This window comes from Lolium perenne, chromosome 1, assembly GCF_019359855.2.
Source record: "Lolium perenne isolate Kyuss_39 chromosome 1, Kyuss_2.0, whole genome shotgun sequence".
NCBI classification, from domain to species: domain Eukaryota; kingdom Viridiplantae; phylum Streptophyta; class Magnoliopsida; order Poales; family Poaceae; genus Lolium; species Lolium perenne.
The window spans coordinates 38,896,849-38,968,937 of NC_067244.2; the positions used below are offsets into that span (position 1 = coordinate 38,896,849).

Here is a 72,089-nt window from a genome sequence, read left to right on the forward strand (position 1 = left end):
AAGAAACCTAGGCCATTGGCTGCACTTCCTATGTACTTAGCCACTCGAGGAGGTCTCTTGATGACAGGACAACCATCAACAGGGTGATTAGTAGCTTTGCAAATGAAGCAGAAGGCTTTCTTCTCACAAGACTGCTTGAAATGACCAGGCTCACCACAACCAAGACATATAGTATCCACATAGGACATCTGGTTTGGGATTACCTGGATTTCACCACTCCCACCACTCTTCTTCTTCTGCATCTATTTTGCCACCCCACTCTTTGACTTAGCAGCCCCTTCTCCATCTTGATGCTGGCTATTCTGATGGAAGTCATCACTGTTTGGAGCTATCCATTGGTTGGATTGAAAACCAAATTGCTGAGGGGGAAACTGAGGATATGGCCCTTGGAAAACCCACAGAGGAGGCATCCCACCAGGCACAAAACCATAAGGTTGTGGAGGGAAAGGAAAACCACCTTGGTTCTGCTGGTAATCTGGGAATGGCTGTTGTTGCTGTTGAGGATTTTGCTGAAACTGATTGATGTTCTGCTGCTGCCGATTCCAGTTGTCTCCTCTTCCCCCTCCAGATCCTCTCCCCCTGTTTCTCCCCCACGGCCACGATCTGCCATGATCACCTCCTCAGACTCTAGATCTACTAGCTCGATTTCTTCAACCCCCAGATAACATAGAGCTGGTCTCTCTGGTGGCAATGGCGGCGGTGGAGGGGAACCACGAACCCTAGATCGATGAGGACTTATATATGTCGCCACGCGCGGGGGTGGTTTGCCCAGATGCTGTGGAATATCCCAGAGTTGCTCAAAAAGTAGCTCTATCTCCTTTTCCTCCTCCGCAACAGTCACATGGCACCCACCACCTTTTGACTTGGTCCACGGCGCCATGGACGAGCTTCTGGAACCCACCATTTCATCCTCCCCCTTTCTGTTCCCGCCAAAACCAACCAAAACAGCCCCGATCAGCTCTGTATCTTCTACTTCCTCTGCAGTTTTGTTCAGAAGCAATGCATGCTGGTGCAGGGTCAACAGCGCCAGCGCCGCCTTCAGCTCCGTGACAGCAAGCCCCAGTGGGTGCGGTCTCTTGTTCCACCGCGGGGGCAGCAGCGCATAAGCCTTCCGCCTCGCCAAATCGAATGGTGATGGGAGATCCACCAGACATTTGGGCTGCTCCAACGGCCGCCGCCTCTCCACCGGCAAGCTCTGCGCCGTATCCTGAAGCTCCAGATCCCTCTGAAACGCCATTTGCAACAACACCTTTCTCGGACCAGGCTTCCGCCCCTGAGCTGGCGCCTGCAACGCCATTCTCGCCCCTGAGATGTACTTGGCTTCTAGCTGGACTTGATCTCTCGAACCCCGCCTTCGCGCCACAGGAGGTGAGCTATGGGGCAACGGCGATTGGCCCAAACGAGCCCACGCAGAAGCTGAAGCCTCCGCACCGACGTGAATCAGCTCGATCCTCCGCGTGGCCTTCGCTCTTCGCTCTTCGACCTCGACATCGCCATTGCCGATCCAGCTTCCGCACCCTCAACACCTTCGCGAGGTCCCATCTCGTCCTCTCCAACTCCAGCACCGGTCCGCCGCCACCACACTCGATCCCCCACCTCCTCTCCCTCCTCATCCGTGCAAATCGCCAGCGTCAGCCTCCGATTCGCCTTGGATTTGGGTAGGAACCTAGCTATCGACGGTGAGCTTGAAGTGAGTGGGTGCGGTGGTGTGGAGGAGGTAAGTGGTAGGAGAGGTCGGTCGCGTGACGCGTGGAGATGCGCCCCACGCTCCCGGCCCACCATGGACGCGAATCGAGGTGATCCCGCCATGAACAGGACCTCGGGTCGGGCTCGGGGTGGAATCGCCTAGGAGTCGCGAGGGCGTCATCACTCAATTATGCAGACTTGCCTGCGTTTGGACAGCCAGAGCAGCTTATTTACACTAGGAAGTCAAAGCTCGTAAAGGAAGACCCTCCTGGAAAACCAGTCGTTTCCGTCAACCGCTCCTCATTTCCCCCCACTGCAGCCATGGCAGGGAGAGCTCCTCCGACCGAACCCTAGCTCCGGCCGACTTTTCCCTCTTCTCCGGCGCCGCCGGCCGTGTACTCTCCTCTGTTGTCCTTTGCATCCCCGGGACCCAGCCCAATCGACCTTTCCTCCCGCCCCCCCCACCGCATCTAGCGCCGGACCAACCGAATCGGACCGCCGGCCACTGGACGCACCGGCGAGCCTCGACGCCCACCGCCGGAGAACGTCGACGCTCACCGACCTGTGCTGGTGCTGCTCCTCGGTTCTCTTCTTGGCCTGCTGCTACTCCACACGGTAGAGATTCTCATCTCTGTTTTTTTTTTCCTTTGGCAATAATTGATGTACTACTGCACTCGGTTCCCTAGTATAGTATGTATGGTTGCTGCTGCACATGGTACAGATTCTAGTATGCATGGATTTAGGTTCTGTACATAGATGTGGTATATTGAATGAGTTGCTGCATGGACATGTTTCATCAAAGAAGAAGAAACAAGGTAAAATATTGGGCAAACGCAAGACCAAGCCCATAGAAGATGAAGAAGAGAAGAGCCCTTTATTGCGTGTATTCAAACCAACATGTAATATAAGAACAAATACTATATTTTGGTAGTGCGTCTCTAATATATAACGACCTTGTAATGTAATATTTGCTCCGTTAGAATTTACCCCGTCTTATGGACCTATCCACTCCGTCTCCTCTGCCTTCGGCTTCTTCGGCCGGGAGGAATTGCTGACGCGTTGTTGTTCGCGGGCGATGACCCGTTCCCCTCGTAGCGGCTGAGCTCGAAGAGGCGCCGCTGCCTGAAGAAGCCGTCCCAGTTCGTGGCGTCCTCCAGGTCCCAGCGCGGGTCCACGTGTTGCTCCGGCGTGAGTTCGCCGTAGTAGTGCTGGTGCATCTCCTGCGTGCACGCATTCCCGTGCGGCTCCAGCGGGATCGGGATGCCTCCCGCGCTCAGCCGCCACCTTGAGGGCGCGCGCATGTTCGGTGGGGCCATGTACCCCGCCACGTAGAGCGCGCGCCTCCTTGTGCAGGGTGTGGCGACTGAAGACGTTCGCGGTGGCTCCGTACCCTTCGTAGCGCTCGGCCATGGCTGCGGCGGCTGGTGGGTGGATGGCGCTAGGGTTTTTCTAGGTGGATGGCGAGATCTGGACTGTGCGCGGCGTGAGGGGAAAGAGCGGTACATATACAGGCGCGTCGCGAAGCCGTGGCATCGCATTAATGCTGCCCCGTGCCATTGATGCAACGAGAGCCTGCTCACTGCTGATGGGAAAGCTGCGGCCGTTGGAGATGAGGCTTTGATGCCACGATGTGTCACTGGCAGGTGGGTCCCACCGAAGACGCCCGTTCTGCCGGCGCCCCCGCTTGCCCTCCTTTGTGTTGGGAGTGAGTCTGGAGCGCCGGTAGCAAAAACATCTTCTGCTGGCCCAAAAACAACTTAGCTGGTCCCGCCATCGTTGTCGCCATTTCCTGCGGTTCGCTCTCCTAACTTGTTGGACTGAGGTAATATTCATCCCTTTTGCCCGGCCTAGTTTGCCCTGAAGCCAATTTACCTTTAGATAGTGGTGGCTGGGTGTTGAAGGGGTAAGAGACTGGTTATGTTCTAACTTAGCTCTTAGTGTAATGCATTTACATAAAAATATATACGCATAGAAAATATTTTTTAGGGACTTTTGATTATGTCTGGCTCTCATATAATGTCAGACATGATCTTTCGTTCTGTTTTTTTTTTCCTTTTGTTCTGTTAATGACTGCAAATAAGGGACATTGTGTGATTTCTCCACGGAACTGGAAGATCATTTCAAAGCTGATATGATCTTCTACCGCTCTTTGATGATATTAGTCTATGTGTCTCGTCTCATGCTAACGTGTTATCTATTGCAATAGTGGAATGAATGAAAGGTTATTTGGGTACCATGGTATCATCGCATCTAACTATTTTTTCTTAGTTCAAGTATATGTTTCAGGAGTTCCATTTGCAAATTTGTAATAATTTCCATTCTATTTGTTGCATGTCTTTCATTCGTGGGTTCTCACTTATGAACCCACAATACTTATTTTCAGCAAAATTTATTGCATCTGAACATTTTTGCAGTGTTGTGGTTAAGTGATGGCAGAAGGTCAGGATGGCCATTATGATTCGTCCGCTGACAGCTTGCGTGTTGAGCCTATATATGAATCTTTTCTGTGTCCACTCACAAAACAAATTATGCGGGATCCTGTCACTTTGGAGAGCGGTGCTACATTCGAATGTCAAGCCATTTTGAAGTGGTTTAAGGAATCTGATAGCAGTGGAAGGAGACTTATCTGCCCTGTTACTAGAAAGGAGCTCAGTAGTACCGAGTTAAATCCGAGTATTGCTCTAAAAAACACTATTGATGAATGGATGCATCGAAATGAGGCAGCCAAACTTGATGTAGCTCGTAAATTATTAACTTCTGAGAGTTCAGAAAGTGATACTGTGCAAGCACTTGAATATGTTGCAGAGATATGTCAGAGAAGTAGATCTAGCAGGCATGTAGTGAGGAAGCTTGGCTTAATAAGCTTGGTTTCTGAGTTGTTGAAGAATAGCAGTACAAAAGTACGACAAAAAGCATTGGAAAGTCTCCGTTTTGTAGCAAAAGATGATAATGACAACAAGGTGCCATTTTATGAATCTAGTTTCTTTTTGTGTTCAACTTATCATGGCTCTTGTGTTTCTAATATCTCGGGGTATTCTCCGCAGGATGAGATTGCTGCCGGGGATAACATTCGTACAATTGTGAAGTTCTTATCTCATGGGCATGTCCAAGAGAAAGAACAAGCTGCATCTCTGTTATATGAACTTTCGGAATACAAACCTCTTTCAGAAAAAATCGGGAGTGTTCCTGGAGCCATCCTCATACTTGTTGGCTTGTCAAGTAGTAAAGTAGAAAATACATTGACAATTGATTGGGCTGAGAAAACACTGGTAAATTTAGAGAGCTGTGAAAAGAATGTTAGACAAATGGCTGAAAATGGTAGACTGCAACCCCTTCTTAGGCTTCTCCTTCAAGGTATAATTTATATCCTTTGCTGTTCTTAAAAACTAGAGAGTGTGTTTCTGTTTCCTTTTGTGAAAAAGTAGAGAGATTTTGTCTATTGTCGTTGCTATGATACAATACAGAGGTAATACATTCTGCCTGGTATTCTAATCACTTCACTTCTCAGCTGTGTTAGGATTTCCTGTATTCCTTTCTTGTTTCTTTTTTCTCCCATACACCAATATTGGATGTTCATTCTTCACCACTACTTGCTACCATAGGCATACAAAGTCTGTCATTTTCTAGTTTTTAAAGAAGAAAATTGTCACCTATGCAGAGGTATTCTTCATGTAGGGGCGTTGTTTATTAACAAGCCGACTACCTGAAGAGTTCTTATTAGTTTTGAAGACGGGGGTAAGGAATCATGGGTTTGCTGCATGTTTAAGATGTAGAATTTGCTAGCCATTGTTTCCGTTCACTCATCTATAGCTTTGTCATCGTAGTATGCTACTCCAGTGCATGTATAAGAATCACCCCATTTTGGTTTGTGCAGGTTCTATCTAGCATCATTATTTTGGGGCCAATTCATATTTATCTTGTTAATTATTTGTGCCAAATAAGAAGTTAAGCACAGACCGAGTTAGAGAATTACAGTAATTACTCCCAGGCGTCTCAACTTTTTTTAGGTACGGATGTATCTATAAGTAAGATGTGTCTAGATACATCCATACCTAGACAAAATTAAGACACCTATTGTTAGACGGAGGTAGTATTAACAATGTGCTATTGAGTTCATGCATTATGTAATTTCCAAATGGTACTGATTGAAACGTTATAAACATTATCTAGTTTTGTAGAATAATTGTTATCTAGTTATTATGAAATTCAATCTTCTTTGGTCGTGTACCCATTGCTTATTTTGTCCATTATCAGGCTCACCTGATACCCAATTATCCATGGCTGCTTATCTTGGGGAGCTTGTCTTAAGCAACGATATGAAGGCCTTTGTGGCGCAAACTGCAGGCTGTGCACTAGTCAACATCATGAAAATTGGGAACCTGGAGGCCAGAGAAGCAGCTCTGAAGTCATTAAACCAAATTTCATCTTATGATATCAGCGCAAAGATACTAATTGAAGCAGGTATTCTTCCACCTCTGATAACAGACCTCTTTACAGTTGGCAGTAATCAGCTTCCAATGAGGTTGAAGGAGGTATCAGCAACAATTCTTGCAAATGTTGTGGCATCGGGTGCAAATTTTCAGTCCATTCCACTAGATCACAGCCGCCAGACCTTAGTATCTGAAGAAATTATTCACAATCTGCTTCATCTCATCAGTAATACAGGGCCTGCAATCGAGTGCAAGTTACTCCAGGTCCTTGTTGGTCTAACTAGCTCTTCTGCTACTGTCCAAGGCATAGTTGATGCCATTAAAAGCTCTGGTGCCACTGTTAGTTTGATACAGTTTGTTGAAGCACCTCAAAGAGAGGTTCGCATGGCTTCCATCAAGCTTTTGAATAATATATCACCATGTATGGGACTAGAATTGGCTGATGCTTTTCGTGGAAATTTTAGTCAACTCAGCAGCTTGATTAGGGTCATTGGTGACAACAACGGCATTTCAGAAGAGCAAGCTCCAGCTGCTGGCCTTGTAGCTGATCTTCCACTGCAGGATTCAGTGCTCACTAGACATCTTGTGCAAGATGGGGCCTTCACCACAATCATATCAAAAGTGATGATGATTAGACAAGGGGAGAGTCGTGGAGGACGTTTTGTCAATCCTTTTCTTGAAGGTCTTGTTAGGATAATCTCCCGAATCACATTTATCTTGGAAGATGATCTAGATATCATTGCTGTTGCTCGCCAATACAATCTCACTGCACTATTTACTGATCTGCTTCAGATGAATGGTCTTGATACTGTCCAGATTGTCTCTGCCACTGCATTAGGGAATCTCTCTCGCCAATCAAAGCATCTAACAAAGGTACTGCCACCTTCCACCCCAGGATTGTGTTTTTCAATATTTCCATGCATCAGCCAGAAGTCTGTGTCAACCGGGGAGTGCAGAGTTCATCATGGGATATGTTCTTCAAGGGAGAGCTTCTGTCTCTTGGAAGGGAAGGTGGTGGAGAAGTTGGTTGCTTGTTTGGATCACAACAATGACAAAGTCGTTGAAGCTTCTCTAACAGCATTGTCCACATTATTGGAGGATGGAGTGGACATTGATCAGGGTGTGATGGTCTTGTGCGATGCGGAAGGGGTCAAATTGATTCTTGATGTGTTGTGTGAGAATCGAACTGAGGCACTGAGGCAGCAAGCGGTCTGGGCCGTGGAGAGGATCCTCAGGACGCATGAAATAGCTTACGAGATCTCAGGAAACCAAAATGTTGGGACGGCCTTAGTTGAAGCTTTTAGGCATGGTGACTTCAAAACAAGACAAATTGCAGAGCGAGCACTAAAGCATGTTGATAAGCTGCCTAATTTCTCGGGGATATTTTCGAAGATGGGGGCACAATGATGGTGTTATGCAAATGTAAGAACACAGAGTTCAAAGGTTTGTGCATGCCAAATCTCAAGCCAATGATTTTGTTCTCAGCTCAAGATTGTCGCGCTGACTACCGCTCTCCAAATAGTTCCCAAACCGACCAGATTGACTGAATGAGAACTGAAGGTATTGTTCGTGTGTATAGTATGGTGTATATATTCTCCCCTGTAAGCTTGTTGTATCTGTATTATTCAGATGGGCAGATCCATAGGGTGATATTCTTCTTGTGTTCGTACAATAATTATACGTAAGTCTCCTCTTGGGTTGAAATCGAGATCTTGCATAAAGGAAAATTGTACTCGGTACTTTTCATTTATTCCGTTCAGTGGTGATTGCCCAGGCACCAAATGGTAAGACACTAGAGGTGGGTAATTGGGGCTGCAACTATTTGGAATACATTAAATGGTGCATTGGGTAAGATTTGATCCTGATACCTTGTAACTCCGATATGATATTAGATTGATGCACTAGCCAATTTTTTTAAAAGTTCGAACCTTTGGAAACGGCTAAACTATACATTTTAACAGGACGATATAAATCTTGCAAAAATGATGTGATTCTAGTCATTATGCGGAGGGAGACGGGAGCTAGCATGCAAGAGACTGACATGATTGTGTTGGCCAGGTGTGTTATTTCCGGCGGTAGTTAAGCTATTGGAGTTGTAATTAGTGGCTATAAAAAGCCCTCCTTTCAACACGGAATTTATTATTATGTTCCAGACAACTGATTCAATCTAGTTAGTATTTGAATTTTTGAATCCTTTGGTGAACAATAGAACAACATTTGTTTGCCATAGGATAATGTCTCTCCTAAATAACTAATTAAATCAGGTTGTTCACCAAAAAAATTCAATGTAAAATCCACCTAACATGCATGGGCCGTGAAATGAGTTTGCAGCCGTCGTTAGTATATTTTAGAATTACCTCACATGAATGCATGTTTCATGCTGTAAATTTATACTGCACAAGCAAGAAAGAAACTTTACGTCACATGCAGACCGTGAGATGGATTTCGTGGGCTTGAACGGATTATGCCGTAAAATTACCAGCAGAACTGGCGAGGTGCGTGGGATGAAATTTTTGGGCTGAAACATGTGGGTGCCGCGGCTCGTCGGATGGTGGGTGCAAAAATATTCTTCCCAGCTGTCAAATATTATATTTAGACATGACATTATCGATAAACTATATATAGTTGAATGCATGTGCATTACTACAGATAGATTTTTTGAAGCCAAACATAATGCAGGTAAAAAAACACAAAACAGAAAAGTTAATGTTAGTTCAAAACATCGTAGGCTCACTGCTTTGGTTGAAATTTGATAATAACCTTATTCTTAAATGAAAAAATAAGTGGAAGAAGAAGGGAAGTAGGGAAAATGGGGCTATCAATATTATATGCTATATACATGTTAGTCATATTCCTAAACATGAATTACTCACCAAACATAGTGATGTGTTTTGCATCAACCAAATATATCTCATAGCCATGTGACAACAACATTCAGATGCTATGCACATCACTATTGCCAAACAACCCATGATAATATTAATTGAGAGTTGTCGTATGAGCCTCGCTGACTCGCCGCCTTCTGGTGCTTCAAGTGACTTCTTTCCTGGAGACTCGGCCGTGAGGATGATTCTTCCATGCTTCCACACAAACTTGGTCGCGAGGATTTCGAAGATAGCACTACCAACAACTCGCAAGTCCATATTGATTTTAGTTCGTCGGCGAATGACCAAAAACCATCACAGACACGTGTCTCTAACGGTTTCGTAGACCGTGGTGAATCTCGCGTCGCAGGTGGCCCGGTTGACGGTTAGGGGATCCCGTCATGTATCCATGACGACCTGCCAAAGCCCAAAGCCCAGCCGGGCCGCATCGTCGTGACAACGGAAATCCATCACGGGGGCGGTACCCCCCGGCGAAGACCATGGTATCGGCTATGTCAGACCAATGATTAAGGTGTCAAGCCAATGATTAAGGTGCCAGTCTTATCGCGTGATGTTATCAGACACATGGCCAATTTCTATTTGCCATATGGAATAATTTTTTTTGGCAGCAGTTTGCCAATTACAGAAGGACACGTGGCAACTTTGTACTTTTCTTGCCGACCACTAAGCAACCGACAAGTACTTCAATTATACAAAGACATGTGCTGCCTATATGTGCCATGTTTTAGCTCGACACATGTCGAATGACCGCTCGTGCCACGTGTTGATTTAAAGTAGACACGTTGGCTGATCTGAAACAGATACGTGCAGTGGTTTGGACCGTTTATACTGTTTTGATTTGACCAATTTTGCAGAACCCATACTATAATACCCATGTGTTGGGCCTTCGTTCAGTGATCACGTATGGCCCATCATGGCCTAATGCAGTCCATGTATTCTAGCCCAATCGTACATAAAGTAATTCCCATATAGTAGGCCCAGTCATCCGGCGTCAATGAAAATTGATTATTGCCCACAGGACGATGGCAGGAGGCCATTTCTTTTGCACTGTTATGGGTTATCGCGGCTCATTTAGGATATAGAAAACCCAGCAAAAGAAGGTCACTTTACAAAATTCAGCCCAACTAATTATTCCAGCATGCTAACAGTGTCTCTCGCGGCCCACCTGCGCGGAACAAATCGGCCCATAAGCATTCGGTCCCAATAGTGGCTCGCACAACCCTGCAAAACAGAGCGCTACAGGATAAAAATACAGGCGCCTACATATTATTACATGTAACATTCACATTGTATCTGAAATAGAATACAATCTTAGTCCAACGAGCAGCATCGGAATAACAGTTCAGTTAGCACCATCGCATCACCCAGGATAGAAAAGATGATAGTTCAACCGTCGAACACTGCACCACCATGTCACCATGTTACCCGTGTTAGAATTTCTAACTTTGCTTGAGCATTATCTTGCTTAACTGCTCAATCCTTGCTTCCATGATGGCACAATTCTTTTCTCCTTCTTCTACCTTGCTATTATGCTCATCCATTTGATCACGCTGACTACTCACAATATCTAGCAGCTCTGCACTTTCCCTCTTCTCTATCTCCAGATCTGCAGTCAGGTTGCTAATCTTTGATCCCGAGGAACACACGAGCCCCACATTTAAAAAAAACTAGGTTTGGTTGTATTCTTTGAGAGGACCTCAGATACAACCTAGGCCTCACTCTTTTGTCCTCCATATGCCGTAGGTTCAGAGAACTGCTTTTCCATCTCACCCTTTGTTTAAATTAAGAAAATCAAAGGTTGTTCAGAAGCAGTAGGATACAACATTGAACTTACATGGAGGCAAAAGCTTACTTACAATTGCATCTTGTACTATGGTGGAGAAGCCATTTTTCCGGCTGAAGTGACACTCCTTGAATATTTCCAAAGGAGTGGGCTCTTTATTATTGTACGCGTCTCCCTGAAATAATAGACATACATGAAGCAAGCTTGCAGGTTCTACATGCACCTAGTACAATGGTACAATGTGCACAAAAGCTCATATATGATTTTAGTTCAATCGGCATGCATCTGTCCATGAAATAACTAAACAGAAACCACATGAAGCTGGCAAAAACATCATGTAATGGAAACGGTAAAAAATACCATACGACAACACAGAATTGTAATATACATAGTAACACCAAAAAATGCATTAAGCGAAAATCAAAGTAAATAGACAAGAAACTTGAAACATCCACCACAGTATTCTGTTAAATTAAATTATAGATAGGTTTTGGCTTACCAATTTTATAGATGCACTGCATAGCTGCGTAACCCAGTTGCTTGATGAAACTGGACCATTTCACGTTTTTGTTTTTTGTTTTTAGCACATATCTTCTGCTCGAATTGTAGAATTAGTACAATAGACATAAGCATGTACACGGCAAAGAATTGGTTGTAGAAAAAGGAACTGACCATCGTTTAGAGATTATTGCAGTGGTCCACAAGAGCTTTCCATTCATCGTTACTCATCGATGCAACCGTGCTTTGTTTCGAGATGGGACGATCCATGTTGTAAAAGTACTCCTTTTTTAGGAGGTACCGACATTTCCGAAGGTCTTTCTGAAGAAGCTTTGTACAAGCCGTTTTTACCGCTAACACATTTGTGTCCACAACAAACTTGGACTAGTAACCTGAAAGAACATGAATATGAGAGTGATATCTCCAAAAATTAGAATCTTAGGGCTCATTTGATTCATAGGATAGGAAAATCATAGGGATAGGGAAAACATAGGATTGCTATGTCATGCCTAGTTGGATACTATAGAAAAATGAGCTCTCTTTAATTGTGCCAAAGGATTTTTTCATGAGGTATGACCTCATGTTTATTTCCTATAGGATTTGCACTACAATATTCCTACATGACTATTTCCTATAGGATATATTCCTATGAATCAAACAACTAGTGTAGGAAAAAATCCTGTAGGATCTAAATCCTATACAATTCCTACATTATTCCTATGATCAAAGGAGATCGTAAATAAACATTATAGGGGAGAAAAGGACTTCAGTACGTACATACCGCAAATTCACCGTAATAGTAACCGAGAACCCAATATCATATTTGTACTGATTCCGGTGTGATTGCACATGCACATAATTCCTGATTACGTTGTTGCATTCTCTGGCCAACTTTGCAGCGATGAAAGCTGACTTAGGCCTAGTCTTCCCTTTTGGAATGATGATTGGGAGTTTGCCACGTAGAGGCCGGGACATCCTTTTGGGTCCTTTTTCCATGCTGTGTCCCCATCCAACAAGATCATCTTCTTCGGGGTCTAGATCAATATATAAAACAAATATTTAGTACATTATGGTGGTACACCTGGAAGTAAGAGACTAAATACATGAAACATGCCTTCAGCATTGTGAATCTTAGTTGACTCATCAGTGAGTTCAGTAGTAACGTATTCTCCTGTATCAGCATTACATGTGTTAGGGAGGAAGTCTCTGCGTGGCCATCAAGCAACCAAAGCTATCCTAAACCTATGTAAAGCACTTGACAATACAACTGGATAAATGTAGTAAGCTTACGGTAATACCTTCAACAAGAGAATGTTCCTGAAGTGAGGATTTGTGCGGCACTGGGCTCTGACCTGTTTTACACCGTTTAGATCGTTATTTATCACTTACGTAACTACTTGTTTCAGATCTAGCTGGTGATTGCAAAGCTGATGGTCTTTTCATTCCAGGCTTGATCGAGATTCCATCTGGATGCCGCTGGTTAGCCCGACTGTTGTTGCTGGCAGTAGGTTTCTTCGTCCCCTAGTAATAAGCACAACATGGGTCAATTTGAAGCGAGCATGACAATAATTAATTGGCTTCCGCAATCAAATATAGATATGAAAAGGCAAGTGGGAATGGAGAAACTACACCTTATATGTCGAGAGAGTAGGGAGGGCCTTGGGCACATCTTGTGACGAGAGTGCAAGATCATTATCACCTTCAGGTGTCTGAGATGCCACTATTTCCTTGCCGCCCTTAGTTGATGAGCCTCCCCTTGTACTAGCCATTTCTATGGGAATATTGTTTGAAACCTATATTATGTGTGTGTGAGTAACGAACAAAAGGAAGAAATCAAGCAAAAACACTCGTGTTTGGGACTACAAATGAACTAAATCATGATCAATCAGGTAGTTCTTTCAGCGAAAAGACTGTTTCGGTACAACTTAGGGCTTCTTTGATTCATAGGGTAGGAAAAATAGAGGGACACAAAAAATTTAGGATTGGAATGACATGTCCCATTAAATCCTATAGGAATGAATCCTATGAAAATTTGTAGGAGTTGTTGTTTGATGGCAGCCTAGAAAAAACAGAGGAACTATCAATCATTATAATATTACTACTTCAAATCGGAGCTTTAAAAAACTAGCACTTACTCACTCAGCTAGCGTAGAATTTTTTTCAAGAGCTCTCACCTAATGAAAAATTTCCTACAGAAATAGGCTAGGACAAGTTGGTAAGAAATAATCCTACAGGCTCTATTCCTACCAATCAAACGACAGTTAAGGGAAAAAACCATAGGGATACAATCATTTGAGAATCCTTTGTAATTCCTACAAATCAAACAAGCCCTTAATATCAATTTCCAATAGTTTTATCCCTAATTTTATAGAATGCAAAAGGGAACATATAAACGATGCTCACAACAATTCCTCTCGTGGCTAAGAAAGGAGGGTATTCCTCTCCATGCATGGGCGGAGCCTAGTGGAGGCGAAAGTGGGCGATGACCCCCCTTCCAAGATGCAAAATTTCTTTTAGTACATGTACTCAGCACTCATGGCCCAGCCGGTTCTCTATTATTTTTTCCTAATTCGACCAAACAGTATGATCAAGCGAAGCCCAGTCTACAGGGATGCATACGCCCCACCGGTCGTCCCTCTGACTTACTCCTTAATCCTCCTTTTCTCATCTTCTCGGTATCTCTACTGCTCCGCTCCTCTACTGCTCCGCCCCTTGCTAGCTACCTGCAGATCACCGCCATGGCGTCTAGCCGCCCAATGCCCCAGTCCGATGCGGCACCCTGCCCCTGCACAGGTTAGATAAATCATTTTAGGATTGCGAATAATTGATACCCTGCACAGGTTTAGGTAGTTTTTAAGTATTGATGCAAATCGATTAGGTACCTGTGCGGGACATCAGAACATGTAGTACTTTTGTTCATTAGCATTTAGCATTGTTCTTTTATTTGAAGCATGAAAATTTACTTGTCCACAATGCTTAGGCATTGCCCACAAAAAAAAGCTCAGGTATATGTGAACTAGTATGTCATGTTTTGCGCCAACACAAAATATGTATCATCGTAACATTGCCTCCATTTTTTCTTTTCTATGACTTGGCATTTTTTCACGCATATTTTGTGTTTCTTAAGAATTAGCCCCCTCTTATGTTTTGTTCACGCTCCGCCACTTTCCTTCTCGATCTATTTATGAAGCAAATTGAGTTGACGCTCCTTGTAGAGCAGACTCAGTTAGCAGGTAGGCTGAAACAGTACCTGCTATAACAAGCTAACTACTCGAAACTTCTATATAAGAGCACTTGAACAACCATAGCTAGTCTATAGTAAATTGACAAAACAACCGCTAACATCTAGAATTGGAGCCAAAAAATATAGTATCACCATTGCTGGACTGTCGGTGCGCATAGATCTCCTGTTGGAGATGGACATGAACTGCACTAGCAGGTGTTGCCGTGAAAATGGACGGCCACGGGTGACAACAACTCAACAACGATGTGTACGGCGAGAGGGATGGAGAAGTAGGCTAAGGGCGATGGTGGATATAGCCGGAGGGGGAGGCGGAGGCGAAGGCCAATCTAGGGTTCGTTCATTGTTGTATTGGGGGAAACTCTACATTTCGGTCAGGCGCGGGTTACAGTCGCATTGGGTAACAAGTCCTGGAATACCCTTATCCTTAGATACCTCGTCAGATGTTACAACTGTGGAACTCACGGGTAGAATGGACATTTCCTCAGTTTCAAATTTTTTAGCACCCCGCCAATATGAAAGCTATATTTGGAGACGTTTCAGACAGGTGGGTTCACATTTGCTACCTGTCTCAATGAGGCAATCTACGATACATGTGGGTTGGACCTCATGGGCTGAAGTTGGGCTGTCAACATATAAATACCTCTATGTGGAGGGACCTAGCACATGAGATGGTTGCAGATCTTTGAGTTGTGTTTTTTATTCTAAACATATCCAGGTGAGGCCACACGGAGTCTAAATGTCTGATCAACTGAACTGCCTAGAAAAGAAAGCTGCATTTCGTCGAACGTTTACAGTGGACGATCTTGCAGCTTGGCCACGAGCTTTATTCGAAGTCTCCTAATTCAGGTTTATTATTTCTTGATAGAAGACCCTAAATGGCCCTTCTTTTTTCTGAATGCAACATGTCTGATTAGACCTGACATGATACCAGTTCAGCCATAAGACGTGAAATGAAAACTATAGCACTAGTTAACTGCAATATTACAAGACTACGTCCACACATGGACTTCAAACAACATATCTTCTGTTCAGGTGTCAAACACCAAGTAATGCGAAATAGTTACAATAGGAGTACCCAAAACCCAATCAAAAGTACTAACCGAAGCTTTGCAACCCGATAGAACATTGTTGACGCGTAAAGCATACGCCCGTTGGGAACTCCAAGAGGAAGGTGTGATGCATACAGCAGCAAGTTTTCCCTCAGTAAGAAACCAAGGTTATCGAACCAGTAGGAGTCAAGGAGCACGTGAAGGTTGTTGGTGGCGGAGTGTAGTGCGGCGCAACACCAGGGATTCCAGCACCAACGTGGAACCTGCACAACACAATCCAAATACTTTGCCCCAACTTAACAGTGAGGTTGTCAATCTCACCGGCTTGCTGTAAACAAAGGATTAAATGTATGGTGTGGAAAATGATGTTTGTATGCGAAGAACAGTAAAGAACAATGTTTGCAGTAGATTGTATTCAGATGTAAAAGAATGGACCGGGGTCCACAGTTCACTAGTGGTGTCTCTCCAATAAGATAAAGCATGTTGGGTGAACAAATTACAGTTGGGAAATTGACAAATAAAGAGGGCATAATAATGCACATACATATCATGATGAGTAGAGTGAGATTTAGTCGGGCATTACGACAAAGTACATAGACCGCTATCCAGCATGCATCTATGCCTAAAAAGTCCACCTTCGGGTTAGCATCCGCACCCCTTCCAGTATTAAGTTGCAAACAACAGATAATTGCATTAAGTATGGTGCGTAATGTAATCAACACAAATATCCTTAGACAAAGCATTGATGTTTTATCCCTAGTGGCAACGGCACATCCACAACCTTAGAACTTTCTGTCACTGTCCCAGATTTAATGGAGGCATGAGCCCACTATCGAGCATAAATACTCCCTCTTGGAGTCACAAGTATCAACTTGGCCAGAGCCTCTACTAGCAATGGAGGGCATGCAAGATCATAAACAACACATATATGATAGATTGATAATCAACTTGACATAGTATTCCATATTCATCGGATCCCAACAAACACAACATGTAGCATTACAAATAGATGATCTTGATCATGATAGGCAGCTCACAAGATCTAACATGATAGCACAATGAGGAGAAGACAACCATCTAGCTATTGCTATGGACCCATAGTCCAGGGGTGAACTACTCACACATCAATCCGGATGCGATCATGGCGATGAAGAGTCCTCCAGGAGATGATTCCCCTCTCCGGCAGGGTGCCGGAGGCGATCTCCTAAATCCCCCGAGATGGGATTGGCGGCGGCGGCGTCTCTGGAAGGTTTTCCGTATCGTGGATCTCGGTACAGGGGTTTTCGCGACGAAGGCTATAAGTAGGCGGAAGGGCAGGGTTGGAGGCGGCGCATGGGCCCCACGCCATAGGCCGGCGTGGGCCCCATGCTGGCCGCGCCGCCCTATGGGTACGGACCTTCGTGGCCCCACTCCGTATCCCCTTCGGTCTTCTGGAAGCTCCGTGGAAAAATAAGACCCTGGGCGTTGATTTCGTCCAATTCCGAGAATATTTCCTTTGTAGGATTTCTGAAACCAAAAACAGCAAAAAACAGCAACTGGCTCTTCGGCATCTCGTCAATAGGTTAGTGCCGGAAAATGCATAATAATGACATAAAGTGTGTATAAAACATGTGAGTATCATCATAAAAGTAGCATGGAACATAAGAAATTATAGATACGTTTGAGACGTATCAAGCATCCCCAAGCTTAGTTCCTACTCGCCCTTGAGTAGGTAAACGATAACAAAGATAATTTCTGAAGTGACATGCTGATACGTCTCCAACGTATCTATAATTTCTGATGTTCCATGCTTGTTTTATGACAATACCTACATGTTTTGTTCACACTTTATATCGTTTTGATGCGTTTTCTGGAACTAACCTATTGACGAGATGCCGAAGTGCCAGTTCCTGTTTTCTGCTGTTTTTGGTTTCAGAAATCCTAGTAAGGAAATATTCTCGGAATTGGACGAAATCAACGCCCAGCATCTTATAATTCCACGAAGCTTCCAGAACACCCGAGAGGGACCAGAGGAGAGCCACAGGGGGCCCACACGTGTGCTCGGCGCGGCCAGAGGGGGGCCGCGCCCCCTATTGTGTGGCGGCTCCGTAACCCCTCCGACTCCGCCTCTTCGCCTATTTAAAGCTCCCTGACCTAAAACATCGACACCGATTGACGAAACCCGAGAAAACCTTCCAGAGCCGCCGCCATCGCGAAACTCCAATTCGGGGGACAGAAGTCTCTGTTCCGGCACCCTGCCGGGACGGGGAATTGCCCCCGGAGTCATCTCCACCGCCGTCTCCACCGCCATCTTCACCGCCATCGCTGTCTCCATGATGAGGAGGGAGTAATTCACCCCCGGGGCTGAGGGCTCCGTTGTAGCTATGTGGTTCATCTCTCTCTCTATGTGATCTAGTTGAATATCATCTATGTGCTACTCTAGTGATGTTATTAAAGTAGTCTATTCCTCCTCCATGATGTAATGTTGATAGTGTGTGCATCATGTAGTACTTGGTATATTCTATGATTATGATCTCTTGTAGATTATGAAGTTAACTATTACTATGATGGTATTGATGTAATCTATTCCCCCTTTCATAGCTTGTCGGTGACGGTGTGCATGCTATGTTAGTACTCGGTATAATTGCGTTGGTCTATCATGCACTCTAAGGTTATTTAAATATGAACATCGAATATTGTGGAGCTTGTTAACTCCGGCATTGAGGTGCTCTTGTAGCCCTATACAATTAGTGGTGTTCATCATCCAACAAGAGAGTGTAGAGTAGTTTTATTATGTGATCAATGTTGAGAGTGTCCACTAGTGAAAGCAGGATCCCTAGGCCTTGTTTCCACACATCGAATCTCCGTTTATTTACTATTCTGTTGCATGTTTACTCGCTGCCATATTTTATTCAGATTGCTATTACCACTCATATACATCCATATTACTTGCATCTCATTATCTCTTCGCCGAACTAGTGCACCTATACATCTGACAAGTGTATTGGGTGTGTTGGGGACACAAGAGACTTCTTGCATTGTGATCGCAGGGTTGCTTGAGAGGGATATCTTTGACCTCTTCCTCCCTGAGTTCGATAAACCTTGGGTGATCCACTTAAGGGAAAACTTGCTGCTGTTCTACAAACCTCTGCTCTTGGAGGCCCAACACTGTCTACAAGAAAAGGAGTGTGCGTAGACATCAAGCAATTTTCTGGCGCCGTTGCCGGGGAGGAAAGGAAAGCTATTTTCATTTGAGCAAGTCTGGTGCCTCAATAAAATTCTTCTTTACGGACTGTTCTGTTTTGACAGATTCTGCCTTTTATTTCGCATTGCTTCTTTTGCTATGTGGGATGGATTTCTTTGTTCCATTAACTTACAGTAGCTTTGGGCAATGTCCAGAAGTGTTAAGAATGATTGTGTCACCTCTGAACATGTGAATTTTGATTATGCACTAACCCTCTAATGAGTTGTTTTGAGTTTGGTGTGGAGGAAGTTTTCAAGGGTCAAGAGAGGAGGATGATATACTATGATCAAGAAGAGTGAAAAGTCTAAGCTTGGGGATGCCCCGGTGGTTCATCCCTGCATATTTCAAGAAGACTCAAGCATCTAAGCTTGGGGATGCCCAAGGCATCCCCTTCTTCATCGACAAATTATCAGGTTCCTTCTCTTGAAACTATATTTTTATTCGGTCACATCTTATGTACTTTACTTGGAGCGTCTGTATGTTTCTTGTTTTTGTTTTTGTTTGAATAAATGCTTATGTGGGAGAGAGACACGCTCCGCTGGTTCATATGAACACATGTGTTCTTAGCTTTTAATTTTCATGGCGAAGGTTGAAACTGCTTCGTTAATTGTTATATGGTTGGAAACAGAAAATGCTACATGTAGTAATTGCTAAAATGTCTTGGATAATGTGATACTTGGCAATTGTTGTGCTCATGTTTAAGCTCTTGCATCATATACTTTGCACCTATTAATGAAGAACTACATAGAGCTTGCTAAAATTTGGTTTGCATAATTGGTCTCTCTAAGGTCTAGATAATTTCTAGTATTGAGTTTGAACAACAAGGAAGACGGTGTAAAGTCTTATAATGTTTACAATATGTCTTTTATGTGAGTTTTGCTGCACCGGTTCATCCTTGTGTTTGTTTCAAATAAACCTTGCTATCCTAAACCTTGTATCGAGAGGGAATACTTCTCATGCATCCAAAATCCTTGAGCCAACCACTATGCCATTTGTGTCCACCATACCTACCTACTACATGGTATTTCTCCGCCATTCCAAAGTAAATTGCTTGAGTGCTACCTTTAAACAATTCAAAATTTATCACCTCTGATTTGTGTCAATGTTTTATAGCTCATGAGGAAGTATGTGGTGTTTATCTTTCAATCTTGTTGGGCAACTTTCACCAATGGACTAGTGGCTTCATCCGCTTATCCAATAATTTTGCAAAAAGAGCTGGCAATGGGATTCCCAGTCCCAAATTAATTAACAAAAATAGACACTCCTCCATGGTATGTGATTGTTGGACGGCACCCGAAGGATTCGGTTAGCCATGGCTTGTGTAAGCAAAGGTTGGGAGGAGTGTCATCATAATAAAACTAAAATAAAAAGGCACTCCTTCATGGTATGAGATCGTTGGCAGGCACCCGAGGATTCGGTTAGCCATGGTTTGTGAAAGAAAGGTTGGAAGGAGTGCCACACAAAAATAAAATTAAAATGGGAGCCGCTCTTTGAAGGTTTGTCTGGCAAGGGGGTTAGAGTGCCCACTACCATTCGTTGACAACAACAAACACCTCTCAAAATTTTACTTTTATGCTCTCTATATGTTTTCAAAACCAAAGCTCTAGCACAAATATAGCAATCGATGATTTCCTCTTTGAAGGACCATTCTTTTACTTTTATGTTGAGTCAGTTCACCTATCTCTCTCCACCTCAAGAAGCAAACACTTGTGTGAACTGTGCATTGATTCCTACATACTTGCATATTGCACTTGTTATATTACTTTGCATTGACAACTATCCATGAGATATACATGTTATAAGTTGAAAGCAACCGCTGAAACTTCATCTTCCTTTGTGTTGCTTCAATACCTTTACTTTGAATTATTGCTTTATGAGTTAACTCTTATGCAAGACTTATTGATGCTTGTCTTGAAGTACTATTCATGAAAAGTCTTTGCTATATGATTCATTTGTTTACTCATGTCATTTACCATTGTTTGGATCGCTGCATTCATTACATGTGCTTTACAATAGTATGATCAAGGTTATGATGGCATGTCACTCCAGAAATTATCTTTGTTATCATTTACCTGCTCGGGACGAGCAGAAACTAAGCTTGGGGATGCTGATACGTCTCCGACGTATCGATAATTTCTTATGTTCCATGCCACATTATTGATGATATCTACATGTTTTATGCATACTTTATGTCATATTTATGCGTTTTCCGGAACTAACCTATTGACGAGATGCCGAAGGGCCATTCTTTTTACTGCAGTTTTGGTTTCAGAAATCCTAGTAAGGAAATATTCTCGGAATCGGACGAAATCAACGCCCAGCATCTTAGAATCCCCGGAAGCATCCAGAACACCCGAGAGTCGCCAGAGTGGACCCACAGGGGGCCCAGGAGGTAGGCCGGCGCGGCCCAGGCCCTGGCCACGCCGCCTTACCCCCTCACCGCCTCTTCGACCCTCCGACTCCGCCTCTTCGCCTATATAAAGGTCCTCGACCTAAAACCTCGATACGAAAAGCCACGGTACGAGAAACCATCCAGAGCCGTTGCCATCGCGAAGCCAAGATCTGGGGGACAGGAGTCTCTGTTTCGGCACGCCGCCGGGACGGGGAAGTGCCCCCGGAAGGCTCCTCCATCGACACCACCGCCATCTTCATCAACGCTGCTGTCTCCCATGAGGAGGGAGTAGTTCTCCATCGAGGCTCGGGGCTGTACCGGTAGCTATGTGGTTAATCTCTCTCCTATGTACTTCAATACAATAATCTCATGAGCTGCCTTACATGATTGAGATTCATATGATGATGCTTGTAATCTAGATGTCGTTATGCTAGTCAAGTGAATTTTACTTATGTGATCTCCGGAGACTCCTTGTCCCACGTGTGTAAAGGTGACAGTGTGTGCACCGTGTGGGTCTCTTAGGCTATATTTCACAGAATACTTATTCACTGTTATGAATGGCATAGTGAAGTGCTTATTTATATCTCTTTACGATTGCAATGTGTTTTGTATCACAATTTATCTGTGTGCTACTCTAGTGATGTTATTAAAGTAGTTTATTCCTCCTGCACGGTGTAATGGTGACAGTGTGTGCATCGTGTTAGTACTTGGCGTAGGCTATGATTGTGATCTCTTGTAGATTATGAAGTTAACTATTGCTATGATGGTATTGATGTGAGCTATGCCTCCTTTCGTAGCGTGAAGGTGATAGTGTGCATGCTATATTAGTACTTGGTTTAGTTGTGTTGATCTGTCATGCACTCTAAGGTTATTTAAATATGAACATCGAATATTGTGGAGCTTGTTAACTCCGGCATTGAGGGTTCGTGTAATCCTACACAGTTAGTGGTGTTCATCATCCAACAAGAGAGTGTAGAGTCTAGCATCTATTTATTTATTCTGTTATGTGATCAATGTTGAGAGTGTCCACTAGTGAAAGTATGATCCCTAGGTCTTGTTCGCAAATACTGCTATCGCTGCTTGTTTACTGTTTTACTGCGTTTATACTGCCTGCAATATTACCACCATCAACCACACGCCAGCAAGCACTTTTCTGGTGCCATTGCTACTGCTCATACTTATTCATACCACCTGTATTTCAATATCTCTTCGCCGAACTAGTGCACCTATTTGGTGTGTTGGGGACACAAGAGACTTCCTGCTTTGTGGTTGCAGGGTTGCATGAGAGGGATATCTTTGACCTCTTCCTCCCTGAGATCGATAAACCTTGGGTGATCCACTTAAGGGAAACTTGCTGCTGTTCTACAAACCTCTGTTCTTGGAGGCCCAACACTGTCTACAAGAATAGAAGCACCCGTAGACATCAAGCACTTTTCTGGCGCCGTTGCCGGGGAGGAAAGATAAACGGCACACACACAACGGACCCCGGCAACTAGCCACTTTTCTGGCGCCGTTGCCGGGGAGGAAAGGTAAAAGGCTCTCATACTCCGGTCCCAGGTAAAGTACTTTTCTGGAGCCGTTGTGTGTGTGCTCGAAGCTATTTCCTTTAGATCCTGCAATTGCAACTTTTTGTTTCTTGTTTACACTAGTTAGGCATAATGGAAAACAACAAAAATATGAGAGATCTTTATGAACTTTATCTTGAATTAGGACATGATGTGTTTGAAGAGAGAATTAAAAAACCCATGGAACTTTATATGCATGCTAATGGGAATGTTATTAATATGAATGCTTTGAACACTATTGTTGCTAATGCTATGGAAAATTCTAAGCTTGGGGAAGCTGGTTTTGATGAGCATGATCTTTTTAGTCCCCCAAGCATTGAGGAGAAAATTTACTTTGATGATACTTTACCTCCTATTTATGATGATTATAATGATAGTAGCCTTTTGGTGCCACCTGTTATGGAGGATAAATTTGATTATGATTATAATATGCCTCCTATATTTGATAATGATAATAATAATGATAGCTACTTTGTTGAATTTGCTCCCGCTATTACTAATAAAATTGATTATGCTTATGTGGAGAGTAATAATTTTATGCATGAGACTCATGATAAGAATGCTTTATGTGATAGTTATATTGTTGAGTTTGCTCATGTTGCTACTGAAAGTTATTATGAGAGAGGAAAATATGGTTGTAGAAATTTTCATGTTACTAAAATGCCTCTCTATGTGCTGAAATTTTTGAAGCTACACTTGTTTTATCTTCCTATGCTTGTCACTTTGCTCTTCATGAACTTGTTTATTTACAAGATTCCTATGCATAGGAAGCATGTTAGACTTAAATTTGTTTTTAATTTGCCTCTTGATGCTCTCTTTTGCTTCAACTCTTATTTCTTGAGAATGCATCATTAAAACTGCTGAGCCCATCTTAATGGCTATAAAGAAAGAACTTCTTGGGAGATAACCCATGTGTTATTTTGCTACAGTAATTTGTTTTATATTTGTGTCTTGGAAGTTGTTACTACTGTAGCAACCTCTCCTTATCTTATTTTATTGCATTGTTGTGCCAAGTAAAGTCTTTGATAGCAAGGTTGAAACTAGATTTGGATTACTGCGCAGAAACAGATTTCTTTGCTGTCACGAATCTGGGAAAAATTCTCTGTAGGTAACTCAGAAAATTATGCCAATTTACATGAGTGATCCCCAGATATGTACGCAACTTTCATTCAATTTGAGCATTTTCATTTGAGCAAGTCTGGTGCCTCAATAAAATTCGTCTTTATGGACTGTTCTGTTTTGACAGATTCTGCCTTTTATTTCGCATTGCTTCTTTTGCTATGTGGGATGGATTTCTTTGTTCCATTAACTTACAGTAGCTTTGGGCAATGTCCAGAAGTGTTAAGAATGATTGTGTCACCTCTGAACATGTGAATTTTGATTATGCACTAACCCTCTAATGAGTTGTTTTGAGTTTGGTGTGGAGGAAGTTTTCAAGGGTCAAGAGAGGAGGATGATATACTATGATCAGGAAGAGTGAAAAGTCTAAGCTTGGGGATGCCCCGGTGGTTCATCCCTGCATATTTCAAGAAGACTCAAGCATCTAAGCTTGGGGATGCCCAAGGCATCCCCTTCTTCATCGACAAATTATCAGGTTCCTTCTCTTGAAACTATATTTTTATTCGGTCACATCTTATGTACTTTACTTGGAGCGTCTGTATGTTTCTTATTTTTGTTTTTGTTTGAATAAATGCTTATGTGGGAGAGAGACACGCTCCGCTGGTTCATATGAACACATGCGTTCTTAGCTTTTAATTTTCATGGCGAAGGTTGAAACTGCTTCGTTAATTGTTATATGGTTGGAAACAGAAAATGCTACATGTAGTAATTGCTAAAATGTCTTGGATAATGTGATACTTGGCAATTGTTGTGCTCATGTTTAAGCTCTTGCATCATATACTTTGCACCTATTAATGAAGAACTACATAGAGCTTGCTAAAATTTGGTTTGCATAATTGGTCTCTCTAAGGTCTAGATAATTTCTAGTATTGAGTTTGAACAACAAGGAAGACGGTGTAAAGTCTTATAATGTTTACAATATGTCTTTTATGTGAGTTTTGCTGCACCGGTTCATCCTTGTGTTTGTTTCAAATAAACCTTGCTATCCTAAACCTTGTATCGAGAGGGAATACTTCTCATGCATCCAAAATCCTTGAGCCAACCACTATGCCATTTGTGTCCACCATACCTACCTACTACATGGTATTTCTCCGCCATTCCAAAGTAAATTGCTTGAGTGCTACCTTTAAACAATTCAAAATTTATCACCTCTGATTTGTGTCAATGTTTTATAGCTCATGAGGAAGTATGTGGTGTTTATCTTTCAATCTTGTTGGGCAACTTTCACCAATGGACTAGTGGCTTCATCCGCTTATCCAATAATTTTGCAAAAAGAGCTGGCAATGGGATTTCCAGTCCCAAATTAATTAACAAAAATAGACACTCCTCCATGGTATGTGATTGTTGGATGGCACCCGAAGGATTCGGTTAGCCATGGCTTGTGTAAGCAAAGGTTGGGAGGAGTGTCATCATAATAAAACTAAAATAAAAAGGCACTCCTTCATGGTATGAGATCGTTGGCAGGCACCCGAGGATTCGGTTAGCCATGGTTTGTGAAAGAAAGGTTGGAAGGAGTGCCACACAAAAATAAAATTAAAATGGGAGCCGCTCTTTGAAGGTTTGTCTGGCAAGGGGGTTAGAGTGCCCACTACCATTCGTTGACAACAACAAACACCTCTCAAAATTTTACTTTTATGCTCTCTATATATTTTCAAAACCAAAGCTCTAGCACAAATATAGCAATCGATGCTTTCCTCTTTGAAGGACCATTCTTTTACTTTTATGTTGAGTCAGTTCACCTATCTCTCTCCACCTCAAGAAGCAAACACTTGTGTGAACTGTGCATTGATTCCTACATACTTGCATATTGCACTTGTTATATTACTTTGCATTGACAACTATCCATGAGATATACATGTTATAAGTTGAAAGCAACCGCTGAAACTTCATCTTCCTTTGTGTTGCTTCAATACCTTTACTTTGAATTATTGCTTTATGAGTTAACTCTTATGCAAGACTTATTGATGCTTGTCTTGAAGTACTATTCATGAAAAGTCTTTGCTATATGATTCATTTGTTTACTCATGTCATTTACCATTGTTTGGATCGCTGCATTCATTACATGTGCTTTACAATAGTATGATCAAGGTTATGATGGCATGTCACTCCAGAAATTATCTTTGTTATCGTTTACCTGCTCGGGACGAGCAGAAACTAAGATTGGGGATGCTGATACGTCTCCGACGTATCGATAATTTCTTATGTTCCATGCCACATTATTGATGATATCTACATGTTTTATGCATACTTTATGTCATATTTATGCGTTTTCCGGAACTAATCTATTGACGAGATGCCGAAGGGCCAGTTGCTGTTTTCTGCTGTTTTTGGTTTCAGAAATCCTAGTAAGGAAATATTCTCGGAATCGGACGAAATCAACGCCCAGCATCTTAGAATCCCCGGAAGCATCCAGAACACCCGAGAGTCGCCAGAGTGGACCCACAGGGGGCCCAGGAGGTAGGCCGGCGCGGCCCAGGCCCTGGCCGCGCCGCCTTACCCCCTCACCGCCTCTTCGACCCTCCGACTCCGCCTCTTCGCCTATATAAAGGTCCTCGACCTAAAACCTCGATACGAAAAGCCACGGTACGAGAAACCATCCAGAGCCGCCGCCATCGCGAAGCCAAGATCTGGGGGACAGGAGTCTCTGTTCCGGCACGCCGCCGGGACGGGGAAGTGCCCCCGGAAGGCTCCTCCATCGACACCACCGCCATCTTCATCAACACTGCTGTCTCCCATGAGGAGGGAGTAGTTCTCCATCGAGGCTCGGGGCTGTACCGGTAGCTATGTGGTTAATCTCTCTCCTATGTACTTCAATACAATAATCTCATGAGCTGCCTTACATGATTGAGATTCATATGATGATGCTTGTAATCTAGATGTCGCTATGCTAGTCAAGTGAATTTTACTTATGTGATCTCCGGAGACTCCTTGTCCCACGTGTGTAAAGGTGACAGTGTGTGCACCGTGTGGGTCTCTTAGGCTATATTTCACAGAATACTTATTCACTGTTATGAATGGCATAGTGAAGTGCTTATTTATATCTCTTTATGATTGCAATGTGTTTTGTATCATAATTTATCTGTGTGCTACTCTAGTGATGTTATTAAAGTAGTTTATTCCTCCTGCACGGTGTAATGGTGACAGTGTGTGCATCGTGTTAGTACTTGGCGTAGGCTATGATTGTGATCTCTTGTAGATTATGAAGTTAACTATTGCTATGATGGTATTGATGTGATCTATGCCTCCTTTCGTAGCGTGAAGGTGACAGTGTGCATGCTATGTTAGTACTTGGTTTAGTTGTGTTGATCTATCATGCACTCTAAGGTTATTTAAATATGAACATCGAATATTGTGGAGCTTGTTAACTTCGGCATTGAGGGTTCGTGTAATCCTACACAGTTAGTGGTGTTCATCATCCAACAAGAGAGTGTAGAGTCTAGCATCTATTTATTTATTCTGTTATGTGATCAATGTTGAGAGTGTCCACTAGTGAAAGTATGATCCCTAGGCCTTGTTCGCAAATACTGCTATCGCTGCTTGTTTACTGTTTTACTGCGTTTCTACTGCCTGCAATATTACCACCATCAACCACACGCCAGCAAGCACTTTTCTGGTGCCATTGCTACTGCTCATACTTATTCATACCACCTGTATTTCACTATCTCTTCGCCGAACTAGTGCACCTATTTGGTGTGTTGGGGACACAAGAGACTTCTTGCTTTGTGGTTGCAGGGTTGCATGAGAGGGATATCTTTGACCTCTTCCTCCCTGAGATCGATAAACCTTGGGTGATCCACTTAAGGGAAACTTGCTGTTGTTCTATAAACCTCTGCTCTTGGAGGCCCAACACTGTCTACAAGAATAGAAGCACCCGTAGACATCAGGCACTCACACTCCGGTCCCAGGTAACTAAGTTATTTTTTGGTGCCGTTGTAAGTGCTCGAAGCTATTTCCTTTAGATCCTGCAATTGCATCTTTTTGTTTCTTGTTTTACACTAGTAAGGCATAATGGAAAACAACTGTGAGCTTTTTAATTTATTTCCTAAGTTAAGACATGAATTGTGTGATGCAAAAATTAAAGAACCTATGGAACCTCATTTGCATGCTAGTAGCAATGTTATTGGTATGAACGCAATCACTGCTAATGCTATGGATAAGTCTAAGCTTGGGGAAGCTAGTTTCTGTGATCTTTTTAGCTTCCCATCTTTAGGGGACAAAATTTGTTCTGATAATGCTTTATCTCCCATATGCGATAACTCTAATGATGCTTGTGATATTTTAAATCCACCTACTGCAAGTAATGCTTTCAAGATACCCATGAAAATTATTGAACGTGTTAGGGATAACCGCTATGAAGGGGATGGAACTGTCCATCCTGGAGATCATTTACTGTTTTTGCATGAATTATGCGGGTTATTCAAGTGTGCAGGTATCTCTATGGATGAAGTGAGGAAGAAGCTATTCTCTGTTTCGCTGTCTGGTAAAGCGGTGCATTGGTATAAATTGTTGGAGAATAGTCATTCTCTTGGTTGGGAGGAAATTGTATCACTCTTTTATTCTAAATTTTATCCTCCTCAGGAAGTGCATATTGATAGGAATTATATTTATAACTTTTATCCTCGTGATGGAGAGAGTATTTCTCAAGCATGGGGGAGATTGAAGTCACTAATGCTCAAATGTCCCATTCATGAGCTCCCCCGTAATGTTATTGTTAACAATTTTTATGCGAGGCTTTCAGGACAACACAAGGACTATTTGGATGCCTGTTCGGAGGGATCTTTCACAAGCAAGGAGGTTGAAGCTAGGTGGGATCTTCTTGATCGGATTGAGGAGAACGCTGAAGGATGGGAGAACAACAAAGGTGAAGAGTCAGGTATAAATTATGATTATGAATGCATTGAAGCTTTTATGGATACTGATAAATTTCGAGATATGAGTGCTACTTATGGTCTTGACTCTCAAGTTGCTGCAAATCTTTATAAAGCCTTTCTTCTCATTTTGAATTGCCTAAGAAGAATTTTGATAAGTATCATGAACCTTTTAAAGAGGCTTGCATGAAGAATGAAATTGTTGTTAATGATTGCAATAAGCATGCTCAAACTCCTAAGAATGCTATTTCCTATAAGCATGTTAATTTTTGTGGAATGCATAGACCTTGTGGAATTAATCAAATCAAAGATGAATATTGTATCCATCGTATTAATGAAAAAATAGAAAGTGGTTTAGGGCTCTAGATGATCTTGGTAAAAAAGTGTGTGCCCTCTATCCTTTTATTTGTGAACTTTTCCATGGAGTGGGTCATTTTAATTTTCAATGCTCCTCCAATGATAATTTGAACCCCATGAGTGCTACAAATTAATATTGTGATGATGAAAATACTCCTAATTAGCATGATGAACTTACTTTATTTTTGTGGTGTGAAGAGCTCTCAAGAAAAATCTCTTTGTTACATATGAGTGATCTTGATATTGATGACGTCCTGCATGGGTGTTTTTCTTATTGCATTGATAATAGCCATACAAATACTTACATACAAAATATTTTAGAAGATGACACCTTGCCAAAATATGATAGGACCATTTGTGTGTTTTGAACTAATTAATGAAAAGGAGGAATCCTCCCAAGTTTCTTCTATTGTTTCTGAAAGTAAATCAGGTTATGCGGATAAGCCACCCTTCAAGCCTCTTCCTCCTAAAGAAGGGAACGAGGAGAAGGAAGAGAAGAAGAAGAAGGGAACGAAGAAGAAGAAGAAGAAGAAGGAGAATAAAGAGAAAGAGGTAACGGCATATCCCCGCGTGAATGAGATAACGCTAGGTAACCATAAGTATGTTGCTCCTAATGATTATTATGATAATGAATTTGAATACAATGATCTTCCTATGCCCTTTACATACATTAGTGATCATAATTTGAATGAGCACACTACTTTTGATATTGCAAATCTCTGGGAAACTAATTCTGAAAATGATGATGATAATAATTGCCATAGTATCAGTGCTATCTGATACGTCTCCGACGTATCGATAATTTCTTATGATCCATGCCACATTATTGATGTTATCTACATGTTTTATGCATACTTTATGTCATATTCGTGCATTTTCTAGAACTAACCTATTAACAAGATGCCGAAGTGCCGATTCTTTGTTTCTGCTGTTTTTGGTTTCAGAAATCCTAGTAAGGAAATATTCTCGGAATTGGACGAAATCAACGCCCAGGGGCCTATTTTTCCACGAAGCTTCCAGAAGACCGAAGACGAAACGAAGTGGGGCCACGAGGCGCCCAGACTACAGGGCGGCGCGGCCTAGGGTTTGGCCGCGCGGCCCTGTCATCTGGGGCCCTCGTGTGGCCCCCTGACTTGCCCTTCCGCCTACTTAAAGCCTCCGTGACGAAACCCCCAGTACCGAGAGCCACGATACGGAAAACCTTCCAGAGACGCCGCCAACGCCGATCCCATCTCGGGGGATCCAGGAGATCGCCTCCGGCACCCTGCCGGAGAGGGGAATCATCTCCCGGAGGACTCTACGCCGCCATGGTCGCCTCCGGTGTGATGTGTGAGTAGTCTACCCCTGGACTATGGGTCCATAGCAGTAGCTAGATGGTTGTCTTCTCCCCATTGTGCTATCATTGTCGGATCTTGTGAGCTGCCTAACATGATCAAGATCATCTATCTGTAATTCTATATGTTGCGTTTGTTGGGATCCGATGAATAGAGAATACTTGTTATGTTGATTATCAAAGTTATATCTACGTGTTGTTTATGATCTTGCATGCTTTCCGTTACTAGTAGATGCTCTGGCCAAGTAGATGCTTGTAACTCCAAGAGGGAGTACTTATGCTCGATAGTGGGTTCATGCCTGCATTGACACAGGGACGGTGACGAGAAAGTTCTAAGGTTGTGTTGTGCTGTTGCCACTAGGGATAAAACATTGATGCTATGTCTAAGGATGTAGTTGTTGATTACATTACGCACCATACTTAATGCAATTGTCTGTTGCTTTGCAACTTAATACTTTGGAGGGGTTCGGATGATAACCCGAAGGTGGACTTTTTAGGCATAGATGCGAGTTGGATGGCGGTCTATGTACTTTGTCGTAATGCCCAATTAAATCTCACTATACTCATCATGATATGTATGTGCATGGTCATGCTCTCTTTATTTGTCAATTGCCCAACTGTAATTTGTTCACCCAACATGCTGCTTGTCTTATGGGAGAGACACCTCTAGTGAACTGTGGACCCCGGTCCAATTCTCTTTACTGAAATACAATCTACTGCAATACTTGTTCTACTGTTTTCTGCAAACAATCATCTTCCACACAATACGGTTAATCCTTTGTTACAGCAAGCCGGTGAGATTGACAACCTCACTGTTTCGTTGGGGCAAAGTACTTTGGTTGTGTTGTGCAGGTTCCACGTTGGCGCCGGAATCCCTGGTGTTGCGCCGCACTACATCCCGCCGCCATCAACCTTCAACGTGCTTCTTGACTCCTACTGGTCCGATTAAACCTTGGTTTCTTACTGAGGGAAACTTGCCGCTGTGCGCATCACACCTTCCTCTTGGGGTTCCCAACGGACGTGCCAACCACACGCATCAAGCTAATTTCTGGCGCCGTTGCCGGGGAGATCAAGACACGCTGCAAGGGGAGTCTCCACTTCTCAATCTCTTTACTTTGTTTTTGTCTTGCTTAGTTTTATTTACTACTTTGTTTGCTGCACTAAATCAAAATACAAAAAAAATTAGTTGCTAGTTTTACTTTACTTGCTATCTTGTTTGCTATATCAAAAACACAAAAAAATTAGTTACTTGCATTTACTTTATCTAGTTTGCTTTATTTACTACTACTAAAATGAGTAATCCTGAAGTTGAAGTTCGTACGTTTAAGCGACGAGGGGGAGAATGTTTGAGAGATGCTTGGTATAGAATTAGTGATGCCCATAATAGATGCACTAAGAAACACTCCACCATTATTTTACTCAGGAACTTTTATGTTGGTATCTCTAGCTGGAATAGATATGTTCTTGATAGTCTCGCAAAAGGTGACTTCTTAAGTACTCCTGCATTAGAAGCTAGTTGCATTATTGAGAGTTTATTTGGAATACCCCCTGTTGATAAAGTTAAAACTGAAATCTCTCTTGAAGATGTTATGAAAAAATTGGAAACCATAGAGAAAAATTCTCCAAGTATTGAAGCTAAATTGGAAATATTACTTGATAAAACTGATGAACTTGATAAATCCTTAGGAGGAATTGATGAAAGAATTAGTGTCCTAGGAACTAGTGCTGTCCATGATGATCAAATCAATAGGATTGACGAACTTGAAAAAGCTATGGGAACCTTGGGTTCAACATTTTCTTCTCTTAAATATAAGGAGAAAGCTTATGTGGGTAAGTTGCAAAAGTTTATGTATGTCTCTAAAGTGCCTAGACCAAAGAAGTATTATTATAGGCCTAAAATTGACAAAGCCCTTAGTACCACTATGGATGGGGGAGCTCATGATAACGATGCACCACCCTTCGATAATACTTGATACACACTTTCTGCGCCTAGCTGAAAGGCGTTAAAGAAAAGCGCTTATGGGAGACAACCCATGTTTTTACCTACAGTACTTTGTTTTTATTTTGTGTCTTGGAAGTTTTTTGCTACTGTAGCAACCTCTCTTTATCTTAGTTTTGTGTTTTGTTGTGCCAAGTTAAGCCGTTGATAGAAAAGTAAGTACTAGATTTGGATTACTGCGCAGTTCCAGATTTCTTTGCTGTCACGAATCTGGGTCCACCTCCCTGTAGGTAGCTCAGAAAATTAAGCCAATTTACGTGCATGATTCTCAGATATGTACGCAACTTTCATTCAATTTGAGCATTTTCATCTGAGCAAGTCTGGTGCCATTTTAAAATTCGTCAATACGAACTGTTCTGTTTTGACAGATTCTGCCTTTTATTTCGCATTGCCTCTTTTGCTATGTTGGATGAATTTCTTTGATCCACTAATGTCCAGTAGCATTATGCAATGTCCAAAAGTGTTAAGAATGATTGTGTCACCTCTGAATATGTTAATTTTTATTGTGCACTAACCCTCTAATGAGTTGTTTCGAGTTTGGTGTGGAGGAAGTTTTCAAGGATCAAGAGAGGAGTATGATGCAACATGATCAAGGAGAGTGAAAGCTCTAAGCTTGGGGATGCCCCGGTGGTTCACCCCTGCATATATTAAGAAGACTCAAGCGTCTAAGCTTGGGGATGCCCAAGGCATCCCCTTCTTCATCGACAATATTATCAGGTTCCTCCCCTGAAACTACATTTTTATTCCATCACATCTTATGTGCTTTTTCTTGGAGCGTCGGTTTGTTTTTGTTTTTGTTTTGTTTGAATAAAATGGATCCTAGCATTCAATTTATGGGAGAGAGACACGCTCCGCTGTAGCATATGGACAAGTATGTCCTTGGTTTCTACTCATAGTATTCATGGCGAAGTTTCTCCTTCGTTAAATTGTTATATGGTTGGAATTGGAAAATGATACATGTAGTAATTGCTATTAATGTCTTGGGTAATGTGATACTTGGCAATTGTTTTGCTCATGTTTAAGCTCTTGCATCATATGCTTTGCACCCATTAATGAAGAAATACATAGAGCATGCTAAAATTTGGTTTGCATATTTGGTTTCTCTAAGGTCTAGATAATTTCTAATATTGAGTTTGAACAACAAGGAAGATGGTGTAGAGTCTTATAATGTTTTCAATATGTCTTTTATGTGAGTTTTGCTGCACCGGTTCATCCTTGTGTTTGTTTCAAATAAGCCTTGCTAGCCTAAACCTTGTATCGAGAGGGAATACTTCTCATGCATCCAAAATACTTGAGCCAACCACTATGCCATTTGTGTCCACCATACCTACCTACTACATGGTATTTTCCGCCATTCCAAAGTAAATTGCTTGAGTGCTACCTTTAAAATTCCATCATTCACCTTTGCAATATATAGCTCATGGGACAAATAGCTTAAAAACTATTGTGGTATTGAATATGTAATTATGCACTTTATCTCTTATTAAGTTGCTTGTTGTGCGATAACCATGTTTATCGGGGACGCCATCAACTTTTCATTGTTGAATTTCATGTGAGTTGCTATGCATGTTCGTCTTGTCCAAGTAAGGGCGATCTACACTGAGTTGAATGGTTTGAGCATGCATATTGTTAGAGAAGAACATTGGGCCGCTAACTAAAGCCATGATCCATGGTGGAAGTTTCAGTTTTGGACAAACATCCTCAAATCTCTAATGAGAAAAGAATTAATTGTTGTTGAATGCTTAAAGCATTAAAAGAGGAGTCCATTATCTGTTGTCTATGTTGTCCCGGTATGGATGTCTAAGTTGAGAATAATCAAAAGCGAGAAATCCAAATGCGAGCTTTCTCCTTAGACCTTTGTACAGGCGGCATAGAGGTACCCCTTTGTGATACTTGGTTAAAGCATATGTATTGCGGTGATAATCCAGGTAGTCCAAGCTAATTAGGACAAGGTGCAGGCACTATTAGTACACTATGCATGAGGCTTGCAACTTATAAGATATAATTTACATGATGCATATGCTTTATTACTACCGTTGACAAAATTGTTTCATGTTTTCAAAATCAAAGCTCTAGCACAAATATAGCAATCGATGCTTTTCCTCTATGGAGGACCATTCTTTTACTTTCAATGTTGAGTCAGTTTACCTATTTCTCTCCACCTCAAGAAGCAAACACTTGTGTGAACTGTGCATTGATTCCTACATACTTGCTTATTGCACTTATTATATTACTCTATGTTGACAATATCCATGAGATATACATGTTACAAGTTGAAAGCAACCGCTGAAACTTAATCTTCTTTTGTGTTGCTTCAATACCTTTACTTTGAATTATTGCTTTATGAGTTAACTCTTATGCAAGACTTATTGATGCTTGTCTTGAAGTGCTATTCATGAAAAGTCTTTGCTTTATGATTCACTTGTTTACTCATGTCATATACATTGTTTTGATCGCTGCATTCACTACATATGCTTTACAAATAGTATGATCAAGGTTATGATGGCATGTCACTCCAGAAATTATCTGTGTTATCGTTTTACCTGCTCGGGACGAGCAGAACTAAGCTTGGGGATGCTGATACGTCTCCGACGTATCGATAATTTCTTATGTTCCATGCCACATTATTGATGTTATCTACATGTTTTATGCACACTTTATGTCATATTCGTGCATTTTCTGGAACTAACCTATTAACAAGATGCCGAAGTGCCGATTCTTTGTTTTCTGCTGTTTTTGGTTTCAGAAATCCTAGTAAGGAAATATTCTCGGAATTGGACGAAATCAACGCCCAGGGGCCTATTTTTCCACGAAGCTTCCAGAAGACCGAAGACGAAACGAAGTGGGGCCACGAGGCGCCCAGACTACAGGGCGGCGCGGCCTAGGGTTTGGCCGCGCGGCCCTGTCATCTGGGGCCCTCGTGTGGCCCCCTGACTTGCCCTTCCGCCTACTTAAAGCCTCCGTGACAAAACCCCCAGTACCGAGAGCCACGATACGGAAAACCTTCCAGAGACGCCGCCAACACCGATCCCATCTCGGGGGATCCAGGAGATCGCCTCCGGCACCCTGCCGGAGAGGGGAATCATCTCCCGGAGGACTCTACGCCGCCATGGTCGCCTCCGGTGTGATGTGTGAGTAGTCTACCCCTGGACTATGGGTCCATAGCAGTAGCTAGATGGTTGTCTTCTCCCCATTGTGCTATCATTGTCGGATCTTGTGAGCTGCCTAACATGATCAAGATCATCTATCTGTAATTCTATATGTTGCGTTTGTTGGGATCCGATGAATAGAGAATACTTGTTATGTTGATTATCAAAGTTATATCTACGTGTTGTTTATGATCTTGCATGCTTTCCGTTACTAGTAGATGCTCTGGCCAAGTAGATGCTTGTAACTCCAAGAGGGAGTACTTATGCTCGATAGTGGGTTCATGCCTGCATTGACACCTAGGACAGTGACAGAAAGTTCTAAGGTTATGTTGTGCTGTTGCCACTAGGGATAAAACATTGATGCTATGTCTAAGGATGTAGTTGTTGATTACATTACACACCATACTTAATGCAATTGTCTGTTGCTTTGCAACTTAATACTGGAGGGGGTTCGGATGATAACCTGAAGGTGGACTTTTTAGGCATAGATGCAGTTGGATGGCGGTCTATGTACTTTGTCGTAATGCCCAATTAAATCTCACTATACTCATCATGATATGTATGTGCATGGTCATGCTCTCTTTATTTGTCAATTGCCCAACTGTAATTTGTTCACCCAACATGCTGCTTGTCTTATGGGAGAGACACCTCTAGTGAACTGTGGACCCCGGTCCAATTCTCTTTACTGAAATACAATCTACTGCAATACTTGTTCTACTGTTTTCTGCAAACAATCATCTTCCACACAATACGGTTAATCCTTTGTTACAGCAAGCCGGTGAGATTGACAACCTCACTGTTTCGTTGGGGCAAAGTACTTTGGTTGTGTTGTGCAGGTTCCACGTTGGCGCCGGAATCCCTGGTGTTGCGCCGCACTACATCCCGCCGCCATCAACCTTCAACGTGCTTCTTGACTCCTACTGGTCCGATTAAACCTTGGTTTCTTACTGAGGGAAACTTGCCGCTGTGCGCATCACACCTTCCTCTTGGGGTTCCCAACGGACGTGCCAACCACACGCATCACTATCCATGCTTCCTCCCATAATGATATAGAAAGCTCTAAGCTTGGGGAAGAGGTGTTTGAAAATCTTTTTGCTACTGATCATTATGTGTTTGATACATCTCCTTCTAGTAACAATGATGGTATGGTCACAGATGAACCTACTGTGAAAGATAACTATTCTATTTCTTATGATGACACTATGCCTCCAATCTTTGATGATCATTATAAAGAATGCTATGATATAGGTTATAACTATCCTTATGAAACTTGTCATAGTTATGATTGGATTGCCAAAAACAATTCCCTTAATATGCAACTTGTTTACCATGTTCAAATTCTTGATAATAATCTTGCTCCAATTACTATTAATGAGAAGAACTCTTCTTATGCCAAAATTAATGATACTTCTATGCATATGAACCATGATAAGAATGTTTTAAGTGATGGGTATATTGTGGATTTCATCAATGATGCTACTGAAAGTTATTATGAGAGAGGGAAACATGGTTATAGGCATCTTAATAATATTAAGTTTCCCCTCTTTATGTTGAGAATCTTGAAGTTACTCATGTTTTATCCTCTTATGGTTGTCACTTTGTTCTTCATGAATTAATTTGTGTACAAGATTCCTTTGCATAGGAAGTGGGTTAGACTTAAATGTGTTTTGAATATGCTTCTTGATGCTCTCTTTTGCCTCAACTCTTATTTCTTGGGAGTGCATCATTGAAATTATTGAGCCCATCTTAATGGCTATAAAGAAAGAACTTCTTGGGAGATAACCCATGTGTTTATTTTACTACAGCAACTTTATTTTATATTTGAGTCTTGGAAGTTGTTACTACTGTAGCAACCTCTCCTTATCTTTATTTTATTGCATTGTTGTGCCAAGTAAAGTCTTTGATAGCAAGGTTCATACTAGATTTGGATTACTGCGCAGAAACAGATTTCTTGCTGTCACGAATCTGTGCCTAATTCTCTGTAGGTAACTCAGAAAATTATGCCAATTTACGTGAGTGATCCTCAGATATGTACGCAACTTTCATTCAATTGAGCATTTTCATTTGAGCAAGTCTGGTGCCTCTTAGAAATTCGTATTTACGGACTGTTCTGTTTTGACAGATTCTGCCTTTTATTTCGCATTGCCTCTTTTGCTGTGTTGGATGGATTTCTTTGTTCCATTGACTTCCAGTAGCTTTGTGCAATGTCCAGAAGTGTTAAGAATGATTGTGTCACCTCTGAACATGTAATTTTTTGATTATGCACTAACCCTCTAATGAGTTTGATTTGAGTTTGGTGTGGAGAAAGTTTTCAAGGGTCAAGAGAGGAGGATGATACAATATGATCAAGAAGAGTGAAAGCTCTAAGCTTGGGGATGCCTCGGTGGTTCATCCCTACATATTTTAAGAAGACTCAAGCATCTAAGCTTGGGGATGCCCAAGGCATCCCCTCCTTCATCGACAACATTATCAGGTTTCTTCTCTTGAAACTATATTTTTATTCGGTCACATCTTATGTACTTTACTTGGAGCGTCTGTGTGCTTTTATTTTCGTTTTGCTATTTTCATTCTCTGAATAAATGCTTGTGTGGGAGAGAGACACGCTCCGCTGGTTCATATGAACACATGTGTTCTTAGCTTTTAATTTTCATGGCGAAGGTTGAAACTGCTTCGTTAATTGTTATTTGGTTGGAAACGGGAAATGCTACATGTAGTAATTGGTAGAATGTCTTGAATAATTTGATACTTGGAAATTGTTGTGCTCATGTTTAAGCTCTTGCATCATATACTTTGCACCTATTAATGAAGAAATACATAGAGCTTGCTAAAATTTGGTTTGCATAATTGGTCTCTCTAAGGTCTAGATAATTTCTAGTAAGAGTTTGAACAATAAGGAAGACGGTGTAGAGTCTTATAATGTTTACAATATGTCTTTTATGTAAGTTTTGCTGCACTGCTTCATACTTGTGTTTGTTTCAAATAACCTTGCTAGCCTAAGCCTTGTATCGAGAGGGAATACTTCTCATGCATCCAAATCCTTGAGCCAACCACTATGCCATTTGTGTCCACCATACCTACCTACTACATGGTATTTCTCCGCCATTCCAAAGTAAATTGCTTGAGTGCTACCTTTAAACAATTCAAAATTTATCACCTCTGATTTGTGTCAATGTTTTATAGCTCATGAGGAAGTATGTGGTGTTTATCTTTCAATCTTGTTGGGCAACTTTCACCAATGGACTAGTGGCTTCATCCGCTTATCCAATAATTTTGCAAAAAGAGCTGGCAATGGGATTCCCAGTCCCAAATTAATTAACAAAAATAGACACTCCTCCATGGTATGTGATTGTTGGACGGCACCCGAAGGATTCGGTTAGCCATGGCTTGAGAAAGCAAAGGTGGGGAGGAGTGTCATCTAAATAAAACTAAAATAAAAAGGCACTCCTTCATGGTATGAGATTGTTGGCAGGCACCCGAAGGATTCGGTTAGCCATGGTTTGTGAAAGAAAGGTTGGAAGGAGTGCCACCCAAAAATAAAAATAAAATGGGAGCCGCTCTTTGAAGGTTTGTCTGGCAAGGGGGTTAGAGTACCCGCTACCATTCGTTGACAACAACAAACACCTCTCAAAATTTTACTTTTATGCTCTCTATGTTTTCAAAACCAAAGCTCTAGCACAAATATAGCAATCAATGCTTCCCTCTGCGAAGGGCCTTTCTTTTACCTTTTATGTTGAGTCAGTTCACCTATTTCTCTCCATCTCAAGAAGCAAACACTTGTGTGAACTGTGCATTGATTCCTACATACTTGCATATTGCACTTGTTATATTACTTTACATTGACAATATCCATGAGATATACATGTTATAAGTTGAAAGCAACCGCTGAAACTTAATCTTCCTTTGTGTTGCTTCAATACCTTTACTTTGAATTATTGCTTTATGAGTTAACTCTTATGCAAGACTTATTGATGCTTGTCTTGAAAGTACTATTCATGAAAAGTCTTTGCTATATGATTCATTTGTTTACTCATGTCATTTACCATTGCTTTGATCGCTGCATTCATTACATGTGCTTACAATAATATGATCAAGATTATGATGGCATGTCACTCCAGAAATTATCTTTGTTATCGTTTACCTACTCGGGACGAGCAGGAACTAAGCTTGGGGATGCTGATACGTCTCCGACGTATCGATAATTTCTTATGTTCCATGCCACATTATTGATGATATCTACATGTTTTATGCATACTTTATGTCATATTTATGCATTTTCCGGCACTAACCTATTGACGAGATGCCGAAGGGCCAGTTGCTGTTTTCTGCTGTTTTTGGTTTCAGAAATCCTAGTAAGGAAATATTCTCGGAATCGGACGAAATCAACGCCCAATATCTTATTTTGCCCGGAAGCTTCCAGAGCACCGAAGAAGGGCCAGAGGGGAGCCAGGGGGGCCCCACCCCACTGGGTGGCGCGGCCAAGGGGGGGCGCCCCCTAGTGTGTGGGTCCCCCGTGGCCCCTCCGACTCCGCCTCTTCGCCTATTTGAAGCCTCCTGACCTAATTCCTCGACACCGATTGACGAAACCAGAGAAAACCATCCAGAGCCGCCGCCATCGCGAAACTCCAATTCGGGGGACAGAAGTCTCTGTTCCGGCACGCCGCCAGGACAGGGAATTTCCCCCGGAGTCATCTCCACCGCCGTCTCCACCGCCATCTTCACCGCCATCGCTGTCTCCATGATGAGGAGGGAGTAATTCACCCCCGGGGCTGAGGGCTCCGCTGTAGCTATGTGGTTCATCTCTCTCTTTATGTGATCTAGTTGAATATCATCTATGTGCTACTCTAGTGATGTTATTAAAGTAGTCTATTCCTCCTCCACGGTGTAATGGTGACAGTGTGTGCATCGTGTAGTACTTGGCGTAGGTTATGATTGCAATCTCTTGTAGATTATGAAGTTAATTATTGCTATGATAGTATTGATGTGATCTATGCCTCCTTCATAGTGTGATGGTGACAATGTGCATGCTATGTTAGTTCTCGGTGTAATTGTGTTGATCTATCTTGCACTCTAAGGTTATTTAAATATGAACATTGAATATTGTGGAGCTTGTTAACTCCAGCATTGAGGGTTCGTGTAATCCTACACAATTAGTGGTGTTCATCATCCAACAAAAGAGTGTAGAGTAGTTCTATTATGTGATCATTGTTGAGAGTGTCTGATGACCCACAAGTATAGGGGGTGTATCGTAGTATCTTCGATAAGTAAGAATGTCGATCCCAACGAGGAGCAGAAGGTGTTGACAAGCAGTTTCGATGAAGGATTCACTGTAAATGCTCACAGACAAGTATTCAGGGGGTTTTGATGTAACAGTTGAATAAAGTACGAGTAAGTAAAGTGCGAGAGTAACAATTGCAGCGAATGGCCCAATCCTTTTTAGCACAAAGGACAAGCCGGTTTGTTTACTTATAATGACCAAACGTTCTCGAGGACACACGGGATTTTAGTCTAGTGCTTTCGCTACATACGGCTAAATAATCTTCATTGTTATGATAAGTGTTGTGTGGGTGAACCTATGCTAATGTACCGCCCTTCCTAGGACTAATACATACTTGTGATTATACCCCTTGCAAGCATCCGCAACTACAAGAAAGTAATTAAGAATAAATCTAACCACAGCCTTAAACTCTGAGATCCTGCGATCCCTCCTGCATCGATATACCAACGGGGGTTTAGGTTTCTATCACTCCGGCAACCCCGCAATTAGCAAACGAATACAAGATGCATTCCCCTAGGCCCATAAATGGTGAAGTGTCATGTAGTCGACGTTCACATGACACCACTAGAAGAATAACACCACAACTTAAATATCATACCATTGAATATTACTCAACCATAGTTCACTACTAACATTTAGACTTCACCCATGTCCTCAAGAACTAAACGAACTACTCACGAGACATCATATGGAACATGATCAGAGGTGATATGATGATGAATAACAATCTGAACATAAACTTGGTTCAATGGTTTCACTCAATAGCATCAACAACAAGTAGAGATCGATACCGGGAGAGTTTCCCCTATCAAACAATCAAGATCAAACCCAAATTGCTACGGCGGTGACGGTGTCCAGCGGTGATGACGGCGGTGATGATGGTGGAGATGATGATGATGGTGATGGCGATGATGTCCAGCTCGATGACGGTGACGATGGCGTCGATTTCCCCCTCCCGGAGGGAATTTCCCCGGCGGATTCCTGCCCGCCGGAGAGCTCTTTTCTCTCTGGTGTTCTCCGCCCCGCAGAGGCGGCTGTAACTCTTCGTGAGGAACCCTCTGTGGCTTAGGTTTTCGGGACGAAGGATTTCGCGAAGAAAAGGAGGCGAAAGGGGTCGTGGGCCCCCCAAACCACATGGCGGCGCGGCCAGGGCATGGGCCGCGCCGCCCTAGGGTGTGGGCCCACCCTGGGTCCTCCTGGCCCCTCCTTCTGGCTTCCTTCGTCATCTTGAAAAATAGGATTTTTGGTATAATTTCCTCCCACAGTTGATCTTCCGAAATATTGCGTTCTGACGGTGCTTTTTCCCGCAGAATCCTGGCTCCGGTGCTTGATCCTCCAATAATGATGAAACATGCAAAATAGATGAAATAACATAAGTATTGTGTCCCAATATGAAATATATCAATGAATAACAGCAAATTATGATATAAAATAGTGATGCAAATTGGACGTATCAACTCCCCCCAAGCTTAGACTTCGCTTGTCCCCAAGCGAAACTGAGCTCGATAGACAGGACCACATGTTTATGGAGTGAAGAGTCGATAAATAAAATACGGACAAGAAGCATCATATTCATTCACACAAGACATTATAGTAAATGACCTCTTATAACTCAACTTGAAACAAGTATAAGGTAATCACAAGTAAAGGTGCATAAGAAATCATAATTGGTGATGGCAAACTTCGTTCTTGGTCGGAGAACAGTTAACAGATTATACTTATCTCATTGAGCAGCGCTCTCATGTTAAAGTTTATAAGGCACAACTTGCATACTCAATCATAATGGTCTTCTCATGATCATTGATAACTTGCAAAGCTATATTCATTCAGATAAAACTTGTACTAAACAAGGAAGAATAAAAGAATAAAAGACATGATGAAGCAAATCACAATATAATGGTTTGATCACAACTACTCAAATGCTTGCTTGAGATGGAGGGAAATAGGTTTACTGACTCAACATAAAGTAAAAGACAGGCCCTTCGCAGAGGGAAGCAGGGATTAAATCATGTGCTAGAGCTTTTTCAGTTTTGCAATCATATAAAGAGAATAAAAGTAACATTTTGAGAGGTGTTTGTTGTTGTCAACGACTGGTAGCAGGTACTCTAACCCCCTTGCCAGACAACCTCCAAAGAGCGGCTCCCATATTATTTTCATTTTACTTGGCACTCCTTCCAACCTTTTCTTTCACAAACCATGGCTAACCGAATCCTCGGGTGCCTGCCAACAATCTCATACCATGAAGGAGTGCCCTTTTTATTTTAGCTTTATTATGATGATGACACTCCCCCCAACCTTTGCTTACACAAGCCATGGCTAACCGAATCCTTCGGGTGCCATCCATCAATCACATACCATGGAGGAGTGTCTATTTAGTTTGATTAATTTGGGACTGGGAATCCCATTGCCAGCTCTTTTTGCAAAATTATTGGATAAGCGGATGAAGCCACTAGTCCATTGGTGGAAGTTGCCCAACAAGATTGAAAGATAAAACACCACATACTTCCTCATGAGCTATGAAACATTGACACAAATAAGAGATACTAAGTTTTGAATTGTTTAAAGGTAGCACATGAAGTATTTACTTGGAGTGGCAGAAAATACCGTGTAGTAGGTAGGTATGGTGGACACAAATGGCATAGGTTTGGCCTAAGGTTTGGATGCACGAGAAGTATTCCCTCTCAGTACAGGTCTTTGGCTAGCAAGGTTAATTAGCAAGCATAAGAGTCAAGGGAAACAAACAAATATACATATGGTAGAAACAATCATGCATCTTCCTTGTAAGCACAAACAATCTTAACTTCAGAATAATAAGCTATGAGCTAACAAGAAGGACAATGAAACATCTACATGTATTTCTATTTTCTACTTAAACCTCAAAGTGTTGTTGCTATTGACCAATGCTAAGTTTGCCAAAACCAAATAGATTTATTCAATGCTCCCAAAGTGATACCAATACTAACAACAAAGTAAATCATATGATAGAGATTGCAAACTAGAATAAGATGTGCAATATGTAAATGATAAGACTTCTCATTAATATTCCATAACGATAACTCACACCAAGGGATACATAGATAACCAACTAAAGGAGAGATACTTCCAAACGCAACCCATCTTATATGATAACTTCCCTACTCATGATATGACACTACTTGACAATAAAAATAAAAGGTAGTGATGATGTGATACCGCGGCACTCCCCAAAGCTTGGAACAAACCAAGGGGATGCCAATACCGATGATGAATTACTCCTTTGGTGATGGTGGTGATGAATTCCTGACAAGCTTCTCAATAAGCTCCTGAAGATCGTCAATCCTGTATATGAGATTGCGAATCATCTCTGAATTGTGCTCGACGCGGTTAAAGAGTCTGTCTGACTGCGAGTCCCAGCTCTTGGAGTTATTTCCCCACTCTTCAGCCTCAGGCTCCTTCTCTCCTGCAGTGTTAGAGCGATCTATATCCCACTGGCTAGGCAATGCTGCCTTGGGAGTCCCTTCAATTTGATTATTGAAAATTAGATTGTGGAAGGGGTGATGAGTGCCTGATGGAGATGTTTTCGAAGCTAGGTAATGACGTGGAACCCCTCCTGCAGTGCGAATTCTTGTGCTCTTGTTTGCACTAAAAGGGTTGTCCACCACCTTGATGCTTGCGATAGTAGCACGCGGGTGTGCGCGCGAATCTTCCTCCACCTCTTCTTCATCTTCTTCCTTGACGTCCTTGTCTTCCTCTTTCCACCCAAGATCTCGATCTTCTTCATCCGGAAACTCCTTGCCCTTGTTCTTGGAGACCATGGTGCTTCTAGACTGAAAATAGATCCTGGCAGAAACAGCTCGAAACAAAACACGTCGAGAAAGCGATATACGGACCTCCAGGGGTCCGGGGGATTATATAGCAAAAATTTTCACGACACAAGGAAAGTACCAGGTCGAACCAGAGTCGGAAAGGGGCGATGGGGCGGCCAAACCATAGGTCGGCGCGGGCCCAGGTCAGGCCGCGCCGCCCTATGGTGGCACCCCCTCGTGCGTCCTTTCCACTCCGTTTCGAACTCGTAATTTTTCATATTTTCCAAAAACAGCGAAAATATTGTTCGGAAAGTAAATTACGTACTTTTCATTACCAGTACTGTTACCTATTCAAAGTCGAGTTCTGGCGGACTGTCAATTTGCCCTTTGATGAAAGCTTCCGGTGTTTCCACTTGAATAATATCAACATCAACATTATAAGAATCACCCGAGATATAATGCTTGAGTCTTTGTCCATTCACCACTTGCGTAGCATTGCCTTGGAGAGAGCTAATTTTGATTGCTCCTGAATGATACACCTCCTCGACAACATATGGTCCTTCCCATTTCGAGAGTAATTTCCCTGCAAAGAACCTTCCGAAGACGGAAAAGGTCCCATGAAGTCAAATCCCCAACAATCAAACGGTTCAATAACAAGAGTATAATTCATTGGCATTTCATTGCGTCTGGAGATATTACCAACCCTTTGGCATTCATCACAAGATAAAATAAACTTTCTCGCATCCTTGAAGAGAGTCGGCCAATAAAAACCTGATTGTAAAACCTTTTGCGCGGTTCTTTCTCCAGCGTGATGTCCTCCATAAGCACTACCATGATATTTACTCAATATCTCTTGTTGTTCATATTCGGGAACACATCTTTGCATAATACCATCCACCCCTTCTTTATATAAGTGTGGGTCATCCCAGAAATAATGCCTCAAGTCATAAAAGAATTTCCTCCTTTGCTGAGCTGAAAAGGTTGGAGGAAAGTACTTGGAAACAATAAAGTTAGCATAATCAGCATACCAAGGACTGTCTCGAGAGCTCACCTTTATTACAGCCAATTGTTCATTTGGAAAACTATCATTAACAGGAACAGGATCATAAGCAATATTTTCCAATCTAGACAAATTATCAGCAACAGGATTATCAGCACCTTTCCTATCTACAATATGTAAATCAAATTCTTGCAAAAGAAGTACCCATCTAATAAGCCTCGGCTTAGCATCTTTCTTTGTCATAAGGTATCTAATTGCAGCATGATCAGTATGAATAGTAACTTTTGAATCAACAATATAAGATCTAAATTTATCACAAGCAAAGACTACAGCTAATAATTCTTTTTCAGTTGTAGCATAATTTCTTTGAGCAGCATCAAGAGTTTTACTAGCATAATGAATAACATTCAGTTTTTTATCTACTCGCTGTCCAAGAACAGCGCCTACAGCAAAATCACTAGCATCACACATAATCTCAAAGGGTAAGTTCCAATCAGGAGGTTCAACTATAGGAGCAGTTGTTAAGGCTTTCTTAAGAGTTTCAAAAGCTTCCTTACAATCATCATCAAAAACAAATGGTACATCTTTTTGAAGAAGATTAGTAAGAGGCTTTGAAATCTTGGAGAAATCTTTAATAAATCTCCTATAAAACCCAGCATGACCAAGAACACTACGAATACCTTTAACATCCCTCGGATAGGGCATCTTCTCAATTGCTTCAACTTTAGCTCTATCAACTTCAATACCTCTCTCAGAAATTTTATGTCCCAATACAATTCCTTCATTAACCATAAAGTGGCATTTCTCCCAATTAAGAACAAGGTTAGTTTCTTCACATCTCTGCAAAACTTTATCAAGGTTTCGCAAGCAACTATCAAAAGAATTCCCATAGACGGAAAAATCATCCATGAATACCTCTACAATACTTTCACAAAAACCATGAAAAATAGCAGACATGCATCTTTGAAAAGTAGCAGGAGCATTACATAAACCAAAAGGCATACGTCTATAAGCATAAGTTCCATAGGGACAAGTAAAAGTGGTTTTCTCTTGATCTTTAGCTTTAACAGCAATTTGTGAAAACCCAGAATAACCATCAAGAAAGCAAAAATGAGTATTTTTAGACAATCTTTCCAGCATTTGATCAATAAATGGTAAAGGGTAATGATCTTTCTTAGTAACTTTATTAACTTTTCGAAAATCAATGCACATTCTATACCCTACAACTACTCTTTGAGGAATGAGCTCATCATTATCATTAGGCACAACAGTCATACCTCCTTTCTTGGGAACGCAATGCACAGGACTAACCCATCTACTATCAGCAATAGGATATATAATACCAGCTTCAAGAAGTCGTAATACCTCATTCCTTACCACTTCCTTCATCTTCGGAATTAGACGACGCTGATGTTCAACAACAGGCTTTGCATCCTCTTCCATATTAATAGCATGTTGGCAAATAGAAGGAGAAATCCCTTCAAATCATCAAGAGTGTAGCCAATAGCTCCTCGGTGCTTCTTCAATATTTCCAATAACCTTTCTTCCTCAATCTCTGTAAGCTTAGAACTAATAATAACATGATATATTTTCTTATCATCAATATGAGCATATTTAAGATTATCAGGCAAAGGCTTTGAATCAAAAACAGGATCTTCCTTTGGTTGCGGTGTTGTACCCAAATCTTCCACCGATAAATCATGCTTGAGAATGGGTTGGCGAAGAAAAATTTCCTCAAGCTCATCTCTTTCTTTCCTAAAAATTTCACTCTCGCTATCCTCCAAATGTTGCTGCAAAGGATTGTTAGGAACAAGAACAATAGATGCACATTGCTCCATTTTAAAATCATTACTAGGCAAATCAGCTTTATAAGGAGTTTTGGTAAATTTAGAGAAGTTAAACTCATAAGATTCACCAGCAAATTTAGTTAAAATTTTCTCTTTCTTGCAATCTATAATAGCTCCACAAGTATTTAGAAAAGGTCTACCAAAAATAATAGGACAATAATCACTAGCAGCAGAACCAAGTACCAAAAAGTCAGCAGGATATTTAATCTTACCGCATAAAACTTCCACATCTCGAACAATACCAATTGGAGAAATAGTTTCTCTATTAGCCAGCTGAATAACCACATCAATATCTTCAAGTTCACAAGAATCAATTTCGTGCATAATCTCCGTGTAAAGCTCATAAGGAATAGCACTAACACTTGCACCAATATCACATAATCCATAATAGCAATGATCACCAATTCTAACAGATAGCATAGGAACACTAGCTTGTTTGGGTTTATTAGGATGTGAAACAATATTAGAAGCATCTTCACAGAAAATAATATGACCATCCTCTACATTTTCAGTCACAAGATCTTTAACTATTGCAACAGCAGGTTCAACTTTTATTTGTTCTTCAGGTTCTACAGGTTTCTTTTCACTTTTATGAACCACACTATTTATAACAGAGTACTCCTTCATTTTAGCAGGGAAAGGAGTTTTTTCAATGTAAACTTCAGGAATAACATGATCAGCAGTTTCAATTACAACGCATTTATTAATAGATGAATCAATTTTATCTTTATACGGTTCATGATACTTATCAAAATTCTTCTTTGGCAATTCATAATGAGAGGCAAAAGCTTTATAAAGATTTGCAGCAACTTGAGAATCAAGACCGTATGTAGCACTCATATTACGAAATTTATCAGTATCCATAAAAGCTTCAATGCATTTATAATCATAAATTATACCTGATTCTCTATCCTTGTCGTTCTCCCAACCTTCAGTATTTTCTTGGATCCGATCAAGAAGGTCCCTTTTAAACTCTTCTTTGTTGCGTGTAAATGATCCAGAACAAGAAGTATCCAGCAAGGTCTTGTCTTGAAAAGAAAGTCTTGCATAGAAATTATCAATAATAACATTTCCAGGAAGCTCATGAATGGGGCATTTGAGCATTAAAGACTTCAATCTCCCCCAAGCTTGGGCAATACTCTCTCCATCATGAGGCCAAAAATTATATATGCGATTCCGATCCTTGTGAATTTCACTTGGAGGATAGAACTTAGAATAAAACCGGGGCACAATATCATTCCATTCAAGAGAATCCCCATTATCCAGTAATTTATACCAATGCGCCGCCTTACCAGACAGCGATAAAGAGAATAGTTTCTTCCTCACTTCATCCATAGCAATACCTGCACATTTGAATAACCCGCATAATTCATGCAAAAACAGTAAATGATCACCGGGATGGACAGTTCCATCCCCTTCATAGCGGTTATCCATAACACGTTCAATAATTTTCATAGGTATTTTATATGGTATCACTTCCTCACCTGGCGCCTCATCCACTACCGTTGCAATAGTAGTAGATTTCCCAAATAAAAATTGAAGAGAAGATCTCTCCATAATGACTTATAGCAGCAGGCAGAAATAAAATCAGCACAATAGTAAAGGTTTTCCTTACCAATTCCACTTACCAATAGCGCTTCACTCCCCGGCAACGGCGCCAGAAAATAGTCTTGATGACCCACAAGTATAGGGGGTGTATCGTAGTATCTTCGATAAGTAAGAATGTCGATCCCAACGAGGAGCAGAAGGTGTTGACAAGCAGTTTCGATGAAGGATTCACTGTAAATGCTCACAGACAAGTATTTAGGGGGTTTTGATGTAACAGTTGAATAAAGTACGAGTAAGTAAAGTGCGAGAGTAACAATTGCAGCGAGTGGCCCAATCCTTTTTAGCACAAAGGACAAGCCGGTTTGTTTACTTATAATGACCAAACGTTCTCGAGGACACACGGGATTTTAGTCTAGTGCTTTCGCTACATACGGCTAAATAATCTTCATTGTTATGATAAGTGTTGTGTGGGTGAACCTATGCTAATGTACCGCCCTTCCTAGGACTAATACATACTTGTGATTATACCCCTTGCAAGCATCCGCAACTACAAGAAAGTAATTAAGAATAAATCTAACCAAAGCCTTAAACTCTGAGATCCCGCGATCCCTCCTGCATCGATATACCAACGGGGGTTTAGGTTTCTATCACTCCGGCAACCCCGCAATTAGCAAACGAATACAAGATGCATTCCCCTAGGCCCATAAATGGTGAAGTGTCATGTAGTCGACGTTCACATGACACCACTAGAAGAATAACACCACAACTTAAATATCATACCATTGAATATTACTCAACCATAGTTCACTACTAACATTTAGACTTCACCCATGTCCTCAAGAACTAAACGAACTACTCACGAGACATCATATGGAACATGATCAGAGGTGATATGATGATGAATAACAATCTGAACATAAACTTGGTTCAATGGTTTCACTCAATAGCATCAACAACAAGTAGAGATCGATACCGGGAGAGTTTCCCCTATCAAACAATCAAGATCAAACCCAAATTGCTACGGCGGTGACGGTGTCCAGCGGTGATGACGGCGGTGATGATGGTGGAGATGATGATGATGGTGATGGCGATGATGTCCAGCTCGATGACGGTGACGATGGCGTCGATTTCCCCCTCCCGGAGGGAATTTCCCCGGCGGATTCCTGCCCGCCGGAGAGCTCTTTTCTCTCTGGTGTTCTCCGCCCCGCAGAGGCGGCTGTAACTCTTCGTGAGGAACCCTCTGTGGCTTAGGTTTTCGGGACGAAGGATTTCACGAAGAAAAGGAGGCGAAAGGGGTCGTGGGCCCCCCAAACCACATGGCGGCGCGGCCAGGGCATGGGCCGCGCCGCCCTAGGGTGTGGGCCCACCCTGGGTCCTCCTGGCCCCTCCTTCTGGCTTCCTTCATCATCTTGAAAAATAGGATTTTTGGTATAATTTCCTCCCACAGTTGATCTTCCGAAATATTGCGTTCTGACGGTGCTTTTTCCCGCAGAATCCTGGCTCCGGTGCTTGATCCTCCAATAATGATGAAACATGCAAAATAGATGAAATAACATAAGTATTGTGTCCCAATATGAAATATATCAATGAATAACAGCAAATTATGATATAAAATAGTGATGCAAATTGGACGTATCAGTGTCCACTAGTGAAAGCAGGATCCCTAGGCCTTTGTTCCAAGCATCGAATCTCCGTTTGTTTACTGTTTTGTTGCATGTTTACTCGCTGCCATATTTTATTCAGATTGCTATTACCACTCATACTCATCCATATTACTTGCATCTCACTATCTCTTCGCCGAACTAGTGCACCTATACATCTGACAAGTGTATTTGGTGTGTTGGGGACACAAGAGACTTCTTGTATCGTGATTGCAGGGTTGCTTGAGAGGGATATCTTTGACCTCTTCCTCCCTGAGTTCGATAAACCTTGGGTGATCCACTTAAGGGAAACTTGCTGCTGTTCTACAAACCTCTGCTCTTGGAGGCCCAACACTGTCTACAAGAATAGAAGCACCCGTAGACATCAGTAAACGATAACAAAGATAATTTCTGAAGTGACATGCCATCATAATCTTGATCATACTATTGTAAGCACATGTAATGAATGCAGCGATCCAAGACAATGGTAAATGACATGAGTAAACAACTGAATCATATAGCAAAGACTTTTCATGAATAGTACTTTCAAGACAAGTATCAATAAGTCTTGCATAAGAGTTAACTCATAAAGAAATAAATTCATAGTAGAGGTATTGAAGCAACACAAAGGAAGATTAAGTTTCAGCGGTCGCTTTCAACTTGTAACATGTATATCTCATGGATATTGTCAACATAAAGTAATATAACAAGTGCAATATGCAAGTATGTAGGAATCAATGCACAGTTCACACAAGTGTTTGTTTCTTGAGATAGAGAGAAATAGGTGAACTGACTCAACATAAAAGTAGAAGATAGGCCCTTCGCAGAGGGAAGCATCGATTGCTATATTTGTGCTAGAGATTTGGTTTTGAAAACAAGAAACAATTTTGTCAACGGTAGTAATAAAGCATATGCATCATGTAAATTATATCCTACAAGTTGCAAGCCTCATGCATAGTATACTAATAGTGCCGGCACCTTGTCCTAATTAGCTCGGATTACCTGGATTATCACCGCAATACATATGTTTTAACCAAGTGTCACAAAGGGGTACCTCTATGCCGCCTGTACAAAGGTCTAAGGAGAAAGCTCGCATTGGATTTCTCGCTTTTGATTATTCTCAACTTAGACATCCATACCAGGACAACATAGACAACAGATAATGGACTCCTCTTTAATGCATAAGCATTTAGCAACAATTAATATTCTCATATGAGATTGAGGATTGATACGCGTACATCACGCGTCCGTTGGGAACCCCAAGAGGAAGGTGTGATGCGTACAGTGGCAAGTTTTCCCTCAGTATGAAACCAAGGTTTAATCGAACCAGTAGGAGCCAAGAAGCACGTTGAAGGTTGATGGCGGCGAGATGTAGTGCGGCGCAACACCAGGGATTCCGGCGCCAACGTGGAACCTGCACAACACAAACCAAATACTTTGCCCCAACGAAACAGCGAGGTTGTCAATCTCACCGGCTTGCTGTAACAAAGGATTAGATGTATAGTGTGGATGATGATTGTTTGCAGAAAATAGTAGAACAATATTGCAGTAGATTGTATTTCAGTATAGAGAATTGGACCGGGGTCCACAGTTCACTAGAGGTGTCTCTCCCATAAGATAAACAGCATGTTGGGTGAACAAATTACAGTTGGGCAATTGACAAATAAAGAGGGCATGACCATGCACATACATATTATGATGAGTATTGTGAGATTTAATTGGGCATTACGACAAAGTACATAGACCGCTATCCAGCATGCATCTATGCCTAAAAAGTCCACCTTCAGGTTATCATCCGAACCCCCTCCAGTATTAAGTTGCTAACAACAGACAATTGCATTAAGTATTGCGCGTAATGTAATCAGTAACTACATCCTCGAACATAGCACCAATGTTTTATCCCTAGTGGCAACAGCACATCCATAATCTTAGAGATTTGTCACTCCCCCACAGTCACGGAGACATGAACCCACTATCGAGCATAAATACTCCCTCTTGGAGTTACAAGCATCTACTTGGCCAGAGCATCTACTAGTAACGGAGAGCATGCAAGATCATAAACAACACATAGACATAAATTGATAATCAACATAACATAGTATTCTCTATTCATCGGATCCCAACGAACGCAACATATAGAATTACAGATAGATGATCTTGATCATGTTAGGCAGCTCACAAGACCCGACAATTAAGCACAATGAGGAGAAGACAACCATCTAGCTACTGCTATGGACCCATAGTCAAGGGGTAGACTACTCACACATCACTCCGGAGGCGACCATGGCGGCGTAGAGTCCTCCGGGAGATGATTCCCCTCTCCGGCAGGGTGCCGGAGGCGATCTCCTGAATCCCCCGAGATGGGATTGGTGGCGGCGGCATCTCTGGAAGGTTTTCCGTATCGTGGCTCTCGGTACTGGGGGTTTTGCGACGGAGGCTATTTGTAGGCGGAAGGGCAGGTCAGGGGGCCACACGAGGGCCCCACACTACAGGTCGGCGCGGCCAGGGCTTGGGCCGCGCCGCCCTAGGGTGTGGCCACCTCGTGGCCCCACTTTGTCTCCTCTTCGGTCTTCTAGAAGCTTCGTGGCAAAATAGGACCCTGGGCGTTGATTTCGTCCAATTCCGAGAATATTTCCTTACTAGGATTTCTGAAACCAAAAACAGCAGAAAACAAAGAATCGGCACTTCGGCATCTTGTTAATAGGTTAGTTCCAGAAAATGCACGAATATGACATAAAGTGTGCATAAAACATGTAGATAACATCAATAATGTGGCATGGAACATAAGAAATTATCGATACGTCGGAGACGTATCAGCATCCCCAAGCTTAGTTCCTGCTCGTCCCGAGCGTGTAAACGATAAACAAAGATAATTTACGGAGTGACATGCCATCATAACCTTGATCATACTATTTGTAAAGCATATGAGCTGAGATCAAATCATTCAAAGCAAGTATCTATATTGACATAAGAGATGATAATGCAAGAGTTAGACAAGCTAGAAGTTTTCATGAACTATTGCTTTAAAGACATGCAACCGTACAAAGTTCATTAAAGATGTATTAAGCATTCAACATAGAAGTTCTATCCTTCATTCCAAGCATCAAGTAAATTTTCACAACATAAGAAGGATTCAGTCAAGTAAACATAAACATGAACGTCATGAATCAACTGTTTCGAAGTCTACTCAACCGGTGAGCGCAAGCATTTGGTATTAGCACCAGGATGTTATGGCATAAAGAACGTTAATGGGGGTTTGGAAGGCCAAATAGAAGAAAGGCTTGCAAAGCTGTAAATGACCATTAGACAAGAGGAAGCCTTATGATCGAAGCTATGCAAGGAGTAGTGATTGCCATGCAACGGATGCACATAGAGCTATATGTGTATGAAAGCTCTCCAATGGAACTAGTGGGGGTGCATCCAACTTGGTTGCTCACGAAGACCTAGAGCACTTTTGAGGAGGCTCATCATTGGAATATACAACCCAAGTTCTATAGTGTAAATTCCCCACATAGTTATACTAGTAAAACATGAAAACTCTCTCATATGAATGTAGGTGCTGAACATGAGCACAAATGATGACTATGAATAATGCGGGTGCTAAAACATGAGCACACGTGTGGATAAAAGATAGTAATGCTGCCCCCTTTTTTCTTTATTCTCTTTTTTTTCTTCTTTTTTTCTTTCTTTTCCTTTTTCTTTCTTTTCATTTTTTTCTTTCTTTTTTTTTCTTTTCTTTTTGGTGGCCTCCTCGGCTCTTTTCATTTTTAGGGGCAACATCCTAATATGACAACACACTTTTTGGTACAAATAACTCATAATGAATGAAACATGATGTATGAAACTGTATGCCTCTACCAGTGTAGCAGGATGTGCAATGATCTAGCGTAACATGGGTAAACCACACATCAGCTGTATATGATCATGCAAAGCAATATATAAATAATAAATGACAACATGGCATGTAATGTAAAATGGATGTTGCATGGCAATATATCTCGGAACAGCTATGGAAATGCTGTGGTAGGTAGGTATGGTGGCTGTTTTGAGGAGATGTATGGGCTTATGTGTAGGAGAACAAGAGAAAGTTCTCCCACGGGTTTGGATGTACCGGCGAAGTATGCACAATTCTCAATGTGAGCAAAAGGCAATGCACAGTACCGAAGAGGCTAGCAAATTTGGATGGTGGAAGTGCCAAAAACCGTAGCTTAACATTAGTCAAAAAGAACTCACAAGCTTATTGCAAACAACTAGCAGGTTCATCATTAAGAGCATGATTAAAATTTACTCCAAGGAGGGCCGTTCACGGTGGCATAAGTACCCCGCTAGCTCCCTCGACCTTCAGCACAACTTAGTTATTACGATGAACTCTCAGACATGGAAAGCTATCAAGTCCAACTACGCCTTCAACTATTTAAATAGAGTTTGTAGTACGGCATAAGCTTAAAGACAACAATCCACTACTAATTTTAACTCATTTATCCAGCAAGCCTTACCATCTAAATATCTCAAAACAGTTGCAAAGAATCAAGTTATCAAAGCTCAATGTTCTACAAGTATTTTATTATTCACTACCACATGCAACATTTCCCGTTTCCAACCATACAACAATTTAACGAAGAAGAAACTTCGCCATGAATATTATGAGTAAAGCCTAAGGACATACTTGTCCATATGCTACAGCGGAGCGTGTCTCTCTCCCACAAAGTGAATGCTAGGATCCATTTTATTCAAACAAAACAAAAAACAAAAACAAACCGACGCTCCAAGCAAAGCACATAAGCTGTGATGGAATAAAAATATAGTTTCAGGGGAGGAACCTGATAATATTGTCGATGAAGAAGGGGATGCCTTGGGCATCCCCAAGCTTAGACGCTTGAGTCTTCTTAATATATGCAGGGGTGAACCACCGGGGGCATCCCCAAGCTTAGTGCTTTCACTCTCCTTGATCATGTTGTATCATCTCCCTCTCTTGATCCTTGAAAACTTCCTCCACACCAAACTTAGAACAACTCATTAGAGGGATAGTGCACAATCAAAATATACATGTTCAGAGGTGACATAATCATTCTTAACACTTCTGGACATTGCACAAAGCTACTGAAAGTCAATGGAATCAAAATATCCATCGAACATAACAAAACAGGCAATGCGAAATAAAAGGCAGAATCTGTCAAAACAGAACAGTTCGTATTGACGAATTTTATCGAGGCACCAGACTTGCTCAAATGAAAATGATCAAATTGATTGAAAGTTGCGTACATATCTGAGGATCACTCACGTAAATTGGCATAATTTTCTGAGTTACCTACAGAGAATTTTTCCCAGATTCGTGACAGCAAAGAAATCTGTTTCTGCGCAGTAATCAAAATCTAGTATGAACTTTACTATCAACGACTTTACTTGGCACAACAAAACACTAAACTAAGATAAGGAGAGGTTGCTACAGTAGTAAACAACTTCCAAGACACAAAATAAAAACAAAGTACTGTAGTAAAATAACACATGGGTTATCTCCCAAGAAGTTCTTTCTTTATAGCCATTAAGATGGGCTCAGCAGTTTTGATGATTTACTCACAAGAAATAGTATTTGAAGCAAAAGAGAGCTTCAAGAGGCAAATTCAAAACACATTTAAGTCTAACATGCTTCCTATGAAGAGGAATCTTGTAAATAAACAAGTTCAAGAAGCATAATGCAACAAGCGTAGAAAGATAAAACAAGTGTAGCTTCAAAAATTTCAGCACATAGAGAGGTGTTTTAGTATCATGAAAATTTCTACAACCATATTTTCCTCTCTCATAATAACTTTCAGTAGCATCATGAGCAAACTCAACAATATAACTATCACATAAAGCATCCTTATCATGAGTCTCATGCATAAAATTATTACTCTCCACATAAGCATAATCAATTTTATTAGTTGTAGTGGGAGCAAATTCAACAAAGTGGCTATCATCATATATAGGAGGCATATTGTAATCATAAAAGAAAATTTTCTCCTCAATGCTTGGGGGACTAAAAAGATCATGCTCATCAAAGCCAGCTTCCCCAAGCTTAGAATTTTCCATAGCATTAGCAACAATGGTGTTCAAAGCATTCATAGTAATAACATTCCCATTAGCATGCATATAAAGTTCCATGGGTTTTTTAATTCTCTCTTCAAACACATCATGTCCTAATTCAAGATAAAGTTCATAAAGATCTCTCATATTTTTGTTGTTTTCCATTATGCTTAACTAGTGAAATAAAAACATGCATAATATTAAGTAAAGTAAAACAAGTAACTAATTTTTTGTGTTTTTGATATAGCAAACAAGATAGCAAATAAAGTAAAACTAGCAACTAATTTTTTTGTGTTTTGATTTAGTGCAGCAAACAAAGTAGTAAATAAAATAAAGCAAGACAAAAACAAAGTAAAGAGATTGCGATGTGGAGACTCCCCTTGCAGCGTGTCTTGATCTCCCCAGCAACGGCGCCAGAAAAAGTGTTGCTGGCGCGTAGTTGACGTGGGAGTTAGAAATCTTCGTGGTGTAACTTTTCTTCAGTTCCCCGGCAACGGCGCCAGAAAAAGTGCTTGATACGCGTACAGCACGCGTCCGTTGGGAACCCCAAGAGGAAGGTGTGATGCGTACAGCGGCAAGTTTTCCCTCAGTATGAAACCAAGGTTTAATCGAACCAGTTGGAGCCAAGAAGCACGTTGAAGGTTGATGGCGGCGAGATGTAGTGCGGCGCAACACCAGGGATTCCGGCGCCAACGTGGAACCTGCACAACACAAACCAAATACTTTGCCCCAACGAAACAGCGAGGTTGTCAATCTCACCGGCTTGCTGTAACAAAGGATTAGATGTATAGTGTGGATGATGATTGTTTGCAGAAAATAGTAGAACAGTATTGCAGTAGATTGTATTTCAGTATAGAGAATTGGACCGGGGTCCACAGTTCACGAGAGGTGTCTCTCCCATAAGATAAACATCATGTTGGGTGAACAAATTACAGTTGGGCAATTGACAAATAAAGAGGGCATGACCATGCACATACATATTATGATGAGTATTGTGAGATTTAATTGGGCATTACGAGAAAGTACATAGACCGCTATCCAGCATGCATCTATGCCTAAAAAGTCCACCTTCAGATTATCATCCGAACCCCCTCCAGTATTAAGTTGCTAACAACAGACAATTGCATTAAGTATTGCGCATAATGTAATCAGTAACTACATCCTCGAACATAGCACCAATGTTTTATCCCTAGTGGCAACAGCACATCCATAATCTTAGAGATTTCTGTCACTTCCCCAGATTCACGGAGACATGAACCCACTATCGAGCATAAATACTCCCTCTTGGAGTTACAAGCATCTACTTGGCCAGAGCATCTACTAGTAACGGAGAGCATGCAAGATCATAAACAACACATAGACATAAATTGATAATCAACATAACATAGTATTCTCTATTCATCGGATCCCAACAAACGCAACATATAGAATTACAGATAGATGATCTTGATCATGTTAGGCAGCTCACAAGACCCGACAATTAAGCACAATGAGGAGAAGACAACCATCTAGCTACTGCTATGGACCCATAGTCCAGGGGTAGACTACTCACACATCACTCCGGAGGCGACCATGGCGGCGTAGAGTCCTCCGGGAGATGATTCCCCTCTCCGGCAGGGTGCCGGAGGCGATCTCCTGAATCCCCCGAGATGGGATTGGCGGCGGCGGCGTCTCTGGAAGGTTTTCCGTATCGTGGCTCTCGGTACTGGGGGTTTCGCGACGGAGGCTATTTGTAGGCGGAAGGGCAGGTCAGGGGGCCACACGAGGGCCCCACACTACAGGTCGGCGCGGCCAGGGCTTGGGCCGCGCCGCCCTAGGGTGTGGCCACCTCGTGGCCCCACTTCGTCTCCTCTTCGGTCTTCTGGAAGCTTCGTGGCAAAATAGGACCCTGGGCGTTGATTTCGTCCAATTCCGAGAATATTTCCTTACTAGGATTTCTGAAACCAAAAACAGCAGAAAACAAAGAATCGGCACTTCGGCATCTTGTTAATAGGTTAGTTCCAGAAAATGCACAAATATGACATAAAGTGTGCATAAAACATGTAGATAACATCAATAATGTGGCATGGAACATAAGAAATTATCGATACGTCGGAGACGTATCAAGGATATTTGTCCAAAAGTGAAACTTCCACCATGGATCATGGCTTTAGTTAGCGGCCCAATGTTCTTCTCTAACAATATGCATGCTCAAACCATTCAACTCATAGTAAATCGCCCTTACTTCAGACAAGACGGACATGCATAGCAACTCACATGATATTCAACAAAGAGTAGTTGATGGCGTCCCCAGGAACATGGTTATCGCACAACAAGCAACTTATAAGAAATAAAATGCATAAGTACATATTCAATACCACAATAGTTTTTAGGCTATTTGTCCCATGAGCTATATATTGCAAAGATAAAGGATAGAAATTTAAAGGTAGCACTCAAGATATTTACTTTGGAATGGCAGAGAAATACCATGTAGTAGGTAGGTATGGTGGACACAAGTGGCATAGTGGTTGGCTCAAGGATTTTGGATGCATGAGAAGTATTCCCTCTCGATACAAGGTTTAGGCTAGCAAGGCTATTTGAAACAAACACAAGTATGAAGCGGTACAGCAAAACTCACATAAAAGACATATTGTAAGCATTATAAGACTCTACACCGTCTTCCTTGTTGTTCGACCTTTACTAGAAATTATCTAGACCTTAGAGAGACCAATTATGCAAACCAAATTTTAGCAAGCTCTATGTATTTTTTTCATTAATAGGTGCAAAGTATATGATGCAAGAGCTTAATCATGAGCACAACAATTGCCAAGTATCAAATTATTTAAGACACTCTACCAATTACTACATGTAGCATTTCCCGTTTCCAACCATATAACAATTTAAGATGTGTTGGAATAAAAATATAGTTTCACTAGAGGAACCTGATAATGTGTCGATGAAGAAGGGGATGCCTTGGGCATCCCCAAGCTTAGACGCTTGAGTCTTCTTGAAATATGCAGGGGTGAATCACCGGGGCATCCCCAAGCTTAGAGCTTTCACTCTCCTTGATCATATTGTATCATCTCCCTCTCTTGATCCTTGAAAAGTTCCTCCACACCAAACTCAAAACAACTCATTAGAGGGTTAGTGCATAATCAAAATTCACATGTTCAGAGGTGACATAATCATTCTTAACACTTCTGGACATTGCACAAAGCTCTGAAAGTTAATGGAATAGAAAAATCCATCAGGCATAGCAAAACAGGCAATGCGAAATAAAAGGCAGAATCTGTCAAAACAGAACAGTCCGTAAAGACGAATTTCTAAGAGGCACCAGACTTGCTCAAATGAAAATTCTCAAATTGAACGAAAGTTGCGTACATATCTGAGGATCACTCACGTAAATTGGCATAATTTTCTGAGTTACCTACAGAGAATTAGGCCCAGATTCGTGACAGCAAAAAATCTGTTTCTGCGCAGTAATCCAAATCTAGTATGAACCTTACTATCAAAGACTTTACTTGGCACAACAATGCAACAAAACTAAGATAAGGAGAGGTTGCTACAGTAGTAACAACTTCCAAGACTCAAATATAAAACAAAAGTGCAGTAGTAAAATCATGGGTTGTCTCCCACAAGCGCTTTTCTTTAACGCCTTTCAGCTAGGCGCAAAAAGTGTGTATCAAGTATTATCAAGAGATGAGGCATCTACAGCGGGGATTGGAGTTTTCTCAACCATGCATTGTATTTTGGATACATAAGTTTCAGAGGCTCCCTTTTCATTAGTCTTGGGCTTGCTACTCTCATCAAACAAATTTTCAGGAACAAGCCAAGCATAATTATCATCTAGAGCTTCATGCATTGCTAGGAGCTTACAAGGTATTGGTGCTTTAATCTCCCCACCATCATTAACATTATTAGTGTACTTAATTCTATCCATATCCATCTTTTCAAGTGTTCTTTTAAAATCGGTGAACATACCAAGCCTCTTATACTTAATGAAAACTTTTCTAGCTTCTCTAGCTATATCTTTAAATTCCCTATCAAGGACTTTTAAAACAAAATCTCTCTTTTCTCCCCTCTCCATATCAGAAAGCGTAAGAAACATGTGTTGTATCATGGGGTTGAGACTAATAAATCTAGTTTCCAACAGGTGTACTAAATAGGCAGAGGCACTTTCATAAGTAGGAGCAGCTTTTAATAATGGTATATCTTCAAAATCTTCATCCATGCTAACATGGGTGAAAAATTCTTCTATATTATCTCTTCTAATGATAGACCCTTCTCCCACATATATATCTTTTAGAGTGAAATTAGGAGGAAACATGATGAAACAAACAAAAAGCAAATAAAGTAAATGCAAGTAACTAATTTTTTTTGTGTTTTTAATATAGCAAACAAGATAGCAAGTAAAGTAAAACTAACAACTAATTTTTTTGTATTTTGTTTTAGTGCAGCAAACAAAGTAGTAAATAAAATAAAGCAAGACAAAAAGAAAGTAAAGAGATTGGAGGTGGAGACTCCCCTTGCAGCGTGTCTTGATCTCCCCGGCAACGGCGCCAGAAAAAGAGCTTGATACGCGTACAACATGCGTCCGTTGGGAACCCCAAGAGGAAGGTGTGATGCGTACAGCGGCAAGTTTTCCCTCAGTAAGAAACCAAGGTTTATCGAACCAGTAGGAGCCAAGAAGCACGTTGAAGGTTGATGGCGGCGGAGTATAGTGCGGCGCAACACCAGGGATTCCGGCGCCAACGTGGAACCTGCACAACACAACCAAAGTACTTTGCCCCAACGAAACAGTGAGGTTGTCAATCTCACCGGCTTGTTGTAACAAAGGATTAGATGTATAGTGTGGATGACGATTGTTTGCAGAAAACAGTAGAACAAGTATTGAAGTAGATTGTATTCGATGTTAAGAATGGACCGGGGTCCACAGTTCACTAGAGGCGTCTCTCCGATAAGAATAAGCATGTTGGGTGAACAAATTACAGTTGGGCAATTGACAAATAAAGAGGGCATGACCATGCACATACATGTTATGATGATTAGTGTGAGATTTAATTGGGCATTACGACAAAGTACATAGACCGCTATCCAGCATGCATCTATGCCTAAAAAGTCCACCTTCAGGTTATCATCCGAACCCCCTCCAGTATTAAGTTGCAAACAACAGACAATTACATTAAGTATGGTGCGTAATGTAATCAACAAATATATCCTTAGACATAGCATTGATGTTTTATCCCTAGTGGCAACAGCACATCCACAACCTTAGGGGTTGCTGTCACTCCCCCAGATTTAATGGAGACATGAACCCACTATCGAGCATAAATACTCCCTCTTGGAGTTACAAGTATCAACTTGGCCAGAGCCTCTACTAGCAACGGAGAGCATGCAAGATCATAAACAACACATAGATGATATTGATAATCAACATAACATAGCATTCACTTATTCATCGGATCCCAACAAACACAACATGTAGCATTACAGATAGATGATCTTGATCATGTTAGGCAGCTCACAAGATCCAACAATGATAGCACAATTAGGAGAATACGACCATCTAGCTACTGCTATGGACCCATAGTCCAGGGGTGAACTACTCACTCATCACTCCGGAGGCGACCATGGCGGTGAAGAGTCCTCCGGGAGATGATTCATGCCGGAGGCGATCTCCTGAATCCCCCGAGATGGGATTGGCGGCGGTGGCGTCTCTGGAAGGTTTTCCGTATCGTGGCTCTCGGTACTGGGGGTTTCGCGACGAAGGCTTTAAGTAGGCGGAAGGGCAGGTCAAGAGGCGTCACGGGGGCCCCACACAACAGGGCCGCGCGGGCCCCCTGTAGGCCGCGCCGCCCTACTGTGGCGGCGCCCCGTGGCCCCACTTCGTCTCCTCTTCGGACTTCTGGAAGCTTCGTGGAAAAATAGGCCCCTGGGCGTTGATTTCGTCCAATTCCGAGAACATTTCCTTACTAGGATTTCTGAAACCAAAAACAGCAGAAAATAGCAACTGGCTCTTCGGCATCTTGTTAATAGGTTAGTGTCGAAAAATGCATAAATATGACATAAAGTATGTATAAAACATGTAGGTATCATCAATAAAGTGGCATGGAACATAAGAAATTATCGATACGTTGGAGACGTATCAAAGGGCAGGGTTGGAGGCGGCGCAGGTGCCCCACACCATAGGCCAGCGCGGGCCCCATGCTGGTCGCGCCGCCCTATGGGTACGGGCCCTCGTGGCCCCACTCCGTATCCCCTTCGGTCTTCTGGAAGCTCCATGGAAAAATAAGACCCTGGGCGTTGATTTCGTCCAATTCCGAGAATATTTCCTTTGTAGGATTTCTGAAACCAAAAACAGCAGAAAACAACAACTAGCTCTTCGGCATCTTGTCAATAGGTTAGTGCCAGAAAATGCATAATAATGACATAAAGTGTGTATAAAACATGTGAGTATCATCATAAAAGTAGCATGGAACATAAGAAATTATAGATACGTTTGAGACGTATCAAACATACCACTAACTAAGAAGAGCAATCACTACACTGGAACCAGCGGAACCTTATTAGCAAACATCACCCTATTTGATTCTTCACTGCCACATGAGGCACGACCCACATCGGCATCTGTGTGCTTCCCCATGCCGCCATGTTGTACTTGAAGAACCCTCCCGCTGGTTGTCGTCCGTTAGAAACTTGCAACCCGATCCAATCCGCTTCTGCACGTCTTCTGAGATTAGGCGATCATCCAAAATGTAGACCCATATTGACTTCCCCATCAAATCATCAGTAAGACTGCCCATTAAGGGGTGGTTCAAACCTAGGAAGAGAGCATCAACACCAAGGTCCTCTACCCGAACCTATCCCAAAGGTTGGTTAGTCCCTTGGAATTCTTCGTGCAAATCTGGCCTTTGGAAAACATAGCACCGAAGAGATGGATACAATTTCAATATCCGTTGAGGGAAATAAAGAGTATCGTTGTTCCCATTGGCTAGAGTACCATGGATATGTATCCATATTAGTGATGGATAGTGATTATGGTAAGAAATGCCAAAGCCAGGAACCAACGACGATGCATCCCCATCGTTGTTTATTACCGGGGCCTTCAATACCATTGGATTAGCTCCCAATCCTACCCAAACCACACAACAAAGCCAAAAAATACTATGAACTTAGATGGTTTTACTATCACATTAAAAGAATTATTAACCGTGCATTGGTACTAGTGGTATATATCGAACTAACCGTATGAACGTGGTTCCCACACAAAGACATCGCCAGTATAGGCTGTGACCGCGAAGATGCGCTCATAGCTCCATGCAGCGTCAACATATCGGTGCTTCCAAAAGAATAATATGTCCCAAGTATGGCAACAAAATGAGTGAACACGACAATGATCTTGTAGATCCACCTACCGTTGATGAACTCAGGAGCCTCGGCAATATGAATCTTCCGCAGTTCGGTGATTGTGAAATCATGTGTAAACGCAAATGGCCCACAATGTTGTGCATGATCAAACTGTGCAGTTTGGATTGACGGGATCGGAATCCTGGTACGTGAGTACAAATTCACCAGATACCACTACACCAGATTATCGCGACAAACTACGGCTATCCAGTCGCGCATGTAACCAGCCCAGTGGCAATCGCCCTCTGGGAGTATGATGCGCGTTGTCACATAAGGATGATCTAGCGGCATCAAGGTGTCTTCCTCACTTTTTTCCCATCACCACTTTTGTCATATGACCAAGTAGACGTATTGGTGTGCAGTAGACAAGGAAGATCAAAGGGGAAACATCACGGGATTCGTGACGCAAGCCGTTTATAGGAAATGTGCAGATCTAGGATGACATAGGACATACGGGACATGAACATCGGGCTGGATAGAGAATAGATTACCTCGAGAATGTGATCCATCATCTCCGACTAGTCGCGAACACGGTTGGCTCCTCTGTCGCCGTCCATGGTCGATCAACCGCAGATAATGGGGTTTTGGCCCAGTCAGCTGTGGGTGGTGAGCCTTGCCTAGCGCTGGTAGTGCCGCTGCGAGCTCGAAGTATGTGGAGATGTTGCCGGACGCATACGAGCAGTGCCGCGAGTTTGAACCTTGGACGGATAGCTAGACCGGTGAGGTGTTCGGGAAGACGGTGGAGCAGCTTGCGAGCGGAACACCGAACACCGGGGGTAAGCCAGAGAGAGGCTACTGGGCGGTTAATGTAAAAAGGGGGAAATGCTTAGAACCGCTTAAGATTTAGTTCTCTTTTCTCTCTATGCACGAGAGGAAATTTCACGTAACACCGTATATTGGGGCATGTTTTGCATGGAACCACCACCCTGACTTGCTTTTGCATATAACACCCTATTTAGTTGTAATTGTTGCACAAAACACTAAGTAGGGTCATTACTTTGTTTGATACATAATTAGTGACATAACCCCACTGATAGTACATACTAGACTCCGACGTAGACCACAACCAGGTGCTGCTGCATAACTCTTCCTACTGTTCGACCCCGCCACCACCATTTCCGTCTCTGACCATCGTCGTAGCATCCCTCCTCTGGAATAGTGGAATATAGGCCCCGCCCCTGGTCCAGGGGAAAAATAATCAAGGGGGAGGTAGGTTCTCCGGTGAATGCAACAATGGTGGTGGTGACACCTGCTATGATGCCTGGATGGCCGCCTCGAGGCCAATCCACCGGGCGCGCTTCTCGGCCTTAGAGATGGCCATGGTGTGTGCTAGGACATCTTCCTTTGTCAGATCGGCCAAGTTCCCGGACCCCCATACTGATGAGCGAGGCACACTGGCCAGTTCCTCGATTTGGGAGGTCCGAAGACTTCTATAAGGCTGGAGTCTCCGAACTGGGGATTCTTAACAACTTCTTTTGTTGTGGGTTTTCTGTACCATCATTCCAAACCAACCCCTAAACTATCTGGAGCCCCTCAGTCACTTCACCACAAAGCAGCAAGGCACAATCTTGTTTGTTTCACTTTTTAGGGGCCGACCACTATAATATGCTTAATACAAGTATCTTCTAGAACACATAAGCACACAGTTAAATATCTTTATGTTGACAACAAACACACAAAACTAATTATGGGAGAAATTCCCTTTCACACGCACTCCCTCTCTTTCATAGGAAGCGGTAGCAGCGGTTGGTACGCCTCGTAGTTGACATCGTCATTGTCGAGGCCCTCGAGGTGTGCCTCGATCATCTACAGTTGAGTGTCGTGCCCGGCCTCGAACCACTGGCTCCACATCAGGGAGTCAACACCGGATCCCCCACAGATCTGGCAGGAGGTGGGTTTCTAGCAGCGGAGGATCTGTGGGTGGCACGCAGAGCCGTGCAAGGGGATGGCTGAGACCATCACCCACGCCTGGTTATTAAGATCAGCTGGTGCGTGTGCGTGCATGGGGATGACAAGTGATTGGAGTGCGACATCGGTCTTCATTTATTAAGACCAGCCGGCGGTTGCGCTTGCATGTGGGACCACGTCTCCTCACGTCCCTCGAGCACTAATGGGTGGGCTCGAGGATTTTCCAAGAGGACACACTCATAGATGTGGTCGTCCGCGTGTAGGGCATACCCAACCCATGGGCGTAATTGTATGTAAAACGAGCTAATATCCATATTTAGTGTTTTGTGCAACAATTAGAACAAAATATGGTGTTTTGTGCAAAAGCAAGACATGATTGTGGTTTTGTGCAAAAAATGGCCCAACATATGGTGTTATGTGCAATTTCCTCTATGCACTGGGCAGAAGCAAATAACTAACAGAGGGCAGCTTCTTTGTCGGGCAGCAAAGGATGATACGACGGGCATTCCACTTTTTACTAGGGCTTGATAGGCATTAACACGACGAGTCAAGTCTATGCTCACTAGAGTACTCCATTACGACGTGCGTTCTATAGCGGACTACTAGGAAATTTTACTTACCATTTTTATATGTCGTAGTACCATTGGTAAAGAAATCTCCTCCTTTTACATCTTCCATGTCGTGTGCAAATGGTCAAACACTCTGATGTTACCTGCGTGCGGGTGCTACAACGCCCAAACCAGTTTTTATGTTTGCACTCACCAATTTTTTTAAAATGTAAAATAAAACTATGCATGGGCTCCTATATAATATTTTGTGTGCCTGTGAAGTTTCATCCGAAAATATGACAATAGATGACCTACACATAAAAATGATTTCTGAATAGTATGGGACACTAAATATTCACTTATGTCTTCTCTTTTATTTGCACGTGCCAAAGTTCATGGAGCCCTCATGTGTGGTTTTCGTAATATATTCCTTAAAAATAATGTAAACTTCCAAAAAAGTTGATATGAATATATTCCAAAAAAATATGAACCTCCAAAAGAAGTGAATCTACAAAAAATGAAGCAAACTTACAAATAAAATGAAGTGAAGTTGGAAAAAATATAATGAACTTCCAAAAAATAGTGAACTTCCAAAAAATGATGTGAAACTTTTGAAAACAATGAACTTCCAAAATATAGTGAACTTTCAAACATGTAGTAAACTTCAAAAAAATGAAGTGAACTTCCCAAAAAAATGAGTGAACTTCCAAAAAAAGCTGAAGTGAACCTCCAAAAATAATAAGTGAACTTCAAAAAAAGTGAACTTCCAAAAAAAATATAAAGTGAACTTCGAAAATAAGGATAGAACTTTCATAAAATGAAGTGGACTTCCAAAATAATGAAGTGAACTTCCAAAACAGTGAAGTGAACTTCCCAAAAAATGAAGTGAAGTTGCAAAAAAAATGAAGTGAACTTCCTAAAAAATGGAGTGAACTTCCAGAATGTGGGTGTGTCGGTTGATGGAAGGTGGGGTGGAACAGCGAGAGTTGAGGTGGTGTGGGGTCTCTATGGATGGTGGCATGGTGTGTGGGGTTGGCGGGCGAGGTGTGTGGTGGGGTTTGTGTCGGTGGGAGATGGGGTGCAAGGTGTGGGATGGAATATGGTGGGGTCTATGTGGGAGGTAGAGTGGTGTTGGAGTCTGCGAAACTGGGAGGGGTCCACGAAAGGTGGGTTGGAGCGGGGTTAGCGGGAGATGGGATGTGTGGCGCTCGGCGGGAGGCAGGATGGGGTTAACAGAAGGTTGGAGGGCTGGGGTCGACAGGGTGGGGTGTGAGGTCGACGGTAGGTGGGGTAGTGTGGGGTCAGCGCAAGGTCGAATGGTATCGGCGGGAGGTGGGTGGGGTCAGTGGGAGGAAGGGTGTGGTGGGTTCAGCGGAATGTGGTGTTGGGTTGGGTTAGCGGGAGGTACGTGGGTCGGGGAGGGGTCGGTGGGAGGCTTGGTAGGGTACGTGTGGGTCGGAATGCAGTGGGTGGTGTGGGTTGGCGGAAAGAGGGTTGGATGAGGTTGGCAGGAGGTAGGATGTGGTGTGTGTGGGATGTAGGGTGAGGGTAGTTTAGTGTTGGCGGATGTGGGTTTATCGGTTGAGTGGGTGAGTCGGGTTTAGAATGTCTTTAGCGAGGGGTTTGTAGAATTAATAGCTATTATAAACCTCTTAGGGGGTTGTAGTATAGTCCCTGATGTGGGCATTACCCTTCGGGTACCAGACATTTCTATACCCGGTGGAGATTATAAAGATGAACCAACACAATGATACAACAAGGTGGACCCGCATGTAATATCAACTTGGACTACAAGAAAAAAGACTGCAATTCGTATTCTACTAGGACTCTTGTAAACCCTAGCCTGATTGATATCTAAAGTCAGGCAGGGGCACCCCTTAGGGGGGATATTCAGAAACAGAAAAACATAGACGCGATACACCTAGACATCGCAACCCGCTGATTAGACCTAGACTAGATACAACAACTCCGCCTATGGAGGCCCCCTGTACAAATATGTCTATATAGTGGATTGCTAGCAGGACGTAGCGATCCTCCACCGCGGGGACGTGAACCTGGGTACGTCGTGCCTTCTCTCGCTCTCGGAATCTCCATCATTGCCTTCCGTCAAACCTAAGCCCCTCATGATGGGCATTGCTGAGGAACCACCTCATCAATTGACGCTGTCTATGAGAAACGCGACGAACTGGATTTTGTCATCTGGGCAGGATCCTTCATTATCAACGTCATCAAGATCGTATCTCGCGATCCAGTCCGGCGGATCCTCTTCGTCGTGCACAGTCGAAGGATGTATTTTCGCTTCTCTACGTTCGAATCTCCGTCATGCATTTGGTTCTGATATATATGGCGCAAGCAGCAGTGGTCGGGTCAAGTCCCGAGAGAAAAGAGATCGAGAAAAACATGTTTGTTACCAGGAGCAAAAGTCTTCAATCAGCCAAGGCAGCAGCCGTTGCTAGCCATCCAATCTTTTTTCTCATTTATTACTTTATGAATTCTTTATTTTATCTAGATCTGACTCTCCATCCACGTGTTTGGATGTTTTTTTGGCACACAAGGAGGGGTCTAGAAGACCCAAGAGAACCATTTATTAAAGTGGCAGGAATACATTTTGCAGTAAGCCCCTCGCAACAACTCGCTCTAAGAACCTAATATTTGAAGATAGGGGCCTACACTTTATAGAAAACACCCTAGAAAGAACTAGATCGAAGCAATCAAGGACAAGAGTGTCTCTGCCACTCGCCGCCGGCGCCCTCAAGGCGTCTCCGCCGAGGAACAAGGGCCAACTGCTCGGGAGCCCCCTTCTGACGAGAAACCGTAGTCGCGGTCCACCACCATCCTGCGGGGAATGAATCACTTCGAAGGAGAGCAGCTTCGAGCACCCGCGACGGAGTCGAGCCATGGCCTCCTCATCGGAGGTTGTAGAGTTGCCGTCCTCACGGCCTTGGATAGCAACGACGAGATCGCCAGCAACTTGATTGATCTCAGACAAATAGCACTGATAAGTCTCCGACGTATCGATAATTTCTTATGTTCCATGCCACAATATTGATGATATCTACATGTTTTATGCATACTTTATGTCACATTTATGCGTTTTCCGGAACTAACCTATTGACGAGATGCCGAAGGGCCAGTTGCTGTTTTCTGCTGTTTTTGGTTTCAGAAATCCTAGTAAGGAAATATTCTCGGAATCGGACGAAATCAACACCCAGCATCTTAGGATCCCACGAAGCTTCCAGAACACCCGAGAGGAGCCAGAGGGGGGCCACAAGCCCACCAGACACAACCCTGGCGCGGCCAAGGGGGGGCCCGCGCCCCCCTAGTGTGTCGTCGCCTCGTTGACCTTCTGACGCCGCCTCTTCGCCTATATAAAGGTCCCTGACCTAAATCTTCGATACGGAAAAGCCACGGCACGAGAAACCATCCAGAGCCGCCGCCATTGCGAAGCCAAGATCTGGGGGACAGGAGTCTCTGTTCCGGCACGCCGCCGGGACGGGGAAGTGCCCCCGGAAGGCTTCTCCATCGACACCGCTGCCATCTCGACCGCCATCTTCATCACCGCTGCTGTCTCCCATGAGGAGGGAGTAGTTCTCCATCGAGGCTCGGGGCTGTACCGGTAGCTATGTGGTTAATCTCTCTCCTATGTACTTCAATACAATGATCTCATGAGCTGCCTTACATGATTGAGATTCATATGAGTTTTGTATCACAATTCATCTATGTGCTACTCTAGTGATGTTATTAAAGTAGTCTATTCCTCCTCCATGATGTAATGTTGACAGTGTGTGCATCATGAAGTACTTGGTATATGCTATGATTGTGATCTCTTGTAGATTATGAAGTTAACTATTACTATGATGGTATTGATGTGATCTATTCCTCCTTTCATAGTGTGATGGTAACAGTGTGCATGCTATGTTAGTACTTGGTTTGGTTGTGTTGATCTATCTTGCACTCTAAGGTTATTTAAATATGAATATCGAATATTGTGGAGCTTGTTAACTCCAGCATTGAGGGTTCTTGTAGCCCTACGCAATTAGTGGTGTTCATCATCCAACAAGAGAGTGTAGAGTCTAGCATCTATCTATTTATTCTGTTATGTGATCAATGTTGAGAGTGTCCACTAGTGAAAGTATGATCCCTAGGCCTTGTTCCTAAATACTGCTATCGCTGCTTGTTTATCGTTCTCATCGCATCTCATCTTGTCCGCAATATTACCACCATCAACCACACGCCAGTCCTGGGCAGCAAAGCACTTTTCTGGCACCGTTACTACCGCTCATACTTATTCATACCACCTGTATTTCACTATCTCTTCGCCGAACTAGTGCACCTATTAGGTGTGTTGGGGACACAAGAGACTTCTTGCTTTGTGGTTGCAGGGTTGCTTGAGAGGGATATCTTTGACCTCTTCCTCCCTGAGATCGATAAACCTTGGGTGATCCACTTAAGGGAAACTTGCTGCTGTTCTACAAACCTCTGCTCTTGGAGGCCCAACACTGTCTACAAGAATAGAAGCTCCCGTAGACATCAAGCACTTTTCTGGCGCCGTTGCCGGGGAGGAAAGGTAAAAAGGCACTCATACTCCGGTTCCAGGTAACTAAGTACTTTTCTGGCGCCATTGTGTGTGTGCTCAAAGCTATTTCCTTTAGATCCTGCAATTGCATCTTTTTGTTTCTTGTTTACACTAGTAAGGCATAATGGACAACAATGAGCTTCTTATTCTATTTCCTGAGTTAAGACATGGATGGTTTGATCCGAAAATTAAAAAAAACCATGGAACATATTAGTATGAACACTTTGAACACCATTGTTGCTAATGATATGGAAAATTCTAAGCTTGGGGAAGCTGGTTTTGATGAGCATGATCTTTTTAGTCCCCCAAGCATTGAGGAGAAAATTTACTTTGATGATACTTTGCCTCCTATTTATGATGATTATAATGATAGTAGTCTTTTAGTACCGCCTGTTATGGAGGATAAATTTGATTATGATTACAATATGCCTCCTATATTTGATGATGAAAATAATAATGATAGCTACTTTATTGAATTTGCTCCCACTATTACTAATAAAATTGATTATGCTTATGTGGGTAGTAATAATTTTATGCATGAGACTCATGATAAGAATGCTTTATGTGATAGTTATATTGTTGAGTTTGCTCATGATGCTACTGAAAGTTATTATGAGAGAGGGAAACATGGTTATATGCATCTTAATAATATTAAGTTTCCCCTCTTTATGTTGAGGATCTTGAAGTTACTCGTGTTTTATCCTCTTATGCTTGTCACTTTGTTCTTCATCAATTCATTTGTGTACAAGATTCCTTTGCATAGGAAGTGGGTTAGACTTAAATGCATTTTGAATTTGCTTCTTGATGCTCTCTTTTGCTTCAAATACTATTTCTTGCGAGTGCATCATTAAAACTGCTGAGCCCATCTTAATGGCTATAAAGAAAGAACTTCTTGGGAGATAACCCATGTGTTTATTTTGCTACAGTAATTTT

At 42.2% G+C, this 72,089-nt stretch overlaps 1 protein-coding gene across 1 annotated transcript; it reads left to right on the forward strand.

The window, feature by feature from the left end:
* The first annotated feature begins 1,931 nt into the window (after window positions 1-1,931).
* Window positions 1,932-7,820, forward strand: LOC127347135 (U-box domain-containing protein 44). The gene is made up of 4 exons (XM_051373361.2): window positions 1,932-2,301; window positions 4,101-4,646; window positions 4,731-5,040; window positions 5,941-7,820. The coding sequence occupies exons 2-4, from the start codon at window positions 4,116-4,118 to the stop codon at window positions 7,521-7,523; spliced, it is 2,424 nt and encodes an 807-aa protein (XP_051229321.1). The 5' UTR covers window positions 1,932-2,301; window positions 4,101-4,115; the 3' UTR covers window positions 7,524-7,820.
* The last annotated feature ends 64,269 nt before the right edge of the window (window positions 7,821-72,089 follow it).

What these genes read in the sequence shown, in the direction of transcription:
- LOC127347135 (XM_051373361.2), top strand. Translation starts at nt 4,116, where the DNA reads ATGGCAGAAGGTCAGGATGGCCATTATGATTCGTCCGCTGACAGCTTG. An exon ending in AAGATGATAATGACAACAAG is followed by an intron (nt 4,647 to 4,730) that starts GTGCCATTTTAT and finishes TATTCTCCGCAG; the next exon opens with GATGAGATTGCTGCCGGGGA. An exon ending in TCTTAGGCTTCTCCTTCAAG is followed by an intron (nt 5,041 to 5,940) that starts GTATAATTTATA and finishes GTCCATTATCAG; the next exon opens with GCTCACCTGATACCCAATTA.